General features: G+C 38.3%; 3 protein-coding genes across 12 annotated transcripts; 2 read left to right on the top strand and 1 right to left on the bottom strand.

Moving 5' to 3' along the window:
* Positions 1-1,635: 1,635 nt before the first annotated feature.
* On the top strand, positions 1,636-28,515 carry SUPT20H (SPT20 homolog, SAGA complex component). 9 transcript variants are annotated; one of them, XM_083855334.1, is made up of 24 exons: positions 1,636-1,803; positions 2,489-2,586; positions 4,546-4,581; positions 5,249-5,307; positions 5,390-5,456; positions 6,747-6,876; positions 7,116-7,219; positions 7,747-7,863; positions 7,996-8,049; positions 8,207-8,346; positions 9,588-9,744; positions 9,831-9,887; positions 11,528-11,599; positions 12,547-12,704; positions 13,836-13,868; positions 15,784-15,895; positions 16,820-16,928; positions 17,169-17,327; positions 19,091-19,403; positions 20,351-20,505; positions 22,810-22,865; positions 24,168-24,284; positions 26,389-26,494; positions 27,991-28,515. In XM_083855334.1, the coding sequence occupies exons 2-24, from the start codon at positions 2,569-2,571 to the stop codon at positions 28,089-28,091; spliced, it is 2,430 nt and encodes an 809-aa protein (XP_083711460.1). In that variant the 5' UTR covers positions 1,636-1,803; positions 2,489-2,568; the 3' UTR covers positions 28,092-28,515. The 9 variants fall into 9 exon arrangements, with proteins under 9 accessions (XP_083711460.1, XP_083711463.1, XP_083711461.1 ...); XM_083855337.1 differs by having other exon boundaries at positions 27,994-28,515; XM_083855335.1 differs by having other exon boundaries at positions 1,637-1,803; positions 16,823-16,928.
* On the bottom strand, positions 28,444-36,588 carry EXOSC8 (exosome component 8). The gene is made up of 11 exons (XM_083855348.1): positions 36,542-36,588; positions 35,300-35,336; positions 34,212-34,275; positions 33,605-33,678; positions 32,993-33,038; positions 31,882-31,987; positions 31,751-31,796; positions 31,389-31,485; positions 30,276-30,396; positions 29,061-29,167; positions 28,444-28,656 (listed from the first exon to the last, which is right to left on the bottom strand). Exons 1-11 carry the CDS (start codon positions 36,556-36,558, stop codon positions 28,541-28,543), a joined length of 831 nt encoding a protein of 276 aa, XP_083711474.1. The 5' UTR covers positions 36,559-36,588; the 3' UTR covers positions 28,444-28,540.
* Positions 36,142-56,505, top strand: ALG5 (ALG5 dolichyl-phosphate beta-glucosyltransferase). 2 transcript variants are annotated; one of them, XM_083855347.1, is made up of 10 exons: positions 36,142-36,289; positions 37,843-37,984; positions 38,816-38,862; positions 39,529-39,597; positions 40,826-40,918; positions 41,885-41,998; positions 43,294-43,353; positions 46,011-46,162; positions 53,934-54,019; positions 55,222-56,505. In XM_083855347.1, exons 2-10 carry the CDS (start codon positions 37,876-37,878, stop codon positions 55,332-55,334), a joined length of 843 nt encoding a protein of 280 aa, XP_083711473.1. In that variant the 5' UTR covers positions 36,142-36,289; positions 37,843-37,875; the 3' UTR covers positions 55,335-56,505. The 2 variants fall into 2 exon arrangements, with proteins under 2 accessions (XP_083711473.1, XP_083711472.1); XM_083855346.1 differs by lacking the exon at positions 36,142-36,289 and adding an exon at positions 36,765-36,872.
* The last annotated feature ends 15,073 nt before the right edge of the window (positions 56,506-71,578 follow it).

A 71,578-nucleotide genomic window follows, 5' to 3' on the forward strand; every position in this document is an offset into this window, starting at 1 on the left:
TGAAAACCTCTGAGAGACTCTCAGACACCACCTATAATTGATTCCCAACATTTTGGCTATGCTGTGAGACACAGAAGGGCTGCTAGGAACCCAGTGCTGAAACCAAAACAGTATCAGCACCAACACAGAGTATCTGGGTAGTCCTACAAGAAGCACTTCACTCTATCCAGAGCCACCTGGAGCTCCCAGTGTCTACATTTTCTGGAGTTTTCAAGTCACTCCTTGCTAGGACATGTCAGCACCACGAGGTTAACAATGCATTGAAGGGTGTTGTTAGGTGTGGCTTTTCCTATAGGACTGGGTGCTGGAACTGGGTTCCTATAGGACATGGTAGCACGTTTGCTCATTGCTGTGAATAAATAATGGGTCAGCCAGAAGTGCTTGAAAGGTCGGGGAAAAACATGCTACAAGTCATAAAAGTGCTGTGCCCAGGGATATATGTACAACGTGTGTACATATAATCAAAAGAGATTCAAATTTGCAGAGCTGAATGCAAACAAGACAATTTAGTGCCTTATATTTGTAGCAAAAATATCCATGCTAAATGGTGTAGCTGTGCCTGGCAGAGATTGAGTACGGATGCTCATAGGCTCCATAAGCCCATGGGCTCCCCAGGGAAGTGATGAAGCACCAAGCCTGACAGAGCCTAAGAAGTGTTTGGACACTGCTGTCTCACACGTGCTGTGACCCTGGGGGACGGTCTGTGCAGGCCCAGGAGACGGACACAGCAAACCCCTTCAAACACCCTCACGAAATGCCTGAATCACACACAAGCCTACGCTGATCTTCACAAGGGGCATTAAAGCTGCGGCTTGCAGCGCAGTCCAGGCTTCTCAGGTTTTACTCTGGTTGTCTCCTCACCCGAGATTCCAAGGCTGGCTGGTGGTTCGTGTGGGCACGAGTGGAGGAAGTGATTTTCCCTCTTGACCTCTGAAGGATTTAGGGTCTGCTGTGTCTCTGTGTTCTGTGCTGAGCTCGGCGCTCGGTGTTCGGCGCGAGAATGTTGAGGAGTCTCAAGGTCTTGGTTTTCTGGTTTCTCGCGTTGTTTATTAGTTCTTATCTTACAATTCTCTGTGTCCAGCCAAGATGTTCACAGCAGCCTGGACACGAGGTGACTCCCCCCCGTGATGGGAGGTCGCTACCTCTTATACAGATCACTACATACCCATTGTTTACAATTCTGTGCCAATGTCTATCACCTGTACTAACGGGGTCATTTCTACTCTGATCCAATCCACTGAAACTATTTTGTGCCCACGGCACTGCAGAAGATGGATGCCAAGGGAGAAGAAGAAGAACCCAGGGCACCACCCTAAAATCACCATCTTGTCCCCTTGCATCTACATTCTAAAAACCCAAAACTACAAAATCTTCTGCACAATGATAACTACACTACTCTCAGTAACACCTTTGTGACTTGCAATTCTTCTCTGTGTTAGATGTTTTTCTCATGGACTAAAATCAAAGCCTGTGTCTTCCTGGGCTCTGTGCCAGGCAAACCCCCCTGCACAGACCCCAGACCCTCTTTCTTGGGTCCCAGGCCTCTCTACCGAGGTCTGTGCCTTCCCAGGGCGCCCAGAGGGATGCTCTGCACTCCAACACAGCCGCCTTACTACCACTAAACCCCCCGAAATCCTCGGCCCTTATCCCTCAGGTACCACCCTCCCGTCTCCCCTGCCCCGCCCGGCCCGGCCCGGCCCCAGGGCCCTGCCCGCCCCTTCCGGCGGAAGCGGCGGGGCGGGGGCGGATGCGCGGGCGGGCGGCGGGGCCGCAGTGCCGGGGGCTCCGCGGGACAGGCCGCAGGTACCGGCGCTCGGTGGGCACGGGGGACCCGCACCGGCCGGGAAGGGGGCGGCGGGTGTTTGGACACCGGGCTGGGCCGGGCCGGGCCGGGCGGGAGGAGAGGCTCAGCCTGCGCCCTTGGCTCGGCTCGGCTCGGCCCGGCCCTTCCCGGCCCTTCCTCCGCCCCGGCGGGTCCGTGGAGGCGCTGGCAGCAAATTTTTTTTTTTTTTTTTTCATTTTTTGATTGACAGCTTGCTGTGAGTCAGTTTTAACCCAAACAGTGCTAGAAGACAGCACTAGTGGAGGTGTTGGCTGTGGAATAGCACCTTCTCAAAAGCAAAACAAAAGAGCTGATGCGGTATGCTAAGCCATACTCTGCTTTTTATTAAGTGTTTGAGCCTCCTGTGCATCTGAGGATGGGACATTTGGGATAGTCTAGGTAGATTCCTGCAATAGAGAAAAGCGTATGTACGTTTACATCCTTCTTGCTTTACTACTGAATAAAATTAGTGTGAAATGTTTGTGCAAAGTTGTAGTTACTCTGCAGTAGCAGCGAATGGAACACTTGTTCCTGCTCTTGGAGGAAAGGAAACTATGCAAATGAGATTTAAATAAAATTAACCACCAGAAATGTTGTATTTAAATAAAATACCCATTTAGTTTCTCAGTGGTATTTTTTTTTCTCCTTGATTTTTTTTGTTTTCAGTACCTCAAGTGCACCCATCGAATATGATTCTTTGCCTGCTACACGAAACTCCTTAAGTACTTCTTTTGCCATTTGGCCACATGGCTTCAACTACAATGGTAAGTTAGAATTTAGATCATATATGTTCATATCTTCTTGTTCTAGTCTGCTAGCTGTCTGGCTGATGAGGAGAATGCCATTAATATTTGACATTTTCTTTTAAAAATACTGTTTTGCTTGTCACTGCTGAATTCTGATATTTCCTTTTTTATGAGCATCTTCCTTCACAGCTTGTGAATACTTCTAAACACTTACTCACTGGCCAGTGCAGCATAGGAATTGCCATGTCAAGCTAGTGGTGTATTTTCAGTCAGTAGTGGTGGCATTAAGTTGGGTGCATATAAATCCTGCTTCTACATAGTAGTCTTGTATTCACAGATATTAATATTGCCATGGATTTTTACCTAGTGTTAACAGTCACTGAATTGATTATTTGGAGTCATACCTAGACATAGGCATTGTAGATGTATCTACTAGATACAGCCACTTACATAGAAAGCATTAGTATTTGACATTTTCATTAAAACACCTAGAGACTTGAAAATTAAAATGTTCTGTCGTGGCAGGTTCTACCACACAATAGCATGGTAAGTAGGTGGGAATTTTCATGAAGAGGTAAGAAATTTTGTTTTAGGTATCTTATATGACTGGTTTTGTTGTATATTTCTTTGTTGTTTCTTTTGTTGTTGTGTAGTATGGTTTTCTTCACTGGATTCTATTCTATTCTGTAACTGGTACTACCTTGGATTGGTCATGGCTTGTGTGTTTTCTGTTCCTTGAGACTCAAGTAGAGGTGTTTGATTTTAGGAGCAGCTGACAGGGATGGTAAACTGAGGGAATAGGACAAATGCATATTTGGGAAGAGGTTTATTATTACAAATGTTCCTAAGCTTATATATTAGAGCTGATATTAGAGCTTGTCATGAGTACATTCCTAAGGACTTTATCCATCTGCCACTGAAGTGGATGCATTGCCTGTCTGGACTTACCTGGAGATGAATCAAGCTCATGGCATTCTCCTACAACACTTCAGTTCTTATTAGTGTCCTCTTTTTCCTCCCTGCCCCAAATCAGTTTCATGGTCTGGTTCATTTAGCAGATGCACATTTTTCCTGCACAAAGGAGGTCAGAGCTGAAGGGAGTGCCAGAGAAGGGACATTAGGAGCCAAGGAAGACTTCCTTGGGTTTTTTTGACACTGGTGCTTGTTTATTCTGGTTTGAAATACTTGTGGAATTTTAGTCCAAGAACTCATAATTCTGATGTGTGAAGTTGTGGGCTCTTTTAGAAATAAGGTATATCAACTGCAGGTGTACTGAAGTAAAAGACATTCCAAAGGCGCTAAATTCATTAAAATAAATGGTATTGAGTATACCGTGCTGTGGGATATTGAGAAGCTTTTGCAATTTTGCTGTGTTTCATAGGGTTGGTAGACTTTTGGCTCCCCCCTCCTGCCTTGGAGGAAGTCTGTAGTAGAAGTTGGTTTTGTTTCCCAGCCACCTAACAGTATGTCATATGGAACACTTCTTTAATTGTATTATGTGCAGAAGTAATGTTCTGGGCACAAGATCTTTCTTTCCATTTTGCAAAAAATAACTGTACCAGTATTTGGGCACTGGTATCTAAAAGATAAATATTTTCTTCCTGGACATCTGTTCAGGGATATTTTGGCCTATCCTTTCTGTTGAGTTAGTAACCAGCTTAACAAAGGAGATCAGGTTCTCTAGTTGTCATCTCTGATTGATTTGGTTAGTCTGTATTGGTCTTACTAGGTGTGATTTCCATTCCTGCTTTTAATTCAAATTGCCTTTCATTGTTGTGAGGCTTCACAGTTTATCCAAGCCTTGATGCAGTTATGTGAAGTTTTAGCTAAGTTTAGTGTGTACCAAAGAATTTTTGAGCCCATCTTCTAATTATAAATTTGTATCAGTAGTGGTAGGGTTGTTGGGGTGTTTTTAATGTTCTGAGGATGATTAAAAAAGTAATGTAATTTCTAAAAAAACCTTTTTCATTGTTTCAGCAACAAGCTTTAGAACTGGCATTGGATCGTGCTGAGGTAAGAAGCAGCTAAATTACATTTTTGCACATAATTTATTGGTCTCAGAGTTACAAAAATACAGCACCTATTTTTTATTTCTTCTGAAAAGCAGTAGAAAACCACATTATGTAAATATATATGTGTGTAATCACCTATACATGTAACACTGAGTTTGCAGAATTCTATATATATATTCTATTTATAACGCACAGCTCTGTAGAGAAAAGTAATGTAAAATGCAAAAGGCAAAGGGAGAACTTCCTGAAATTATCATGTTGAAGAGTGCTTGATTTGTAAATGTTGTCAAGCCAGTATGCATTAACTTGGTTGTACCTTAGCATGTTAACTGCATTAACTTCAGTATGGTAATTAACTGCAGTAGTGTTGTAGTGTTAGTTACTACTGTAATTACAAGATGTGAGTGTAGAATCAAGACCTTGCATGGAACTGATGCCATAGCCATGAAATGCTGTCTGTGACAGCTAAATTGAGCTGTGTTCTTGCTGATGACTGCAATATAAAGCAGATTGTGTTTAGTGCAATTTTGGAACAGTCATGTAACATAACTGTTAACTACTTTCTGTATACATGGAACACTGTCTAGTAATGATCTCTAGTTGTGTGGTAACGAGAATTAAATTTCTTTGTAATATATGCTGGATTTTTGTTTACTTTTCTCTTTTAGTATATCATTGAAAGTGCCCGTCAGAGACCTCCCAAAAGAAAATATTTATCCAGTGGAAGGTACTGAGAGTTTCAGTATTTAGTTTTTTAATAGCATTTTTTGATATAGTTTTGGTTACATGTTGAGTCTTTTTAATTTCAGAAAATCTGTATTTCAAAAACTTTATGATTTATATATTGAAGAATGTGAAAAAGAGCCTGAGATAAAGGTAAGTGGAAATTGCTGAGAAGCTTTTCATTTTTATCTAAACAGGCGGGTTGAGAAAATACTTTGTTTTTAATTCCACCTAATTTCTTTGTTAAATGAAGTATAAATCCTTCTTACTGTAGTAGTTACTTAAAGATAAGACTACATAATGTGAATAATAAGGCTTAGACTGGCTTGAGTGAGCTGTTCATTCTGTCTTAATCCTGTGTCACCAAAGGGCACTTGTGTTCAAGTTCAGGGCAGTGTCAATGCCATGTACACTGCTGTCACTATCACTGTTTCAGTCAACTGTTTAGCATGGCTGCTCTGGGAAAAAATGTCAATCATTTTTCAGACCCTGCAGTTTTGTCGTAAATTCAAATTTATTTCTCCAGTTGCTGCTAAGTTTTGTGAAAAATTTTCATAATGTTAGCAAAGAGGCTCAGACAGGTTTATCAGGGCTAAATATAAGGTGTAAAAGGCACAAATTGCTTTGCTGAACTCTGAATGTTAAATTGAACAAGAAGAAAAAGCTGTGGAATCTGCTGTATTGCTGGTTTCAAGGAAGTAAAATGAATGAGAAGACAGATGAGCACTCAGGTTAACTCCCAATTAATGGTTATACCCAGAGCTGGTATTCAGAGACAAAATAGGGCCTCCAACCAAAGGCTGTAAAATTATCTGAGGTTTAGAATTCATTGTCTTAAGTTCTATGAGGATTTCAAATGTTTCAATTCGAAGGATGTTTATGTGGTCTCTGAAACACACCAAGTAATTATAAAAATCTGTTATACATTGAAAAGATAGTTTTATGGTTAAATAAGGGAATAATGTCTGCAGCTGCTGGATCAGATTTCAGCAAATAAAGACAAGAAAATGCAATTAAGTGCTCCAATTCATTATTTTAATCCTAGACTGAAATGCCTTCTTCTGTTAGGAATATCTGAAAGTACTAAATATTTCATTGTTCTTACACTGGATTGATGATGTTTGTAGAAATGATACAAATAATAGTGCCCTGAAGATTTACAACATTTTAGCATAAGGTTATTCTTATTAACGGTTGTCTGTGGACTTTCAATTCTAGGGTTTGTAATTTAAATGAGTGGGATTTTTGTACGAAGTTCTGTGTCTATAAGAATGTGTGATAATACATAATATGTTTACTCTGCTGAATACAGTATAATTAAATTTAACTGGACTTGTTTGGATGTATAATTTGTCATTAATCTAAGTCACATTCTAGCAATTGTTTTTATTTCTGCTCGTTATTTCATAGTATTATGTTCATGAGCAATATTTACTTTTAAAGCAGAAGCTGAGGCGAAATGTGAATTTACTTGAGAAGCTGGTTATGCAGGAGACATTGTCATGTCTGGTGGTAAACCTCTATCCAGGAAATGAGGGTTATTCACTGATGCTCAGGGGAAAAAATGGTTCAGGTAATATTTTTCTCTTGAATTTTTAAAAATACTCAGAATGCTATGTAAATTTTTAGGATGCATTGTTGTTTACATTTAACTTTCACTTCCAACATAATTCTGCTGGGGGGTGGGAGAACAACCAACTGTACTTGAACTAAAATTTACATAAACCCTTTTTTTTCCTGTGTCAAGTTTGTTTTAGGTTTCTTAATGTTTGAATTCGAAACACAAAGGTAATGTGTTTCTTTTAAATTCAGATTCTGAGACCATTCGTCTGCCTTATGAGGAAGGAGAGCTGCTTGAATATTTGGATGCAGAGGAACTACCACCTATTTTGGTTGATCTTTTGGAAAAATCTCAGGTTTGAAACTTTTGTTTTGAAAAATAACTTTATCCATTTTACCCAGACAGACCTTAATTTTTTTGAATGCTTCACATAAGTGATTGTATGCAGAAGATACCTGTGCATATGAAACTGTATTTAATGCCCCAAATAAATACTTTATTGATATATAGGAAAAAATGTACTTACTACTGAGAAGAAAAACATAAAAGAGTGATTGCTATGATTAAGGCTTTGAAACATCTTAAACTCTGCTCTAGCAGAAGTTCCTTTGTTCTTTGACTTTCTGGAATGTTTGGCGTGGGAATTTCTTACAACTGCATCACTGGCATATGAAAACACTGCATTTGAAATTTGTATTTTAGGTATGTCTAGGACAAACATGTCTATGTGCATAGGAAAAACCACTGCTCTGAAAAACTTAGTCATCAGTTTTATTCCTAGTTTCACTGAATTTTATATTGTATAACAAATTTCTTTCTAGAAGCAGGGGAAGATTAGTAAATATTTGTTTCTTCAAAAGCCGGTGTTTTTCTCTCAACCAGGTTAATATTTTCCATTGTGGATGTGTCATAGCAGAAATACGTGACTACAGGCAGTCTGGTAACATGAAATCTCCAACGTACCAAAGCAAGCACATTCTTTTGCGACCTACAATGCAGGTAAAGAGGAGCCTTAAGTAATTTCTCAGTGTTACAGTAGTTCCTAGCCTGGATATGCACTGTTACTGAACATATATTAAGAAATTCTTTTATTCAGTTGAAAGCTAATTTGCATTATGTCTTTTTCCTCAGACTTTAATTTGTGATGTGCATTCTATAACAAGTGACAACCACAAATGGACACAGGTAGGTTAGAGGTTATTTAAAAACTTTACAGTGATGTCATAAATACACAACAAAATAAAAAATTATTAACATTTTTATTTGTTTAATAATTTCTTTTTCAGTTTTTTCTAATGTAAAAGTTTGCGTATTTTTGTATTAATAGCTGTCTATATTACAGGAGGACAAACTCCTACTTGAGAGCCAACTTATTTTGGCTACAGCAGAGCCTTTGTGTCTTGATCCTTCAATAGCAGTGACCTGTACTACAAACAGACTCCTGTACAACAAGCAGAAGATGAACACTCGCCCCATGAAACGGTAGTTTTCACTGTGAAATATGTTTTCAAAGAAAAATACAAGTAATGTTTTATGTGAAAATTTAGCTCCTTTTATATAATACCTACTTAAATAGGAATGTGTGAGAAGGAGTCAAGAAATTATATCATAGTTTTAAGTCCTCAATATTGTATTATATTTCAGTTACTAGTAGATACTGTAGTATGCTTATTTTTGTATATCAAAGGAAAGTGTATTTATATTTTCTTAACGTAATCAGTTACATTGCAGTTTTGATTTGGGGTTTTTTTTGCATAGATTTTGTATAAGCAGAGTCAGATGGCAGCTCAGTAATGTAAAATATATAAACAGATATGTTCATCTCTAATTTGTTAAAAGCTATATATAAGTTTAATCATGAATTAGCAAATGAAAAAAATCATTTGCATGTTTGACATTCAGGCTAAATAGAAGTGTAAGTGTATAAGAATCTTGGAAAAATTAAAATAGTATGATAAGCACTCTGTACAAAATGTTGAAATTATTTCACTTTTGTTCATGGTTGGGGCCCTTTTTTATTTCCACAGAAGCTTGAAACATTTGTTCAACATGTTTGTACTACCATAAGAGTTATATTCACTCTGTAAAAGGGAAATATATTAATGGTCTGTCATAATTACTGAAATATTTTAAACTAAATTTGTATTGAAATACTGTGCTAGTGCCAAACCAGCAGTAATTTCTAAAAAAATATAAATAATGAATTGGTCAAGCTGTCCTTGAAATTAAAGCATGGTGGTCCACAAATATTCCACTAGAAAAATGGGAAAAGGGATTAAATGAATGTCCAGAACAGCATTACTGAACCCATGAGTTTGTCATGAAACAAAGACTAAAGGGTAGTTACTGTCTTTATAACTCCATAGTTATATAAGTAGGACAAATATCATTTGATGGAACTGAAATTAGGACAATAGACAAATATTTTAAGCTTGGCAACTTCTCAATTATTCATTTTGATGATGTTCTTAAATTAGGCATTTAAAAAATAACTGCATTCTTAGTGCTGAAACAGATGAATGGAATACTGGTATATTTTATAAATATGAAGTCATGATTTAGAGTTATACTCTATAATCCAGAAAAGCAATTTTAAATTAGTATTTAAAAACTTATTTGTCTCCATGTAAGTAGCAGTTCCCTGCATATTTTTGGTTTTGTACAAGGGCAGTGGAGAATTTGATGTTGATGGTTTTACAAGCTTAGGTGTCCTTTTGCCATAGGTGCTTCAAAAGGTACTCAAGGTCCTCTCTGAACAGACAGCAAGAAGTAGCTCACTACTCAACTCCACCTCAGCTCAGACTACTTGACTACTTACAGAAAAGGAAAGAAAGGAAAGCAGCCCAGCAGTATGACCTCAAAATTTCAAAAGCTGGAAATGTAAGTGTTCTGAAAAGTAATGCAATATACTTCTAACTATTTAATTGAAGGATTTAATATATTAATCCTGCTTTTTCATCTTCCAGTGCGTAGATATGTGGAAACAGAACCCTTGCTACTTGACTGCTCCTTCTGAAGTAGATGTAAGACCACCAATTGTTATGTATAATTAGCAATTATTAGAAATTGTATTATATGAAGAAGTGTTTAAGAAGTAACCAGTATCAAAGAATGACCTTCAAAAAATTGGAGTTACATTAACATTTACAATTACTTTTCTGTACCATAAGGTATAAACACAAGTTAATTCACACTGTAATATATTGCAGTTGTAACAGAATAGTTTGAAGTAATCAGTACAAACAAATTGTTAGTATTGTTCTTCTGTGGGCTCAATGAACACATGTCTATTTGAAGTTGTCTGATAGTATGAAAACCAGAAAAGCAAATGAGGTTTGTAGATTGTTTAAAAATTAGTCACTTTTCATCTTGGTAGAAATGCCTGTCTCTTGATATGTTATATACTGCACGACATTAGTATTTTGAAAAGTTCTAAATTTTATACAGAGAATTCTAGTTGAGAGTTCTTTTTTTCCCTCTGTGTGCATTTTTCTCTGGGGGGCATTCATATTCTTAGTTTCTGGCATTGCCAAAACACATACTGTTAGTGTACAGAAGGGACTCAGAATATCCTGAGTTGGAAAGGACCTACAAAGATCATCAGGTCCAACTCCTAGTCCTGCAGGACAGGACAACCCCCAAAGTCATACCATGTGTCTTACCTAAATGCTTCTTGCACTGAGTCAGGCTTGGTGCTGTAACCACTACCTGGGAAGCTGTTCCAGTGCCCTGCCACCCTCTGGGTGAAAAATCGTTTCCTGATATCCAACCTAAACCTCCCCTGACACAACTTCAGGCCATTCCCTCAAGTCCTATCACTGGTGACCGCAGAGGAGAGATCAGTGCCTGCCCCTCCTCTTCCCCTCATGAGGAAGTTGTAACTGCAGTGAGGTCTCCCCTCAGTCTCCTCCAGGCTGAACAGACCAAGTGACCTCAGCAGCTCCTGATACTGTTTCTCTTCAAGGCCCTTCACCATCCTTCTGGCTCTCCTTTGAACACTCTTCAGTATTCAAAGAGTGAACTTTGCTTCACTCTTTGTGCTTCTTCACTTTATATGCTGCTTATATTGTGGCACCAGAACTGCCCCCAGCACTGAGGTGAAGCTGCCCCAGTGCAGAGCAGAGCAGGGCAATCCCCTCCCTTGCCCGGCTGGCCAGGCTGTGCCTGATGCACCCCAGGACAGGGTTGGCCCTCCTGGCTGCCAGGGCACTGCTGCCTCATGTTCAACTTGCCATCGACCAGGACCCCCAGGTCCCTTTCCACAAGTTTTCTCTAGTATACTGAGTTTTTTTTAAAGACTGTAGACTAGACAAGACTGTAGCTTTGGACATCATAGAGCTGGCAAGAATCTGAATTACACATGAAATGACACTGTAAGTTTTTACAAAACAAACCTTCTCTCTTCACTTCAACTGTGTTGTACCTGACTTAATCCGAGGCTTTAGGAGTTACTGTTATTGTGAAATTATTTAACCATTCCACATTGCAGGCCATGATTTCAATCTGTAGTCTGAAACCATGTTTAACTCTTCAGTTAACATAGCAAATATGGTATAACACTATAAATGTAAAGTTCTGAAGGTTCTTCAATTAAGTTTCTTTGAAGAAACATAGGGGATAACATGGGGGGTTCTTTCTTTTCTGATCTCTCTATTTTCTTAAGGTGGAAAAATATGCCAAAGTGGAAAAGTCTATCAAGTCTGATGACTCACAACCAACTGTCTGGCCAGCACACGTGAGTAATTTAGACCTTTGGCCAAACTTCACTATCTCTAGTTAAAATGCCTCTTATTTCAACAAAATTAATGTAATGTGGAATAACCTTCCCTCCTGCAATTTAATTAATCTTCCATGTGTTACAGAGACATGGGAAGATTACCAGAGATACTTGTAATTTTATACAGTAAAGCAAGCGTGTGATCAGTCTGATTTCCTCAGATTTTCCAGAAATACAAGGATAAGCAGCTTGTACTGAGGAAAGGATCATAATTTACATGGAGAAGCACTCTGGACAACAAATTGCTTTCTTTACTCAGACACCCAAAGGCTGATGAAAGAGAGCTTTATTGAAACCAAAATGTTAAATTTTGAAAGAGATTAATATTAAAAATACCTCTTAGAAAAATCTTCTTTCGGTAATGTTTAAGTTGAACCTTAAGATTTTTGGCACAAACTATGTGATTTGATCAGAAGTAGTAATTTAATATAATCATTGATTAATTCACATTAATTATAATTAAATCATTGATTAGTTATGTGATTAAGTCGCATAATTGATTAATTTTTTTATAATTCAGAGGCAAGATACTATCTTTATTAACAGCATGTATCATGATATCTTTGTAGTAGCCTGTTGGAAAAAAAGTATTTTCCCATTGAACTTAATGTTCAGCTCCAACATTTTACTCTCAATGTTTTTTGTGTTGTCATAATTCATATAAAACTTTCTATATATGTTTACCCAGTCTACATTTTCATGTCTAACATGATTGTTTGGGGTTTGCAATATCTTTGTATTTTTAAGAGATGATAAATCCTTTCCCTCTCATCCTGTTAATGTAACTTCTGGAATCACTTTCATTTTAGATAATGCACCCTATAGAGTGTTACTTACTTGGTTGCTTTACTTGCTGTTTTGGCAAAGGCTTGTTCAAGACTTACTAGGTCATTCTGTCTTTTTAGGAAATGAAGGATGATTATGTGTTTGAATGTGAAGTTGGTAATCAGCTTCAAAAAACAAAACTGACCATTTTTCAGTCTCTTGGCAATCCCTTGTACTATGGTAAAATTCAGACACTCAAAGGCGATGAGGAAAATGACAACCCAATAACTCCATCACAGTAAGTTACTTGTTCTTTTTTAAACTATGCTGTGATCAGTAGGTGGAGGAAAACAAGCATTACTTACTATTTTCAGTCACAAAAATACTCTAGAGCTAGAAGTCTGATTTAAGTTTTTTAACCAAAAAAAACCAAAACAAAGTGTGTACAAGCAACCATCATATTTCAAATGTACTTTCATGTTAAATTAGTACATTCTTTTACATTAAAGATACACAGGGCGAAAATAAGACCATCAGCAAGTCCAATCATGAAAATTGTGGAGACACTATGAGGTGTTGTTGCACTCTTTTTTGGTGATACTCAGAATCTTGATTGTTCTCAAAAGTTTTCTGATGCTATGAAAGCGTAAGACGTGACTGTATTCTGTTTATTCTTAGATCCAGTTGAACTAATTAAATTAAGATAAACATGAGCTTCTTAGAAGCTTCATAATTTTGAATTGTTTGGAATATGCTGGTTTTGGCTACAGTTCTACAAAGATTCTCTGTTCTCAGCTCTTTTTGTTATATATACCAGATTACTCGTGTGGAGGAGCCCATGCAGCAGAGCAGAGCCTATAAATTTCAGTAAGGCAAGGAGCAGTCAGACTGAACAAACCTTTTAGTTCTGCTAATGAAAGTTATTTTTATCTTCTAGTATGTAATCATTCTCTTATTTTTTATGAAAATCTTAAAACATCCTGAGTATTAAGAATATTTTATCCCAGACTTGAGCTATTTACTGTTTATACACTGAGCATGGTGCCATATGGTATGGAATATGGAATATCCCTTCCTTTTGGTCACTTGGGGTCAGCTGTCCTTGCAGTGTCACTTCCCCACTTCTTACTCACTTCCATTTTTTTTTAAATACAAAATCCAGAGCTTCTATATTTTGCCTTTTGCTTTGTGGATAATTTACTGTTAAAGGAGACCATATTAGATCATGTGTGTATATTGTATATATAGTTAGGAAGTCAAGTGTGTATTTCAAATATTGAATGATACTCCATTGAATGGATACATTATCATTTGTATTTTGAGCAGGTATGAAAAAACCCACACGACTGCCATTTGTTTGAAGCCTTGTGACTATAAAAATATGTTCTTTTAGTCCAATTCGTGACTGAAAATGTACTTTACATTTTAGGTTCCTTATTGGTTCGAAGACTGATGCTGAAAGGTAAATTAATGTAGTTTATACAGCTATTTGTCTTGGTAATAAATAATAATTTTTGTTCCTTTTTGGCAGTTATGACTGCCAGTGTTATGGTTATGGAAATAGATGAAGAACAAATGAGGAAAAATAAGAGGAATTAGTCATCACATCAAGAACTAGAATAGTGTGTAGTTTCTGTATTTAACAAGCAAGGAAGAATAGAGGACATCAAATACACCTGAATTCTGACAGCACTTAGTAGTAATTTCATCCTGATATTTGGTATGGCCAATTAGCAATCACGGAAATCATGGAAATCTGAACTTGTCATTTGAAGTATAATCAAGGATTTAAGATTTATACACCTTAGTTTTGTGCATTGTGCGTGTCTTGATTCAGCTTTCCTGGAGAGGCAAGTAATAAAACACTTTTTCAGTATATTTTAGTTGTGGAATGAGTAGGAATGGCAATTCAAGGATAACTGAGGCAATAAAATAAGTGGCTTTAAGTGTTTGTCAGTGTACATCATGTTAGATTACCTGTACATATAAGCACAGAACCTTTAAAAAGCCACCTCTGTCAGAGCCACTTGTGGTTTTGTGCCTCCATAGGATACCTCTGGTTGATATATATGCCATAGCTCTTATCCCTGTGCACTTTTATGCCTGGCAGGGAAATGAGTCTTTGATTTGATCAAAAATTAGTAATAATGTTCTTTTTTTAAATAAGTAATTTTGATCAAGAAACTCTTTGCTTATATTCTCTCCTGCTTCCTTTGTGCTGGTACTTTCGCTGCTTGTTCTGTAAGCTGAGCTGGGGAGATTGGCTGGCTGAAAAGTAAAACAACAGTATTACAAGGGCCTAGTTTTAAGTGGGATTGATTTCCTGATCATGTTTATCACTGGGTTGCTCAAGTCCTTTCATCAGAATAAACAACGGTTTCAGGGACAAGGACAAGAAGAAACAGTAGAGGAGTGCATGACCACCTTTTTGAGTACATAGCATTTTACTACCCTGATTCCACTGATTTTCCAGTCAGTCTAAAATCTAATTGCTAAAAAAATGCACTGCCCCCTTTCCTGTGTCATGTATGTTAGGTCCCTTGCTTATGTCTGCATTAGTCAGGTACCAGCATATCACTGAGCTATAGGCTATATCAAAGGGCTATATCAAAATAAAGAGTTTTTCATCACATTTAGGTGTAAGGTAGTGGAAATATTCCAGCAGGTTTTCACTGAGGTCCAGTCTGCCAGAGCATAAGCGACCACAGCACATCAGCTTTATATTTCAAGGTCATTTTGTATATTTCACTCATGTTGTGAAACAGTATTCCCTCAACTTGGTTCTCTTAGATTAGTAGAGATGTAGTATTTGATTCAATTTGATAGAACAGTATTTTAAACTTGTTTGCCTGATGCTTTATCAAATGTCTGTCATAATGCTCACAGAGGAGTGAGTGTTCAGCCCTTGCATTTAGACTCCTCACCTGACATAGACCTCAAGCTGAAGGAGGGTTGACTGTTTCACAGGCAGCATAACCAGAAGAGACACTTCTTACAAAAGATTCTGGACCTCTGTTAAAGAAGGGGAATGGGATCCCTGTTGACTGATGTCCCAAAGATCTGCAGTTGCTTTTGGGAATGGAACCGTTGTATTGTTTTCCATTTTCCTCCCATAGAGTGTTTCTCACACCGTATTTTGCATTAGAAAAAAAAGAGATTAAAAGTTAAAATGGAATAAATCTAAGAGCCCAGGAATATAATGTAGAAAGATACAAAGAGGTATGTTTTATATATGTGCATCTCTATGTAATATAGAGGTATATTTACATAATATATAAAATATATGACTATAACATAAACAATTGTGTTTATCTATAAGTATCTACTTTGGAAGTTCAAAGATGTTGATCTTTTTATGTCCTCATTGTTTGTCTCAGGGTGGTGAACCAGTACCAGGAGTTAGTGCAAAATGAAGCTAAGTGTACTGTGAAAATGTTTCATAATTCAAGTGGATCAGTCAGTCATCTTTCTCCAGGGAAGGAAATGGAAGTGAGTTTATCAAGCTATACATTTCTTTTTTTTTTTTTTTTGCACTTAAGTATTGAACTATTGGAATAATTTTTGCTATCCACATTCAACAGTAAAATAACCTAAAAATGTCATCCTGAATGAATTTGTAAATGCATTATGGTCATGATTATTCAATGTGAGTATATTGGAAAAGTTATATTGGAAAGCATTTATGTTATCAATGTTCAAATGTTGTCTTTTAGCTGTTTTGAAGGGTGGGGGGTTGACTGTGTATCATGTAGTTAACTCCAAAGTTTTGTTTTAGCATTTTCCCCTGTTCAGGTGAACCTTTCCTAGAGCAGTATAGTAAAATCCAGCTGTGTGTCTTGTTTTGCAGGTCACACTTGTTTTGCAGGTAAACACAGAAGCAGATGGAGTAGCTGAACTTCTCTTACCTTTAAAAATTCAAAAATTCAAATCATACAATAAGTGGGGTGGAAGGGTACTTGATAAAGTCAACTTGTCTGTGTGTCCAAGCCCCCACCAAAAGCTGGACCAGAGTTACTCGGGTTACTGTATTTAATGATCTAGTCACCATTGGAGTGTGGCATTGGTCTTTATTTTCAAAATTATTTTCAAAATCAAGAAAGCAGATTTTAATAGAAGAACAGAAAGGTAGTCCTCAGAATTTTCCTCAAAAGATTCTTTTTCATAAACAAGCAATTAGAAACATGTAGAGGGACTGTCTCTTATTACTGAGAATCAGTGGAAGTTAAGCTCACCAAAAAGGGTTCATCGTAGGTTATTTTTTTTTAATAAATACATAAGCATCTGAAATGGCTGAAAGGAATTTAGTCATAGTTCTGAGAAGCCTTAATACAAATCAGTTGAATTGTCTTTTATGTCAACTATATGAAAGCTCTCATCATTGCTGTGGTAGTGTTAATTTCTCTTTCCTCCCAGCAGCCAGAAAGTGTATCAGGCTCTGTTCAGTCTTCAGTACTGGGGAAAGGTGTAAAACACCGACCTCCTCCTATCAAATTACCTTCAAGTTCAGGAAGTAGCTCTTCAGGTAAATATTTTTTGACTCAAACATCTCATTTTAACATGTTCTGCCTGTTGTAAAATGACGGGATATCCCTTTAGTAAAGATTTAATTTAAAAATACCAGCATCTTACCTTGTGAGAAGAGCATGGGGTTTTGTGTTTTTGATGTTTTCTTTATTTCTGATTATATCGTTTACAAAATTGTATCCTGATATCGAAGTTAACATTCACAGACTACTAATGTATTTCAATTATGCTTTTTCAGGTAACATTTTTAGTTCACAACAGTCAAGTGGCCATCTAAAATCCCCAACTCCACCTCCTCCTTCTAAGCCTCCTGGTCTTTCCCGGAAACAATCTATGGATCTTAATCAAGTTAGCATGCTCTCTCCAGCTGCCATGTCTCCTGCGAGCTCTTCACAAAGTGAGTCACGACCTAAATTCTCCATTAAATCTTAGGCTTTTGCATAAATGCTTCCTGAGATAAACTTCTTAACCTGTGGAATGATGAAACTTAAGTGTACAGTGTACCCTAAATTGTATAAGTCGTGCAGCTTTAGGCAGGTCTCTTGTTCACTGTATGTATTTTATGTTTATTGTAACTGTGTTTGTTTTCTGTATATATATGTATGCACCCTCTGTGTATACGTTTTAATACATTTTGTGCAATTAGCATGATCTCCTCATATACGAAAGGCTGGTAGATGATGTGATGAGATGAAATTCCAAAGTGTAGATTTTTTTTCCTCAGTGTAAAAAACAGTATGTTAGATCAATTTGCATAATTTAAGCATCTGGTTTTTTAAATGTTATAGGAGCTGGTGCAGTTGTGTATCTATGTATGTATATAATCTGATCAGTCCCGAGGTGATGATACAATAAACAATAAGATGATTTTTTAAAAACACTCCTACACTGTTTTACAAATCATTGCTGATTGCAAGTGTGGTGGTGATGCTGATGATGATAGCACCATATTCTCAGGTGTTAAAATGCAAATTTCAGTCAGAAATTACATCCTAGTTAAAGTATTTTTGTTAACACTGACAGGATCATTGTAATCATAGCTGTAGATCATAAATGTTTTCTAAAACCTGTATGCGTCTTGAGCCATTTCATGAACAGATCTGTACAAAGAGGAAACAATAGCTGCAGCTTCTCAGTTTTTTTTATCAATAATTGTATACTGCATATTCCAGTATCATGCATGGTATTATAATTATGCTTTTTGCATTAAATAATTTAAAATCTGGGTAGCTCAAAAGGTGTAACTTTTCTGCCTTCTTGTTTTGCACAAGATAAAAAAGAAAACTTATAAAAGTTTTCTTCCAAAATACTGAGTCTGGTTTTATGTTAGTATTATGAATTGTGTAAATCTGCTGCACACAGTTTTTACTTTAAGGCTCTCGTCACCATTCATATTTATTTCCTTTCTTTCTGCAGGACATGAAAGCTAAAAAAAAAAAAAAAAAAAAAAAGAAAGAAAACCAAAAAAACCCAGCTCAAGATTTTTGGGGGTTTTGTTTTGTTTTCTTTTTCTATTGATAGACTTTGCCTACTTCATCCACGACAAATACAGCTGTATGTGCTACATTTAAGCAGAGGGAATTACACAGTAGATTTTAAAGATGCAGTATTATCCTCTGGTTCTTAAATATTAGATGGTTGCTTTTTATTTGGTCGATGCTTGGAAAATGGCGATTTGACTATCTGATGAAATTTAGATCAGCCCCATGATTATTGAAATTCTACATGATCTTGCTGACTCCCTTGTTTTCCATATGTTTTTAACACAACCTATTGTGTAGGCAGCAGTACATGGATACTATTTGTTTAAGAGTTTAGGACAAACATTAATTAGGTTAAAATGGTCACTAAGAAATTATTTTAAGTATTCCTGAAATGGAATTACAACTTAATGTATGATAGATTATGGAAGCCTTAAAGGAAAATAGAAATTTGTGTATGCCACGAGGAGTGAAGCATGGAGAATGGATTTTCTTTGTGATTATACTGCATCCTTAACAATGAGTGTGTGCTGCAACACTTGCTATGTAGAAATTAACACTTGCAGTCTAAAAAACGGAAGAAATTGTCAGTGCTAAGTAAGATTCCATTAACCTTATTATACAAAAAGGACTGGCCATTTATAACAAACTAGCACTTTTTATTTTTCTCAATGAGCAGGGTCTGGAACTCCTAAACCATCTACTCCTACTCCAACCAACACCCCTTCATCGACCCCACACCCTCCTGATGCTCAGAGCTCAACTCCTATAACCCCTTCTGCCACCCCTACTCCCCAAGATTCAGGCTTCACCCCTCAGCCCACTTTGTTAACCCCGTTTGCTCAGCAGCAAATGTCTCTGAGCCAGGCACTGCCTGTAATGACCATTCCTCTTTCCACCATGGTAACGTCCATTACTACAGGAACAACCTCCACCCAGGTCATGGCAAACCCTGCAGGACTTAACTTCATCAATGTAGTGGGCTCTGTGTGGTAAGTCTTTTGTTACAATGGTTTCTTAATTTGCCATGGGGGTTGATTGGTTGGTGGGAGGGGATGTGGTCCAGGACTGTCCACCATTCATTAGGGTAAATATTTTTCAAGATCTGCAATACAAAGAAGATCACTCACTTTGTAATTACAAAGTGAAGAGCCACTAGAAACTATTTGTGTTTCTCAAATCGAAGTCACCTACTATTAGATTATTGAAAACATCTATTAAGAAAGGCCTTTATTGCTTTAATCTTTTTGGAGTCATACAGGTTCATTTCTTAAGGCATTATCTCAATTTAAGTGAGGTTTTGCTCTGTAAGTTTGAAAACTTTTTTTTATTAATCACAGAGAAGGTAGAATATTATATGCAGACCAATCTAAATGAAAAATGGGAACAGATTTGTTTCTATCAATTTAAAAAAAGCATTGAGGTGAAACATTCTTTGATCCTTAAAACTCATTTTGTGGTTTGAAGAAAATAATAAATGTTGTCAAGCATAGGTTGTATGGTATAGCATGAACTGCTTTTTAGACTAAGGAAAATTCTGCCGTTACAGTGGTCAATGTAAGACACAGTGTGCTTCAACGCAGGTATCAGACATTCAGATTATCCAGCTAAGGTGTTCAACAGCTGATCACTGTTGATAAATTGGACTATTTTTAATACGGCAAAAAGAAAACGCAAACCTGTTCCTTTTACCATAGTGCAACCGTTTTGAAGGCTGTTGACCTTTTAGTATTTCTGGAATGAAAAGACCACTTGTGGTTTATTTTAATCAGTTGATATTAAAGAAGAAAAAAACTTCATATGAATTTTTTAAACTCCATAGTCCCATAATTTACAGCAAGCAACTGATTTATTTGTCATGAGACAGAGGGCAACAGTTTAGTTATTCAGATTTACTTGTGCCACCTGGGTTTGATGTGTTGTCTTTCCTCTTCTACAGTGGAGCACAGTCACTGATGAGTGGTTCAAACCCTATGTTGGGGTGCAACACTGGTGCCATAGCCCCTGCAGGTATAAATCTGAGTGGCATTTTACCCCCAGGAGGTCTGGTACCAAGTGCGCTGCCCGCTGCAATGCAATCTGCCTCTCAAGCAGGTCAGTGTGACTGGGTGGAAAAGCCACCCTTCAGATAGGGACAGTGTGAAAACATTTTGTGAGAAAAATGGACTGAAGTGGCCATTGTGTGAAGAGGTTGTGTATTTGATGGCTGGAGCTCAGGAACAACATACATACATGTTTTTGAATTCAGGATGTGGGCTGTATTGGAGATTGTTTGAAGCTGTTCTTTGGTGAGCTAGGCTGGGGATACACAGTCAAAACCTGGATTGTTTGGTGTGCTCAGTAAGAGGTTTGAGAGAAACGCCAAATTCAAATGCAGTTTTGATAATGACTGCCAGAAAAAAGGCGTGATTGAACTTAGAAAGAGGCCTCACTTTTTAAATGTGTGGAGCATTCTATTCTGGCCCTGCCTGGTACTACTTTGTTCTTGTACAACAATTGAGTAGTTCTTTATTGCTTTCAAATGCAACTATATAAATCTTAAAAGCACAATTTAAATATCAGTTGATATTTTCTGAACATAAAATAAAAAAAGTCTAATGTATATAGACTTGGTATTCTAGGTTATAGAATGAGAACAGTAGAAGACTTCAGGATATCCATCCCGTATGCTAAGAGTTAAATCTGTCTAAACCATACTGAACCAACGTTTATCTAAACTGTCTTTAAATACCTTCACTAAAGAAGATTCTAGTCTTCTTCAGTAGTTGTTTGGAGTGGTTCATTATCCATGCAAAATGTTTCCTTCTAATTACAGTGCATCTCCTGAATTGCATTTTTTTTTCTTCTATATCTTTCAGATGTGAAAAATAGTTGTTCACTCTCTCTCTTTACCTTCTAAGTATCAAACATTCTGTCATGTCCCACATTTGTCTTCTCTTTCTGATAGGTCGTATTTTTCAAACCTTTCATAATCCTGTCACTCTTTTCTAGACTGTCCAATTTGCTTACATCCTTCTTAAAATGTGATAACCAAAACGGGACACAAGCCTGAGCTTGGCTGATTTACCACTGTGGAGCACAGCAGAATAAATGCATCTCATCTCTTTCACAACATTCCTGTTAACATTTCCCCAAATGAGGTCTGCCTATTTTTTATCTGTATTTTTTGCAACAGCATTACCTTAACATAAAAATGGCTTTACTGGTTTAGGCCAAAAATCCATCCAAGTCTATATTCTGTCTCTTGACAGTTGCCATTAGAGGATACTGAGGAGAGTGTTTGAGATGAGGTGAAAATGTGAAGGAAACATCCCTTGTCTACCTCTTGTGTACCTCTTCTGGCAATCTACAGCTTTGAGACTTTCTCAGCTGAAGAATATCCATATGGATCTTTGTGCTTAATATTCTGTGCTAGATTTCTAGTTTGTGGATTTATCTAATTGGTTTTTGAACCCATGTATATTTTTGGAATCTCTACAGCATCTTGTGACAGTGAATTTTATAAATGTAAACTGTGTGAAGAGGTTCTTTTCTTTCATGTGCTCTGTAGTTTGTGATATGGATGATTTGAATATGTTTGTGAACTACTGTAACTTCTCGTGTCCTTTCTTGCTGTATAGACACAAAGATAGTTACAATTTTGTACTTGGTCATTTGTCTTTTTTAATTCAGTGTTACTGAGTTTTGGACCATTTCTTCAATTCACAAGGATCGCTTTTAGTCTGCCTATGTCCTTTCAAGCACTATCAACCTCTACCAGTCTGGTGTCACAGATTTGTATACGTTGTGCTGTCACCCACACAACAGATGCGAGTTAGCTGAGCTAGGTCTGTGCAGGACCTCCAGGGCTTTTGTTTGATAGCTGCTGTCTTACTGGAGCCTTGCTCAGATTAGGGGTGGGATTGTTTTCTGTTAAAGGTTGATAAGAGTGTCGTACTTCACTGAGCCCTTGGACTTTTTAGATTTACTGTACAAACAGTAAAACTTTTTAAAGTCAGAAGAAGGATCACTGAAAAATAATTGCTGTGGTGTTCTCCACAATCACCTTTGTGTAAATGCGTGAACAGGTTACAGATCACAGGGTATAGTGTTATGTAGTGGTACAGATTTCTTTCCATTTAGTCAGCTCTTGTGCACTTTGAGTCTGAATAACTATGAACTGCATTATGGAAAATGCATCACTGTATTAAGTTAACACTTAATTTACACTGGCCAGTATTACACTTGTATTATACATGTATCATTATACACTTAGTATTAAGTGTACACTCAGTTTACACTTGCCAGTTTTCCAACTTCCAGATGTTTAGAAATAGTGCCAGTGGAAAGGTGTACTGCAAAACACAAATACAATCGAGTAAAGACTCACTACTAATAAAAAGATGTTTTCTTTAACAGGCAGCCCATTTGGTTTGAAAAACACATCAAATCTTCGGCCCTTAAATCTTCTACAGGTAATTTATATACTTGGACACAATAATAATGATAATTTCATACCTTTCTGTAGAGACCTGCTTAGTGCTGCTTACTGCACTGCCCCACACACATCTTTGGAGCCAGTTGGTCAGATCATTTACTGCAAATCTTATTTCCTTACTTAAAAGGCTTAGAATAAAAGAAAAGACTACTTCCATAGAGGTACCAGGTGGAAGTTATATTTTTAGCTCAGAAAAAAGCAGATAGTTCTCAGTAACAATATAAAGATGCTGACATTTAAATTCAAAAGATTAACCCTAAAATACAGTCTTTCAGGATTTGCCTAAGGTTTCATTGCAGATCATTCTTTATACTAAAGTTATAATTATACAGTACAAAACAGTGTAGTAGAATCACTCTGAGGTTACACATAGGATGCCTAAAAGTCAAACTCAGCATGCACAGGTAGGTGCAGTAGTGGGTTTGAAGAGTTTTTGGTAATGGAAGTTAATAAGATAGGGAGTTTAGAAGGTCTGAAAATGCCTTCTTTGCACTAAGCTTACATACAAATACGAACATGAGCAGATCTTTATTATGTTAGAGATGCATTTAAAAGTGGAACTGGGATTGTTTGTGGAACTGGGTGGAGTTCCCAGACCTTCAAGTCAGCTGCCAGATGCAGGTGCAGAAGTGCAGTCTCAGTGTTCCATGTAGGTTGCACCACATTTCAAAAAATTACTACCAGCTTTGCTACTTCCTTTTCCCAGTCCTGTACACCCCAGAAACATGGAAAAGGACAGGCACAGGAGGTAGTTATGCTAGAGTAGAGCTCTTCTATAGAAGTAAATGCTTACATTTTGAGTGATTCCAGGTTGAAGGACATCCTTTTAAGTAAGCTCTGCCACTCATATAAACCAAGAACAATTCAGTGAAATTCAATTAAATAAGTGCAATTAAAGCTGGGGTAAGGGAGAGGAATCAAGGCCATTTCACTATCTATTAAAATTCAGTGGAATATTCTGAAAGTGGAAATTATATACAGTGCTGTTGAAGACTGGCATTTATCTTTCCAGTATCAGTATGGTATCTGCCATTTTAATTAAAATATTTAAAATGTATTTTCCTATGGAAATATTTTTCTATAAGTTCACGCAAGCTTGTTTTCAGAACATGAGTCTTTTTCACAAACAGCAACAATTGTAAACTAATTGATTTTAAAGGCATTACAAAACAATAATCAAGCCTCTAGGAAGTACACTGCTATCAATACTATGTTCATCCTAGAACAGTAGGAAACTCATCAGTTTGATTGAATTATGCCTTTTGTTTTTAATCTTCAGCAGCTTCCAGGTGGTTCATTTATTTTTAACCCACTCCAGCAGCAGCTGTTACAGTTTTCTCCACAGCAACAATCTCAGCAGCCTACAACCTGTAGTCCTCAGCAACAGGGAGAACAGGTGTGTGCTAACAGCCCTCAGTCTGGGGTGCAGAGATGAAACAGTTTCTCCGCTTCTCCCCATCTCCACAAGTAAATGAGCCATTACCCAATAGATATGAAGCAGAGGGGGAGGAAAGTCTTCCTCCTAAACTTTCTCAAGCAGCAAAGACTGCAGTGGCTCTGTTATGGCTGGAGCTGGGTTATACTTCTTTAGTTATATCCTGTATAGAAAAGCTGTAACGAAACAACTGGCTGAGCACTGTCTAACTGTCATGAAGAGAGCCAGCCCCACTGTATGGGTGGTGTAAAATCAGCTTAGTGCTATGCTCATCATAACTAACAGATGCATCAGATCATCAGAGAAAAAAATGCAGTCAGAATTATTACAGAATAGCCAAAACTTGTTACTGACACTGCTGTGAGTTGGCTTACAACCCTCACTGCTGTAGTTCATCAGAATTTTCTTTGCACCAAAAGAAAAATCGGTTGTCTTTAAAGTTGTAATCTTAAGACACTTGCTCTACTGCTGCCTGTAATTAGTGTTAAAGGCATTAATCACTGAGGAAGTCTAACATCTTGACAGAGACTGATCCATCCTCAAACTGACAAATTTTCAGTGGTCAGTTGCACCTTAAAAATCCTAAGGTGCAGGTACCAGGTTAGTACTTAAAAACCCTAACTGACATTGATGCAGCAGTTTGAGAAAACTAGGTGTTCTGCTTTTGTGTTCATCTTCCCAGACATACAAGTTTTCTGCTTACCAAATACTCAATACTCAAGTTTGTCATAATTACACTTGTGATACTGTAGACTGTTCATAAATAAGATACCTCTTCTAAATTTTTCATGGTATATAGCTGTGTGTGCCACAGGCCTTGTTCTGGATTGTGGGACAGTTTAATGGGAAACTTTCCAATTTGTTCACAGTATCCAAATTTCTGAATGTCAGTTAGTAATTGAATTATTTTTTTCAAAAAAATCACGTGAGCTTATACTGTTGGGTTTTATTTTCTAGATATTGAACATCAAGGGCATTTACAAAAAGGCTGATGTAAGCATAGTCCTTCTTGTGGCAGAAAGTTCTTCTGGAGAAAATAAATGTCTGCACTGGTTAAATTGCCCTGAGGAACTTCTCTCATACCTTGTATTATAGAGGAGGGGGTCGTTGGCTAAAATGAGCTATTATGAACACTAGATTCCTTAGCTTCCATAAGGACAGGAGTGTATGTGCTCACAGTGCTTAGTGAAAAAACTTAGGCCCAAAACCAACAATTTCCTGTGCTACCAACATAAATACGCATTCTCTCTCGTACTTAGGGATTTTCCCCACATGGTGGTTTTATGATGATGTCTCAATGTACAATCTTTTGGTCTGGTTTTCCTAGCTCTTAGTGGCATTATAATGTAATGCTGAAGAAGCATTGCAACCCCTGGACTGCACCAGCTTTTTTCTGACCGATAAGCCATGCATGCAGTTTTCTTGAATTGTGCATATAATGCTTTATTTCCCTGTGTCATAAATCAATGTTTAGTTTAAGTTCTAGAATATGTCATAATTCAGCACCTTTTGACTTCAGGAGACACTAGGTCAGACTCCACTAATTCTTTTAAAGTGATTACTGTGAAAACTACTCTGTTCTGAAAATGTAGTTTTAAAAGTGGGGTCTGTATTTTTATGAAATTAAGGAGTGTGTGGCACAATTTGAACAGGAAATCTTAAGTGTCAGGCTGTGCACACTTTGCTTGAATAGGACCTTTGCACATGGATATGTCAGGGTCCCCTGAAGACTTTGGGGCTGGGAGTGGGACAGGAAATCACCATAAAATTACAACATAAAGTGTAGTCTCTGCTACACTGCAGAGGAATTGACAACTGTATGGGACTTCTCCTGGATAACAGCAGCAATACCATTTCTGCCAAAACAAAGCTGTTCTGGGGTATTCAATATCTGTTTGTTCTACTGTTAATGACTATGGTATTGCCTGTATCTACACACACTGGATGACGTAGCATTAAATGTTTTTAAATGGTACTTCAGAAATCTGCCTTCACACTGGCTTTATTTGCTGATTCGTTGATACGAAAGTTTGGTAATAAGGATCAAGCTTTTCATTTTTGCTAGGGGTCTGACCAAGGTCCATCCAATCAAGATCAGGCATTATCTGCCCAACAAGCTGCTGTAATTAACCTGACTGGAGTAGGGAATTTTATGCAACCTCAAGCCACAGGTATGTGCTTGCTGAGCCTCCTTCTGTAGCTAAGTGCTTATGTTGATAAATTCACACTGCAATGAAGTTTGGTCTTAAGGAAGTCTTACATTAGACCAGAATGATTTGCTGTTTATTATCAGGACATGAATTCTGTGAAAATACTCGACCTCTGAAGCATGCACTTCTCTGCTTTGTTTGGCAGTTAAGTGCCATCAATTGCTAGTATCACATGAAAACAAGTTACATTTAAGACAAAATGAAAATGCAGGGAACTTCATGCCAGACTTCATTAAGGAATGTTTCTTTAACTGTGTGCTTAACATCTGGTGTGAGAAACCTTTGTGTCTCCACAAGCACTTCATAATCTAATTATGTTCTAACTAACAGAGTATGTATATCATGTATACTTTATTCTGCACTGTTCCCAATTTGACTCTGAAACTAATTCTATTGATCCCCCTTTCCTGTTACACTGTATTCCTATGTCATCCTCCCCTGACCAACTCAACCTGACCTTTGACCTGCCTGCTTTCCCCTTCTCCTTTCTCAGTGTTGTCTCAGCTTGGCTCTGCTGTGAACAGACCTGGGCAAAGCCTTCCTCAGCAGAGACTCCAGCTCTCTTCTGCCTTGCAACAGCAACAACAGCAAGCCTTGCAGCAGCAGCAGCAACAGATACAAGTAATCCAGCAACTTCACTCTGACTGTGTTTTAAAAAAAAATTAAATTAAAAATACAATTCTTGGCTCCAAAATCAAAAATATTGCCCTTTTGGGCTCTCTTTTTAACTAATGCAGTTATGGTCTTGCAAATTGAAGAAAAAAAAAAAACCTAAAAAACAAAAACCAACATGTTTTGGGCAAACTATCATGCAAGACCTGAAATCTGTGGTTCTCTCAGCTTGGAGCACTGAATTTATTTTTATTCGTTTAAGCCCTCCACCTTCCTGATTTGCAAACATTCAAGGGGTGCTTGTGGCACATATCTAAATACTGTACCAGGTGCCAATAGATTTCAGAATGGCATGGATGTAAGCACCTGGAAGTTCAAATGTAGCACTGCTACAGTCAGTATGTGGAAGCAAGAGCTCTGCAAAGCATTTCTTTACCATTCAGCTGCTTCATGAAAATACTTTAGCACTTTTTTAGCACACAGTCTTCTCTTTGTCATACAGAAAATTCATACAATGCATACACCGAGAAGGTATCACATTAAAAAGGTACTGTGTAACCCAAACACTCAGTGAAGTTGCTGAGTTACTGCAGTTCTGCAATGAAGAGAAAGGGCAAAGAAACAAAGCTGTGCAAATTCACATGTAAAATGTTAACTTGTGCCCTCAGCAGGCTTCTGTGCCACTGGTGCTGCTTGACTGTACCTATTGCCCCAGTACATGGTGTGTTCCTTTTGTCAACCTGGTGCTTCCTCATTTTTTCTTTCTCTCCCCCCTTCATTCTTCCTGATGTGAAAGCTTTATAGTCAACACTGACAAGCTTTTTCTCCCTTCTCCTCCATGGCAGCAGTTACGATTCTTGCAGCATCAAATGGCTATGGCAGCGGCAGCAGCACAAGCAGCTCACCTGCATCATCAACAGCATTCAGGCAGCCACTCAAAAAGTAAAAGGAAAAGAGGCACACCAGCCCCTCCAAAATCATGAGACTTGCCTCCCTCCCAAAAAAATTGAAGGGGAACTTTTTTTTCAGATTATTAAGGAAAAGGCTTAAAATTAAATTAGTGTTTTATATTACTGGTGGGAAAATGAACTTTTGACATTACACTAAAAGAAATGAACTGATTTTGGAAGCCAACCTTACAGAACTTAGAAACGGCATCTATAATGCGACTAGGATCTGGTTTCCCAAGTCACTTAATTTTTTAACAGAATGTTTTATCTTGTATTTTTTACCACTCAACAACATTGTACATAGAATAAGGGTGAAAAGCATTTTAGAAAAAATGAACTTTGTAAATGTAGTATTGGTATTTGTTTATTTAGTATAAAAGGTTTGTGAACACTGTAACAAATACAATTTTTACAAATCCATTTTTGAAAAGAGCTCTCTTTTTGTTCACTTGGGGGTTATACTTTTTATTACTTTGTCTATCAGCTTCTTTACTTCTTTGTGTCTTGTAATTGCTCTGGTGATACAGTCTTGAAGCTTGGCTCCTGTAAGAGGACTTCCACCTAAACATTGAAGGGAACAATTTGATTTTCCGCTTGTACTCCAGTTATGTGTATCTAACTGTGATTTCCAAGTGCAAGTATTAATACTGCAATTGTCATTACCAGCACCTTTCACCTGGGAACCATACAGCCTTCCCAGCCCTAGCTTCAGGCAAAGATAATGGAAACAAATGAGCTGTAACAGCAGACGGGTGCAGAATTTGTCCTCTGCTGTGACTGCTTTTTGAACTTTAGTCATGGCACCATCTTAAAACTCCTTTCAAGAGCAGGTAATTTAATGACTAATCAAGAAGACACTGTTATCATAAAGCACCCGCATCTCACAAAGAAAAGCAGGTACATAATCTTTTCTTGAGCTAACATCATCATCTCCATAGGTTTCTTTGTAGTAAATTTACAAGTACCTGGTTTATGGACGGAGCAGAGTCTGCCTTCTTCATCAGTTACGATGGTTACTGTTCCAGTTGCTAAATCTTCTTCTTCAGCAGTTGGATCAACAATGAGTAACGTGCTTGTGAAAGAAAAGTATACAGATTTATTGGTATACATTGCATCATTAATGTTATTGCAAAATACAATTTTTACTGTAGTCTTTCAAAATACATGTGGATGGATTTAGTGCTCAAGCTTACCTGTTTTCCTACCAAAATGCACCAATTAAAAAAAAAGAAAAAAGCCAAAGAATGTGGGAGATTCCACATAATCATGCATTTATGACTGGAAAATAGGCATATAAATTTCATAAATCTGTGACAGCGATGTGTTGCAGGAAAGTGCCACTAAATTGCCATTTGCAGTATGTAATATGAAATATTGCAGTAATTATTTTGTAGTTTCACCTAATACACATTAATGTGCCATAACCCCCCAACATCTCCAAATAGACCCAACCAGCACAGTGAGCACGATCCTGTCACTTTCTACTTTGCAAATGGATGCCACCAGAAATTACTTCGATTTCATATACATTGCAGCAGAACAAATTCTTAACATTCTTGAGCTAATGAAGAGCCAGTAAAGAATTTCAGATGAGGAGTCATCAGATGTGATTACTTTGAATTCTCATAATCAGATTCTTTTCCTAGATGAACAATGGCTTTAAGCATGCTGGTTACACTTCATCTTGAGTAATTATGTTTTCAGTAATCCAGGGTTTCCATTGTTCTAACCAGACTGTTACTTCTTACTTCCTTTGTTGACTACATCCTTGGAATGCACTGTTCAAAAACTACCATCTTTTCTATCAGTTACTTACACAGGCTTCTAAAACATTAATTGCACTGGTAATGTTTTCATCTTAAAGATACCAAAAGCCCTAAAACAGTACCCATCTCTGTATTTTGAAGCTTTATCTTTTAGGTTGGGAACCACTTCTGCTTTAAGCCACAGGAAGAAGCCGTGGGGTGCAGACTGCACTTTGTTCTTTGCACTCATTACATCACAGAACTAGAGGCCCCTTCAATGAGAGAGGCTGTGGATTTAAGATGGGTGGAGAAGCAGTGCCTGAGGCTTCACACTGGTCACTGGCAGAAGTGCAGAAACATCACTGGTGGCATCCTCTTTCATTTGTTTTACAGACACTGTTGTTTCCATAAAGTACAAAACAGTTTGGAACTTACTCATCAAATATCGCAAATGATGTGGCAACTGGATGCTTTCTGATAGTCAAAGGATTCTTCTGTTTTAAGTTGACTTCTGATGAACCCGTTTCTTCATTTATCGTAACCAATGGCAATTGCACTGAAGAGATGAAAAAATGACAATAGTCTAATATTAAACATTGCTGGTTTTAGCAGGCCTAGAGATGTTGACAACTACTGAAATATTTAAGGCTCTTCTTTTAACCCATTGAAAATCAATCAGAGTTTTGCCTACATCAATGATACTCTCTACAAAAAAAATTCTTGAATTCAAGGAAAGTATTTGATTTTTGTACTCAAGGTAACAGAAGCTTTTCTCCTTACACAGAAATACTTTCTACTCCAAAACGCCACACAGTTAAAATACTTGAGTCATATTATTAAACCAAAAGTATTTTTCCCCAAGTCTACTGGACACATAAAAAGTAGGAATACAGTCTCATGTCATCAATTTTATATATCTGTAGAAACACTGCAACCTGACCTTCAGCTAACTCTTGCTGTGACAACCCATACATTGCTGGTGACAAGAAGAACAAGAGCCAAGTAGCTAGGGGAATTCCAAGGCTGAAAATTCACAGTTAGAAAGGGAGGCCTTGCCATAAGCTTCCCTTTAAACTGCTGCCTTCATGCGTTTATAAGCCACACACCTGCAAACAGTAAATCCACACATTTTTTTACAAACTGATGCATTAAGCTAGGAAAGCTTTCTGTTGTGACAAAGTACTCGTGTAAGTAAAGCCTCTGGCAGCTCATCCTGCCTGCACAAAGTACATTATCAAATAATACCCTGATGCAGATGTTAAACTCGTTCATGGCCACTGCTGAAAAACTCAGGTATCTGACACCAAAGAACATGTGGCAGAACAGCCATTAGTCTTTTATGAAAGCAATAACAAGCACACAAAAGATCCTGTCTTTGTACTGTGTTACACACCTATGGCATCCCACCATCATTTCCACCTTGTATTTGCATTCAAGTGACAGGAGAAAAACAGTCCCATGAACCAGTAACCTATTATCAGGGTTCAAAACTAATGCATTTCTCCAAGCAACACTACTCAGAATGTCTCTTGTTCTAAGGAGACTTACCATTTTTTAATGCTGCCAACAAAGCAAAGACACTGGCATCCAGAAGGTTTCCATCATAGTCCAGACATATGATATCACAGTATAACACCCAAGCAAGCTATCAAAAAAGGTTTGCATATGTGAAATAGTACATCAGCTAAGCAAACAGTGCAATATATAAGAAAATTCTGCCCACACTAAATACAGATAGTTATTTATATAATTTGATTTTTGCACTTAGGATGTAAACTAAGCTATGAAGACTGAAAAGCAAAAACAACATTAAAACCCCTTTTAACCTCAAATACCTTCTGTATTTGTACTTGTGTACAGGTACTGTGACTTTGTTACTATCTCCCTCTTCATTCTGAGATACAACTTACCTTGCCATTGGCAATACACAGATCTTCTTTCACTATCATCTGTGAACTAAAATAAAATGAGAGTAAGCAAGGAAATAGAAAACTCTCTTGCAGAGCTGCTTGCATTTTAACAGCACTAAGATGGTTCTTACTTCTCAATCACATCTGCAATGAACTGGCTTGCTGCTTGAGCCTCTTCACCAGGTGGTCCAGAGCGAAACCTCTCTGCACAGAGCGATGGCAGCTCTACATTTGGAACTAGGTAGCAAGAATCATTAGTCATAAACCAAAGAAAGCAGGCAATGGGTAATCAAAAATAAAAAAATAAATAACAGATGCTCTTAATACTAATTTATGTACTTCAAATGAAAGGCAAGACCAAGAATTTTTCCATCGAGCCTTCCTGATTCTCCCCTCAAAAATAAAGTTATGCATGAGTTTGTATTAACGAACCTGTAGTACTCTCTGTACTCAGAAACTATATATTCCATGGAAAAGCACATACTCTTAGCTACCACTCTCTATTTATAATCCTTCTCTACCATGACCCACACAAATTCTTCTTTTAAGTGTTAAGCACCTTTCAGCAGATCAAGAAACAGCAGCATTTCCATCTCACTGCCTGACTTTACTGGTATGCTGTCTGCTTTTCATCAACCATTAAAACATGAGGCTTTAGACTTGAAGCAAAAACATGCATAAACACTCATGAAAAAAAACCTAAGCATAGTCAAGCTCACTGAGAACAACATACTTGGGAGATGCCTTAGAAAAAGGGGATTTTGTCTAAGCTCTCAGTTCTACAGAATTACTTTGTTTCCAAAGAAACTCCAAACAGGAGTGAGGAGGTACCACCAGGACTTACAGTTCTCTGAGAAATAAACAGTCTTTATTTCACTGTTTTTAAGAGTTACATTTTTTGCCTACTGAAACTTTGAAACAGAAGTTAACATGCCTTTGCACAGCCTTGCATGCCACTATCTTTTATAGATGACTTTCTCCCTCTTAATATACACACTGCTGCAGGTTTCCTTCCATGCCCAGCCTGGAATCAGCAATAAAAAGGTATCTGTATATGAAAAACTCAGAAGCAGAGCAAAGGGAATTCTATATGCCTAGATGTCAATTTTGAAATTAATTTGAAGGGACGTAATAAAATTTGATCCAAATTAATTCTTTTAAGAAATCTTCACACCACAATTTTCACAACCATTTATCTGAAGCAATACAAAACCTGAGTGAGATCCATACTGAAACACTTACCAATATATCCCTTATTAGCAGAATCCACTGCAGGTGCAGCAAGTTCCTGGAGAAATAGAAAAGAGAAAAATGAAGACCAGAATTTTATACAAAATGTTTTCCAGCTGTTCTATATACAAATGGTTGTTTTCTTCCCAGTTATCATTACAACGAGATTTACAAAAGCCATTTTTAATAAGTCCTTGTCTGTAAATTTCCTATGGGAGAACTCAGTGCAGGGATGAGCAGTCATTTGTAGGTCATGACAGGGCAGCAGGAGAGCTGAGGCTACAAGGCATTCAATAGTCCAGCCAACTCATTCCCAGTGCACTTACTGATCTATGTTCAGGAACTTTTCAATTATAGAGCTTTTATCTAGAAATAACAGGGACTTTAGTTTTGTACACATCTTTCCTCATACACGATGGGCATCACAAAAATACATATTCTCAGACTACTCAGGTAGGATTATACAATTACATAATATATTGACTTTCAGGTCTGGAAGCAACTCAGGTGAAAGACTGCAATTACATCTGACTGGCTCATTATTTTAACTCCAAGGGCGATTAATTCTAAACACAAATGCACAAACTCAGCTAACAGATAAATAAAGATAAAAACCAACCATACCGCTTTTACTCCACAAATCACTGTGGTATTTCCTAACTTCACCAGGGCAGAACCATCTGCAGTTGTAATTGAACCTGAAGAGAAAAGGTACTGTTCAATAAAATCTATTTTCCCTTCAAAGGGCATTAAATAACATCCAACCTTCACTAAGTGTTTACTTTCCATCATTTTATGCTAAACACAGGCTAAGCAAAGTCTCAAATTCAGAGTGAGACAGAATCTCTGTATTGAACAGTCAATCACACGGAATGGTTGAGGTTCTCCAGCCTGCTGAGGCCCCTCTGGATTGCAGCACAACCCTCTGGCATATCAACCACTCCCAGTTCAGTGTCATCTGCAAACTCGTGAGGGCTGAACTTACAGGAGCAGAACTGACCAATTACACTGTGCACATTAGCCCAGGAACACAACTGAAAACAATGCTCAAGGATATTATTGTACCACATGTTCTCTTTCATGCTTTTGAAACTGTGAAGAAAAATTCCTCCTCTTCCCGGTTTCCAAATGCAAGAACCAAGAAAAACAATTATCAAGTCATTAAGGTCACCACCATAACCTGATATTCATAAAACCTCCCTCATTATTATTATTCCACATAATCACTTGCCTATGTTGACAGTAGTTGTCCGAAATTCACCTAGCTCTCTTCCATCAGGCCGACAGTTCTCTTTCTAAAGAAAAAATTACAGACTTCAAATTAGAAAACATATTTTATCAAATAAAACAATATTTTTGCTACAGAAATTCATAAAAAAATACTCTCTTCTCAAAAATGCTAGGGAAAACTCAGTCACGCTCTAGCTGGCTTTTCATCAACTGATGCATAGCTTGTAAGCCTGCAAAAGAAAACCCCTGCTTTTTAAAATTCATTTGTATTTATTTAGACAATATAACAATAGACTGATTGTCTCAAGGGTAGGTACTAAAGGAGGCTAGATTCAGAATGTCATCCAAAAATGAACACGTACTGGTAACTTAAAATGAGAGTTTCTACCTATCTGCACTGTTTAGTGGAGCTCTTAGAATTAGAGTGAACTACAGAAGACAAAATAAAAACCCTGCACCCAAAGAAAACTCAGCATTCAAATACCATCAGTCAGAAGCTGTACAACACATAACCCTTATGTTAGAAACTGAAACAATATTCCATCATTTAAATCTGAATGGTTACTCACCACAGTTTCAAGCTTTTCCAAAGCAAACACTTTTGGTTCAATTATGAGAACCAAAACTGCAATAATACTGGACCCATTTCTAAGTCAATACAACTTAAGTAATAGATGAACTAATTTAAGGTAACAAAAATCAGTGTTTTTCCTCCACAGTTACAGTGTGCATGGTTAGCAGCAATAGTCTCTATTACTAATTTTGTAGCATCTAAAGCCTGATTTGACATAATTTTGTTCTAGACAAAAACCTGCATCATCATCTTGGTCAAATTTAACCTGAACTCCTTTCAAGACCAACAGAAGCATTTACCCATCAAGATAAACAGCATCAACTACACAGATGGAAAGAAAAACATGTTCTGAAAAGCACATTTTTTTTTGCCTGCTCAGACTGTTTTTTGGGGCTTTTTTTTCAGTTTCCATTTCCATAGTTTCAGATTTCCATGCAGACAAGCTAGAAGAGCAGAAGCAAGAAAGAAAAAATTCACTACAAGGAATTGATACAGGCATCTCATGTTTCACTCACCAAAAACCTCCTGTAATATTCCAATGGTTCCACAGTTCTAGAAAGAAAAAAAAAGAGAAAGGTCAAATGCAAGTTCCTGACTAGGCAAGACACAAGAAAAGAAAAGCACAAACCCACAATAAATAATCTGAGAATCAAGATGCTGGACAAAGCTCCTTAGCAATACAATTACAGAGCAATGAGGAAAATCCAAACTAATTTTAAAAAAAAGATGTTTGATGTTTTCCTAAATTCAGTTCCAAAATGCTTCTTCCATACAAGGAACCTGCCTGCACATACACTCAACAAAAACTGCTAGCTTTCACTTCAATAATCCTATTAGCTTTAAATCAAAAGAAGTGTAGAACTGCATCCATATGTAGAAAATCATATAAAATTTTTAAATTATTCAGTTTTTCTTAGAGTCTTTGAGAAAATATAATTTAAAAATATGCTTCATGCAGTGCTTCAGATGAGAAATAATTAATGCTTATTATTAATCATACATTAGGAACAGTATTTGTGTATTAGTACTTTAAGCAGGTATCATTAAGATTAAAAAAAAAGCTTTTATAAAAAGTGTTGCCAACATTTAAACAAAGCATTCAGTTTTGTTAAAATAGTGCTTTTGGGGCAAGGGTAGAAAAGAGATAAATGGAATAAGCAAGTTTTCCAAATGCAAACTAACATACAGAGGCATCACCAACATCATGACCAGCCACTGAATTCCCTACAGCTTTAACTTCCTTATCCTTCTCTCAGCTGTGTAAGGGGAGGTTTAGATTGGAGAGCAGGGAAAGGTTTGTCGCCTAAGGGGGGGTGACTGGGCACTGGAACTGGAACCTCCCCAGGGCAGAGGTCACAGCACGAAAACTTCTGGAGTGCAACAAGAGCTTGGACAGCGCTCTCAGCCACATGGTGCGACTCCTGGGGTGTCCTGCACAGGGCCAGGAGCTGAGCTCGGTGATCCCTAAGCATCCAGCCCGGAATACCCTGCGGATCTGACACCAGGTAGCTCCGGGCCTCACTGCGCTCCGCTTTCTGCCGAGCCTTTTCCCGGCTGGCCAAACCCCGCTCGCTCAGCCTTTCCCGCACACGTCGGGGCTCCGCAGCCCCCGCAGCACCGACCCCATCCCGCCCGGACGCGCAGAGCCCGCTCCCCGCGGCGGTGACCGGATAAAGCCCTCAAGGGACCCGCAGCGCGGCTCCGGCGGGAGCGCGGACAGGGCCGGCGGGACTGCGGCCGCCGGGCCCGGCACTTACTTGAACGCCGCCGCCATGGCGGTGCCGTGTCCGCCCCGGATGTGGCGCCCCCTGGCGGCCCGCCCTCCCGGCAGCCTCCGCGGGCGGACAGGCGGCAGCGGCGGCAATGGGGGCGGCTGCGCTGCCGGGCCCTGACCGCCGGGGGGCGCCCGCGGCTCCCAGCGGCACCCGGCGGGCGGCGCGGCCGCTTCCGCGTGGCTGTGGCGGCGCTGCGGCCCCGCGGCTGCCGCGGGCGATGGCGCTGCCGCCGCTCCCGTCCCTGCCCCTGCCCCTGTCCCTGCCCGCGGCCGCGCTGGCGCTGGCGGCCCTCGCCGCCTTCCTCCTCGTCCTGGTGAGAGCCGCGCACGGCGGGCGCGGGGGGCTCCGCGGCGGGGGCGGTGCGGGCGGCCTCTCTGTTCCCGCCCCCCGGCGCGGGGCAGGGGCGCTGCCCGGGGTCCCGGCCCTGCCCGGGGGTCCCGCGGTGTCCCCGCAGGCGGCGGGGCCGGCCCGGGCTGGGCCGCGCTTGTGCGGGAGGGTGTGCGGGGAAGGGGTTTGGGCGAGGCGTGGGGTGCCGTGCCTGCCTCAGGGGACCCAGAGGGAGCATTTCAGCCTTACAGCACCTGTTGGGAAATGCCCTGGTGATGCCTTCGCGTTAACCATTCGGGAAGTTGCTGTGTTTCTGCGTATCCGAAATTACCCTGCAAGATTAAGAAGTTTGACCCCCTGGAAAGCAAAATTCTGCTGCCTGGCCACAGTGCCACGTATGCATCCTGTCCCTGCAGGTGTTTGAGGAAAGGCTGGACGTGGCACTCAGTGCAGGGGCCCAGCTGGAGCAGGGGTGTTGGGGCATCTCTGGTCTCAGAGGTCTCCTTCAACCTCAGCGATTCTGTGTGTGCTGTCACCAAGTAAAAGTGCTCCAGACCCAAGTTCTGTCGGTTTTTTTAGCCGTGCATAAAGCAATCAGAGCCTCAGTGTTGCAAGCGCAGACGGCTGGCTCATCATGAGCCTTGTTGTTGGTTTCAGTGGCTTGGTGAGGGATCAGAGGTGGCACCTGCTTGTGTGCTCAGGGTCACTTGGGGAAGGGGCTTGGACCACAGCTTTGGAGGCACCTCCTTTGCAGTTAAACACAGCAACCAGCCAATGATGCCCACAATGTTCAGAGTGGAAATAGCCAAATGGCCTGAGAGGGTTTTGTGACATTCCACAACAGTGACCCACCTCATTACTGGAATATACCTGGTTGCCCCTGGTGGCACATTTAACAGCTAGGTAAACTTCTAATGGAATGCTTGACAACTTTTTTCGTTTCTTTTTCATCGCAGGTTTGTGCAATCGCTCATATAACTGCCAAAACAATGCCACACGAAGATGCTGAGTGCAAGAAAGGATCTGAGCCAAATATCCATGATCCTCCTACAAGAGAGCTCTCTGTCGTTGTGCCTTCATACAATGAGGAAAACCGGTGTAAGATTTTTCTTGTTTTGAGGAAAAGAAGAAAATCTATCTGTTATTACTGTAATAAGGCAGAGGTCAGTTGGGTTAGCAGTAGGTTCTGGCGGGCCAAATTATGTATCAGATTTTGGACACAGTTTCTAGAAAACAGTCCAAGTACATTGAATTTCAAAATTAAGGCATTGTGTAACTTGATTTCTACTGCTAAAAAAAGCATGGGGCACTTGTAAGAGTCCTCTTAATTTTAATGAACCCTAGAAGAATGGCTGCTCATTACCCCTGCACATGCTGCAAGGCAAGAAGTAGTAAAATACTTTTTAAATTGATCCGAGAGCTTCCCACTCTTTAAACAACAACAGCAGCTTCAGACAAGCAGGAAGAGGGATGATCTCATGGGTTGGTGTTTGATTTGGCCATGTATAGGAGTACCTGATACTGAGTGAAGGCTTTTAGATGTGCTAGAAATAATCAAGCTCTAAAGCTGATGTGGCAGTACACAAGCTGACAGCTTGCTTAAATAGGTGAAGTCAATGCTGGTTTACAGGATCAGTCATAAAGAATGATTTTTTTTTTCCTTTAATGTTGTGTAGAGAATTACATTCTTCAAAATGAAAAGTTGGTTTGTCAGAAAAAATGGTTTTGTCCTGTCTTTTTGTGTGTGGTTTTCTTCTGCATTCAAAAAGAATAGCACTTAGACTTGCAGCTGCTAAGCTTATTTACTGAAGGTAGTGTGCTATGAGAGTTGATTTGCTCAGCCTTACTTTGTGGCTGTTTTCAGCTTGCTTGTGCAGGTTCTTTTTGTGTTATAATCTACTGACCTGATCTCCTCCACCTTTTCTCTAGTACCACTTATGATGGATGAAGCTTTGGATTATCTAGAAAAAAGACAGGTATTTTCTTTTTGCATTCAAAATTCATTATTTTTCTGTGTATTATGTATAGCAAGTCAGTGATCTGTCACTTTGTTATGTGGGTGTACATTAAAACAGTAATACTTCTCCACTTAGAAATAATGCTTTGGTCTCTTATCAGTTATTTTTAGATTGAGTGCCAAAAAGGATTTTTAAATAAGTAAAAATTTAATATGCTACTATAGAATGAAAAAATCTTCACATGCATGAAATCTGTCCAAGACACAACTAAGGATTAACCACGCATTTAACTTTCTAAACTAAGTTCTGGTTTGTTGCAACAAGTTTCATAAGCATCTGTTCTTCATTAGGATTTGTTCTCTGGCTAAAAAGCTCATTGTGAAAGTTTGTGGATTTTGTTTTGTTTGGGTTTTCTTAAAAGTGGTGTTTTTCTAAGCTCCCATCTTCTACAACTAAATTGGTTTTTCAGTTCTAGATGGTAGCGTGACAAGCAGTGTAACAATACCTGCATCAAATATGGCAAAATTCTTTAATTATGCCATCTTAACAAATCCACTGTATCATATTAGTGTCTGTTGGTAACTCTGAATGACTGCTAGGGAGAAAAAAATAATAATGTTTGAAAGACCTACTGCCTACTTAAGAAATTGGATGAAATGCGTTATTTCTGCTTTTATTTTCTAGAAAAAAGATCCTTCATTCACTTATGAAGTGATAGTGGTTAATGATGGTAGTAAAGATCAAACTGCAAAGGTAAGAAAAAGAAATGTTTTCCCAAACAATCAGAGGCATGGAATTTTGTTTGGATTTTTGTATATTTGTGGAATAAAACAGCGGTTTATATTTATATTTTGGTACTTGAAGCAGTTGACAGTTGAAGTTGACATTTCTGAATTATTTCTGTCATTGTCCTGTATGCATCATGGATGGCATGTATGCACATGAATACACATGTAATTCTTTTGCAAATTCTAGGTTTTTTTGATTGGCAACTGTGACAGTCATTTTCCTGCAGCTGAGATTCTAAGAATTGTAATCCTAACTTCAAGAAATTTCGCATGAAATGCTCTACATGTGCATAGTGATGATGTGAATATGAATTTGAGGAAGCTAAAAAGTCTTTTAAAATATCTCATTCATACTGCGATTGACAGAACAGCTGACACAGTTCTTTCCCACACCCTTTGTGGGATTATTAATTTAAAAATCTGCATGCCAATAGTAGTATTTTCAAAATAGCTCTGTATTCTTCTGCTTCCACTTTGATGTATGTCACTGGCAACAAAGGCCAGCCACCCTGTGGGTTTTTATTTTTTCATACTGCTTGGAAGATGCTTGAGGTAGACACTAAAATGCATATTGCTTTAAGGATTGCTGGTATATATTTTTGACTGCTGTGCATTCTTTCCACCGTCTCTTTCAAGTGAGCATACAATAGCTACAGGCATCTGGACTTAAGAGGACTCAAGACAACCTTTAGAAAAACTTAGGAGAAAACTCAAGCTTTCTCTTCCCCACAAAATATTCAGATCTTTGCAGTGTGAATGGGGTTTTCGATCAATATCAATTTTTCTTCCAAACCACAAATAGCAGCAAGACAAGTGAGAAATAGCTGGCTGTCATAGAAAATTGTATTTATTTTATTAACTATTGGTGTTAATAGAAAAGGTCTGTAATAGTATGATAAAAATTAAATTAGGATTGAGTTTTTTGCAGGTGGGAGGATGGGAGTTGAAATTGCTTAGGGAAATATCCTGTTCTTATTGAACATGACTTACTTTCTTCAGTCTTCTTGTTTTGACTGTGAACTGTTTTTTATTTTCCCAAACAGACTCCAGCGAACACTGGCAATGTATTTGTGCCGTCTGAAGTGGTTATAGCTCTGTGCTATTAATTTATTTTCTTTTGAAGGGTGAGCAAATGTACACTTCTCCCTTGGTTCCTGGTTTTGTTTTATGCTGGTTTTTTGTGTATCTGTCAGGTTGCAAAGGAGTACTGCAAGAAATATGGAAGTGACAAAGTGCGAGTGATATCTTTGGAAAAAAATCGAGGGAAAGGGGGAGCAGTCAGGACGGTAATTAATACTTTCATCTCCTTCTCTGTTTGAACTACCTGTGCCCAAATATGCAGTAAATAGAGCATTTTGAATTCAATGCATTAATAAAATGATTATGGGAAAACTGAGTAGAGATTCTATAAATTAAAGCAAAAGTCTTTAAGATTTTAAAAAAAGTTTATTTTAGATCTTGGTGGCAGTGTTGTTTTTCCAGAAAGATAAATAACAGAGACCTTTTTTTTTAATATGAGAATTCAAAGTGGAAAAAAAGGCTTGAATTTCATATTCATGTTAGTTCTACTTAGAAATGGACTTGGATTTATAAAAGCCAAGCAAAAAACAAAACAAAAAATTCAAAAACTGCTACAGATTAAAGTTAAGCTTTTGTAGACAAAATAGAGCCAAATTGGCAAACTTTGCTCTCCAGGTCATGGCTGTGGTTTTTAACATGGCTGATAAACAAGAACTCATCCAGCAAAGTTTATGTTTACTGAAGCCCACTGCTATCACCCACACTGGATAGTCAAAGCAGCATAATTCATGCTTTCACATAAATATTATCATAAAATGAACATGTCCTAAAAATAAATAGCTGTTCCTTTCCATAGTTCACATGACAAAGAAGAGCCATCCAGTGCAGTAGCAACTGCTAATCACTGCTTCTTCTGCTCCCCTCTAGAGCTGACTGTAGCAATTTGTTGACTTTTAGATTTAGGTTTTCCTGAGAAGGATTGTTAGTCTTTCATGTTCACGCATTGTCTGTCACTGTGGACATTCAGTGTGTGAAGTTTCTAGATGCTATTACTGTATAAATAGGTAAATTATTGCTAGTAACAGAATATTGAGACTTACCCATTGTGTGGAATTTGTGAGATATCACTGTCTTGTTACTACATTAGGGTTTTGGAGTGTCTTGCACCTAGCTTATGACAAATAATTGATTTCAAAGGTATTGAATTTTTTAATTGACTATTTTGATTGCAGGGTGTCTTTAGTTCTCGGGGAAAAAAGATTCTTATGGCTGATGCAGATGGAGCTACAAAATTTGCAGATATTGAAAAAGTAGAAGAAGGTCTAAAGAATCTCCGGCCATGGCCTGTGAGTATAAATTTCATACTTTTAGTTCAATACACATGCATACTTTAATACACAAGATAGGCCTCTAACTTGTAGTTGTCTTCAAATTTTTCGAGATCCAGTTGAAGATGTTAGGTGTAAGCCTGAAGACCTAAGTGTGAGGTTAAAAGCCTCAAGAATGAGCTGTCAGAAGGAGCTTTGACTGTGTTCTTACCTCCTTTGCATCCAACGTGCCTACTTCAAGGCAGTACAGAACGTTCTATTTGCTGTTTATCCTTCCTTCAAATTGTTTGAAGTTGTTCTGTATAAATACCATGTGATGCCTACTTAGTTTTCTTTGTTAACTCTTTTGTCTTTTCATTTTATCTGATGTCATCCTATATACCTTTAAGGGTGCATCTTAATTCCACCCTCTTTTATACAGGTTTTCTTTTCTCAGAATCCTTAGTTTAATGACAGTATTTAGAAGAACTTTTATTGTAAACAAAAATTCAAGAACCTGTGGAACAAGAACGCCTCCCTGCACAGTCATTCACTTTTGGGAGCTTGACTTGAAAGAACTGAGGCTTATTTTCGCTTAAATGCAGATGAGTGAGGTACTTGTAGCTGTTTTCCCAGAGTGCCAGAAGGGATGTGATTCCAGGCAGAGCTGTGGGGACGTACCTGTAGAAGGGATCACAGTCTGTGAGTACAGGAGCCACAGGCGCAGGACCCAGCGGGCAGCGTGTCACCCTGACAATCTTCCCTACCAGGGTGGCAGCTGCTGCTGGTTCTGCAATGCATAAGTATGCAGCATTGGCCTGGAATAGAGTAGATTTGAGAGATTTTATGTGAGAAGTAGTATGTGAGAATGGTGTTAAACCTTTTGTTTTGATCATGTTAATTTGAGATTATATTTTTGGCTGATACTATGGCATTTTATTCATTTGAAGACAGAGCAGTGCAACAAGTGCTTTATTCTGTTATTGCTTCCATTGTGCAATATTTAAGGAAATTGTACATTATAACTTTTAGTTCCTAGGAATGCTGCATATTTATCTGTGCTGCTAAACACATTTGCCATATGCATAAAGTAAACAATGTAAAGCTAAATCAGACCTGAATAAATTGAGGCAATTTGCATGCACCTTATGCAAATTGTAATAAAGTTTAGATTGCCTCTTAATTGCAGAAGACTGATTTAGGCTCAAAACCTAGCAGTAGAAGAAGTGCAGCTACAGGAAGCAGAAGAGTGTACTGCTTTGAAGGTTTTTTTTTATTTTATGGTTCTCAGCACAAGATTCCACTATAACACTTTAATTTATATTCCTGTACAGAAGGGCATGGCTATCTCCTGTGGTTCTAGAGCTCATCTGGAGAAGGACTCAATAGCAAAGGTTTGTTTCTATTTCCTGCTATGTACTAATAACCAAATATTTCCATTATTTGTATCTGCTCGACAGGTTTTGCAATTATATAATCGATATTTGTAAAAGAAGGGAAGCTTAAAATAAGGAAAAGCTTGTCATACATGCAGGATGTCCTCCATCATATACAAAGGATGTGTTCTAGATTTCAGGCACTTGAATTCATTTCAGTTAGTGTTCCAATTTATGGATTTAATTTTTATAGTTGAGAATATCTCACAAGCAGAGCTTCTAAACCCTGACAGAATTGGTAGCTAGTAGCTAGTACTGGGGCTGCAGTGGAAGGTTCATTATTGATTTCCTTCCAGTGCAAGAACTTGGCCTGCAGATCTTGAAACCTGTTTCAAATGAGTTAGGGATAATTAGCAGCCAGTTGTTTGAAGAGTACCTCTATTCATGGGAAAGTGGTTTAAGTCTTGTGTATTACTCATAGTAAAATTTTTGAGTTTTGAACACACAGTCAGTACTGTTCTCCGTGTGACTCTTGTGTAATAAACAGTGATGCACAGGCACATGGCCTTATCTTGCATCTGATTTTCTGATGGCTTGGCAGACAGTAATTGACAAAGCACAGGCATGGAACTTGTATTGCAACAGACACATTGCTGGGCTCATTTTTTAGTGTCATTGGATGTGCTCATCATAGTGAATGTTCTCAAGAGTAAGCTTTATTTATACTGATGTTTAGTACTTTAAATTATTCTAAAATATATACACTACTAAAATAGTTACAAAAGTTCAAAAGAAGTTACACTAGTAATGTTCAGCCTCTGGTAGGTCTGTATTTTTTTCTTCTGGTTTATGAGATAATATCGGAGTGGTTCACTCTTGTAAATACTGCTGTGTGTATGTTAGCATCCTCACAAAAAAGAAAAAATAAAACAGCAAGGAGAAAACCTTCATCATTATCAGCAACTAGGAGCTACTACAGAGAGATTATGTAGCTGATAAAGTGGAGCCCAGAAAAAGTGTTTCATTGCATGGTCGAGTACTGAATGTGGACAGACTTTTTTCAATGCATTCATAATTCTTGAAGGTCTTGCTACATTAGGGGGAGGAATTGGAACAGGACTTCCATCTTTTAATACAAAAGTACAGTTTTTAGGACATATCCATCCTTTGCTTCCTGCTTTTCCCCATATTTCTGAACTTTTAGTAGAGGAATCACAAACTGGTTAGGTAGTACTGATTTGCTTGAAATGTGTAGCCCATTTCATTTCATCACCAAGTTGTCCCTAGACTGGAATAGAAAGACTACCTTTACTATAGTGGGACAAGACTGTTGTACAGTGCAACAGGTATAAAAAAGTTGCAGAGTGATCTTCTAGATCTTGGGATTTCTCTCTGGACTTATTGGCATCTAAAACAGTAGAATGAAGCCAAGATAAGCAGCTGTATTGAATTTAAGACCAGAATTTCACCCTTGTGTTCAATACATCAAGAATTCTGGTCTGCCACCAGAATTGTTAATGTCCTTTAATGAATCTATACTATGACTTGCATAAATAGTCTTAGGAGTGAGAAGTATAACCCAGGAACTCCTCTTTGTGAAGTAAGTGCACAGTTTCACTGTCTGACAGTCATGCAGCCTCCTAGCACTTCCCTTCTGGCCCTGGTGGGAGCCTAGTGTTCTTGGTCACAGAGCCAAAAGAGCCAAAGAAGCCACACCAGATCCACCATTAACCTGGGGCAGGAGCACTTTGCAAAAGGCACAATCTGTGAATTTGGTTTTCCTTAAGCCAAAGGCTGTTACATAATAAGCCAAGCATCTTCTCTATTTTTCAAATGGGATTCTAAATTGTTGGCTTTAAAGGCTTGTCTTATCACCCACAGATACTTAACAGTTGAGTCGTTGGCTCCTAAAGATTTTAGATGATACATGGCTTGCAGTCATAGATAAAATCACTTAAATTTAGCCTGAGAACAGCAGTGAGTTCAGAAGCAATTTTTGGATCACAGTTCTAGTTGTTTAGGAACTGTCTTGAATAAAAGACTGAGGCACCTCTGCAAATCCAGACTCCAGCCTCTGGAGTCCATGGACAAACTTACCTGTATGATTATTGTGTCAAGAACACAAGTGTATCCAAAGAGTAGGCTAGGTACATTTATCAGGAATATAAAATATATCTGTAAAAGAACAAAAGAGATAACTGTAACGTGGCTGGAAATACAAAATGAAATATCTTGCACAGCAGCCTTTACTTTAGACCTAGTTTTCACTTGGTCCACTGTATTCTTCCAAGAAATCTGCAGAAGATACTATGGCTGTTCCACTAATTATTTGAATTCCATGTGCAGGTTCCTTCTTTACCTAATAAGGCATAATCCAGAGTGAAAAACTGCTCTGAACTGGGGAGAGGAGAAAAGGAACATAGATTTCTCCTGTCCTAGACTATGCACATGACTGGCAAGTCTTTCCCTAGATCAAAACCTTTGCTGTTCAGCCAAAATTTTCTTTGACTGTAACAATTGCTAAGTTCTGTTTTCATTCCAGTGCAAAATACAACCAGTTTACAAACTTTGAAAGCTATCACAAAACAGACTTACTGTCCTGTAAGACAGCTCTCTTCAAGCAGTTCACTCATCACTCAAATGAAACCACCTAACTTCTTGCCTTTTCTCCACAGCGCTCTTACTTCCGAACTCTCCTCATGTATGGGTTCCACTTCCTGGTGTGGTTTCTCTGTGTCAAAGAGATCCGGGACACACAGTGTGGATTTAAACTTCTAACCAGAGAAGCTGCCTTGCAGACTTTCTCAAACCTTCACATAGAACGCTGGTAAATTGTTCCTTTTTATTTTTTGATGGTGGTATTTTTTTATAATTGAGCATGGGCTTGAAATAGTTATTTTAGTATTTTAGCTACAATAAAGCATGTGATGTCTGTGTATAAATCCCAGCTGCTCAGTTTAGCCAATTATAGTTTTGCCTGCATGGCAGCTTCAATTTCTTGCTATGTTAAAGTATCATGGTAATTGCTAGAAATTCTATGCTCTTATTAAGATACATTTTAGGAAAATAGTTGGGTATTTAATTTTATTCTTTATTTAATTTTATTCTCTTTTCTCAAAAGATGTATGTAATCCTAGGTAGGATATTTTGGTTTTGCCTTGTCAGAGGAAATAGTAATTGATTAGGAAAGAGGAAAAAAAGAGGAAAAAGGCCTCAAACAACTGAAAATCCCAATAGTTCTTTTTTCACCTCCGGAAGAAATTTCAAACAATTTTTTCATGGTGCTGTAATTCACTCCAAATTTCTGAGAGTGAAGTTTTCCTCTCCTTCTACAGATATGAATCATGCAAGAGTAAAAAATAGAGAGAAGCTGTTGTTATGATAAGGAAAGTTAAGAGTTACTAATAATATTCAAAACTCTTATCAATTTTATTTTTTATACATTACAATTCAGTACTGCTTAACCAAAGTACTTTATGTGAAATCAATATTTGATAAGATGTTTGTAATTGCTGAGGACTCTAAAGTGAAAGCAAATGCTTATTCTTTACTTATTTTCTTGCTAAAGTATTTTATGTGAGTGAAGCCCAGAAGTGCACATCTCAAAATTGCCTTATTTAACTTCACATTATAAATTAAGCACTTCAAGAAGAAAACTGAAAGAAATAAATAAGGATAATAAGTTTATAATAATTAATAATAAGTAAAAATGGAATTTAAAATTTTTTAACTGAAGGGATTTTTTTTGTAATTAGATTTATTGGTTATATAAAGTGTTTTCTAGATAAAAACAAGCTTTCTTCTGCCACTTCAGTTATCTAGCACCAAAGGAATGAACAAAAATAATCGTGCTGTACCTCATTATCCAGTGTTGGGAAAGATGAGGCAGGAGAAGCTTACAAATATGATTGCCTGGCAAGAAGTACTGAAAATATAAAACCTGTGAGTGAAATAGAAAAGAAAGCCAGCTTTGAGATGTAGGCATGGCAGGCAGGAAGACAGTGATTAGCTGAAGATGGGTAGAGCGATAACAAACAAAGGGACACTCAGGGACCCAAGGGTGTAGCCCAACTAAGGTATCCGGGAAAAGGTATATGAGAAAAGTAGTCTTTAGGGTTTAGAATACAGAGTGATCTGGTAATATAGCAGTTCTCATAGGCTGTATGCCAAGTCTGTAGGTTTTGTATCTCCCTCCAGTTGGTCACTGTAAATTAGAATATTCAACACCAAAGGAGATATAATGTATTGTAACAAGGTCTTCTCTCTTACCTTACCTCTCTTACCTGGTCCAGCTCTCTTACCTCGCTCACCTCCCTTACCCTTGCACCTCTCTTACCTCTCTCACCTCTTACTCTCTTGCTCTCTCCCTTTCTCTTTGGGACTTCCCTTCAGCCAAGGCTGGTGGCTGAAGGCAGGCCCTTTTTACCCATGACCCTTGCAATAAAGCCGCATGTTCTCTCAAGAGTGTCTCAGGTCTGCAGAGTTCCCTCTCCCTGCCGTCAACAGATGCTCCTACATCCAGCAGTAGAGGCAATGAAAAAGGGATATTGCTAACATTTTATAGTAATTATATTGTTGGTGTGGAACGTTCCAGATCTTCATGTCTTAGTTCATTGTGTCTTGTATGTGCCAGTAGAAGATGAGTCTTCCATTTTTTGCTCTTTTATCTACAGTAATCCATAAATTAATCCCCTGTGTGTTTTCTTATTTATTTGAAATATTCTAGTTAGTGATGAAGAATGCTTGTTTTGTGTTAAGAAAAGAACAACTCAAATTCTTCCAAGAAAGAAGCTCTTCAGATAATCCCAAGTCACCTAAAGCACCTAAAATTTGCCTAAAGCAGCTGTAGGTTTTTTGGGGTTTTAAAATTTGGTTTATTTCTGTTCGAACTGGCAATGTATTGTCTGGGTTTATGCTCATCTGTCAATCAACAGTCTCTGTGTTTACCCACCTTCTTTTTTATATTTATTGGTTAATTTGAACCAAATCGGACAGAACAGTAGAGATTTTAAGATCAAAAGCTTTGGCAAGTTTTGTGGAAAATTAAACCCTCTTAGAGGAGAGAAACTCAGATTATTGCCACTGATAGAGAAAAAACCCATAGTAAGGTCTCAAAAGTTACTTTTCTGCTCCACAGGTAGTCATTTAGCATGTGTAACTGGAAGATAGCATGTCAGTGCACAAATCAAGTATTGTCCCTTTCCCAGTTAATATTCATAAGGTCTGGAAATAAATTGGGGACATAGGGAGGTATAACTATGTAGGGAGAGTGCATATATTCGGGGAAAGGATAGTCCTAAGTGAAATGTCAGTGTTGTACAAACAGTTGGGATAATTGCAATTGAAAATTATATAGGGACATCAAACCTTCAGCCCATAGCATTAGATTTCTTTGTTACACTTCTTGTGTAAGAATCTGAAACAGCTCAATGCTGGAAACTTCTTATTTTAAGCAAATCTGGCCCCTGATATCTTTCCATTGCATAATGTGTAAAAAGGAAAATACAAACTGGTTAGAGATTGTGCCATAAAGGTTCTGTAAATATCATGACTGTGGAGACAGAAGAGTAAGAAATAGTAGTTGGTATTGTACTTCTGCTGACCTGGAACAATGTGGAGTCCTCAGCTGGGTCACAAAGCAACTTGTTCATGCTGAGACCATCAGCAAGGGGTAGCAGAGAAACCACTATCTTGGTACTGGAGAAGAGGCTCTGGAATCTGGATTTATTTCCGCTTCTGGATCACTGCCCTGGGGCTACTTGACATCCAAGGAAATGACTTGATTCTCTCTGAATGTTAAAATCCCATGAGCGTGGTGCAGGTCTGTTAGGTACTTGAAGAAGTGTTCAGTTCCATGTGGCCAGTGCTCAGCTGTTCTGGGAATAACAGGAGGGTGCTGGTTTTAATAGGATAAAAGCCATCTGAGTTAAGCACCCTGGTCTTTGAGCCTGCCAAGGGCTCCCCAGCTGCTGCACTGGAACACGTCGTGGTGAGCTGCTGAAGGGAGTGAGCACTAGGGTTCTGCACAAACCAAATCATCTGTCCTATCTACTCAAGCTTAGTCAGGCTTGGATTTGTGGGGGTACTGCAGTGCCAAGCAAATGCTTATAAAAATTACTTAGACTAAAATTGATGCATAACATGTTTATTCATGAAGTTAATATAAAATTACTATGAAATCAGCTATCTAATAATTCCCACCTGCTTAGACCCTTGCTTCTTTATGCTTTCACCATGCTTTTTCTATTTCAGTGGACATAGTTGTGAATATCACGTCCTAAATATTAAAAATACTAGAAAACAGACCAGATTTTTTTATTGCTGTGCTGAATTTGATTTATAGATGCTTGTATTTAGGAAGTCTTGAAACTGAAGCATACCAGGAAAAATACAGTTTTGTCATTATGGCGATAAGGATCACATAACACTTTTTTAAGAGAGACCAAGATATTTCCTAGAATATTTTTTTAATCTAACCCTAAATTTTAGAAAGTATTTGAAAATTAATAGATTCTACAAACTGTTTATATATTCAATACTAAACTGTCTTTTTTTTGGTGAGTGTTCTCACTGTCTTTTTTTGTTTAACAGTCCTTTGGCTGTGTATATATGAATATAAACGAAACATTCTTGAAATTTACTTTCTAAATAGCAAAGTTTTGACATTATTTTGAAATGAAAACAACCTTTTGAATGGAAAGCATATGCTTTGTGTTTTAGATTCTGAATTTGATTACATAGCTAATCTGTTTTTCAGAAATGGATGGAGCAGATTTTTTAATTTAAAACTTAAAAGAAAATTAAAAGAGATATTGTAAAAACATAACAGAGACAGTTGGAATTACTCACTTCAGGCTACAAAAGAAGGTCTAGTTCTTCATCTGCGGTCTTGACCTGAAAAAATGTAAGTGTTCGTGTTAAATTTTGATGCTCAGGAGAAATAGTGGAAAATTAAATGGTCTCTCTGGCTGAGTTTTCCTATCCTAAATTTGATAATTAATTTCTTCTGACAACAACAAAAAACTCCATAAATTTTCTTTCAGCCAGAAAAGTTCTGTCCTTAGGAGAACTAGACATTGCGATTACAGTCCGTCCTTATGATAAAAGGAGGAGAAATTCAAAATGTAGTTCTAGTCTTGGTCTGATTGACATATTTTTGTGAAGTGGCAATTTATGATGCCATTGTACAAGCTACCAGATCAATGAAGAGATCAAATTGTTGCTATTTGTTTTATCTGTAATGATTGCCTTGTGCACTGAACAAGGTGTGCTCTTTCACATTTAAAACTGGGAAAGATCAATATAAAAAAATAATGTTTGTTTCTCCAGTTTGTCACTAATCTCTAAATATGAGTTGCTGTATAAAAATTACAGAAAAATAAGCATTCATATTGCTGCAGGGATTTTTTCCCCACTTTTGTGCCAGTGTAGACCAACATAAGCAGTGGAATGAATTGTTTTTTTCTGGGTTTGTGCAAGGCAAGTAGAATTGTTTATGAGTGTCTAGTCAATGCAAAAATATTTTTGCTGTTGTAACTGTGTCTGTTTTGTCTTGTAAAAAGTCCTGCTTTTGGCTGATGTGGACTTTCAAAAGTCCAAATTTAGCTAGGGCAGTTCTGGCAGTCTAGCCCACTTGGTATCGTGTTTCATTGTTAGACCTCTTTGACCATTGGCCATTTTCTTTGCCTTTAAGAGTTTGCTGGAAAACATATTTTGGACATACGAAACTCATACATTCCAGTTAAAACATTATAACTGAAGGCCTGATTTTGTTTTTTGAAACACATAAGATTGGACCAGAAAAAGAAAGAGTCCTAGGGCAATTTTAAAATACAGAATAATTTTTAAGGATAGACATTTTATCAGCTCAAGCATTTTAAGAATTCACTTTTAAAAGACTGAATTCAATTAAACACCTACCAAATTGGTTTTCAAATGAATTTTAGCCAGCATTGTCTTAAATTGTAACTTAATCAACACACAACCACATGGAGAATTTTTTCTTTACTTTACATTACATTTTTGTGGTAAATAGCACATCATGGAACCACTATTAGAAATAGATGGGGAAATTGTTCATACCATAGATTTTTGGCTATCTAACTCTGGGTATTCAGATTAGAACCTGAATCGTTTCAGGCTGGAGCAAAATCTCGGTATTCTGAGCTGTGTACCCCCTCTCCCAAGAGGCAGCAGAATGAAGTGCATGGTGTGAATAATACCTTGCTGTTTCTAGGAGTGGTTCTGTCACAAGTTAACTGCTCACCAATGGCTTTGTGGCAAATCACATGAATTGCACTTACAGCTCATCCACTGGTGTAGCTTTGATCTCGTCTAGAGTTGGCTCCATCTAACACACCCAAGCTTAATCCTGGCTGTGGAAGCTTCTGTATGGTTCTCCTGTACCATCTGGATCCGGTGGTCTGCAGTATGGCTGTACTGCTGTCAGTGTATTGAGCACACTGCAGTCTGTATTCCCTGACTGACCATTCTGGTATACTGAAAGCTGGTGGGGAAAAGGGATGAAAAACAATACCCAGTGGTATTCTACTGAAGTCATTTTCCTTTCAGCTTTAAATAGTTTTTTTTGTTGGTTTTTTTTTTTTTTTTTTTTAAATTTCAGGATATGTTCACTGTTACCCAAATGGCAACCACATGTAACAATATTACTGTTAAACCTGATTAATTCCTGTGCTTTTAATCTCTTACTTTGAGCCCAGTAGTTCACAGAACTATTTAATGTTGTTGTTCTGTGATGTATGTGCTGACATTCCAGTAATCAGTTGTCCACAGGAATTACTGCAAATAACTATTAGTTCACTGGGCTAATAGTTTATGTAATACTCTTAGAGCGGCTCATACAGTCTAATTCATCAGACAATTATTCTGTGTCTCTTAAGATTTTTAGTCATTTAAGTAGTAAGTATTACAAAATTAGATTTAGTCTTAATACGCATGATTCATAAACATTCAAAGGTGAATACATTGGTTTTTTGGCTTACAAATGTAAAATGTCAGCAGAAAGGTAAATAGTACCTCTTCAGTAGAAGAGACCGTGGAGTGATTAATAAAATAATATTCAACCCTCATATAAAGAAAGCAGTGAAATGACAAGGCTGCTTGGAGCAGATTTAGTTCACTGAGGTAAAAAAAAAAAAATTCTTGTAACTTTTTTTATGATGATGAGAAGGCTTGTGACCTAATCAAAATCAGATTTACAAAGTAGCTCTAAATTCCCTATACACAATAGCTGCAGTCTCTGTAGATAACATCTGTCTGTGCTGCCTTTGCTTGTTTGAATGCTCTCCTGTGCGGGATCAGTGGCTCTTCTGTCATGTCCATGGAGAGCGCGAGTTCAGGTTCTGTGCGTGTGTGCCTGTGATTGCACCAGCAAGCCAGCCTGCTGTGGTCCGTACTTCAGTGGGAGACTACCTCTGTGTGTCAGACCTATGTGCACATTTCAAAGTGGACTGCTGTTGTTGTTGCACTTAGTAATAGTTTTAGACAGTGGCTTGAAATTGAAGGAAATAACATCTGAACTTGGCAAGCAACCTGCTAAAGTGTCTTCTGCCTGCTCTTGATTACCGTGTCTATTCCTTTCCCTCTTTTTTCTAGAGTTAAATGGAATTACCAAAGACATGAATTCAAGCAACCCTTTAAGCATGAATGATTTTTTTTTTTTAATTATTGCGTACATTTCCTCCAGTGGCAGAAGATTTTCTTCCATTTCAAAAGAAAACTGTCTTCAACTTAGCAATGAGAATTTAAGACAAGTCACCAGAATCTTCATAATTGTTATTCGTGTTCAACCCTTGTCAGTAGTAGCATTAAAAGCTGCCAAACTGCCTGTTGAATATCAAAAATCTGGTGTTTCAGAGCCAGAAGGCCCATTTGAGAATGCATTTACAGGAATGAAACACATAGACAGTTCTCTGTGCAGAGAACTGAGGGGATTAAGGTGTATTCTGGACAAAGTGAGCAGGAAGGAGCACCTGACAGAGCAGGATCACTGGCCCAGTTCATTTTGCTGTACAACCTACAAAAAACTGAGCCAGCGAAAAAGTCTCTCAAGAGGGTTTTTGTGTTGTGCATTAAGTGGCCACTAAAATATTGTTTGGATTCTGTTGTGCATGGGTACATAAATAATTTCTCACTTCTATGCTGCTGCCTTGAGTTCCTTGACTGACAGAGTAAAAGGAGCACCCATCAGATCAGCATGAAGCCACAGCAGGTAGATGTCCTCTTCAATGAAACTACTACAGATGTGGAGTGACACTGTACATTTGACTGCTTGGTCTTCATGGTCTTCAAAAATGTTTAAATTGTGATTGTGACAGAATGAAAAGTAAGCAGTGGGCTGAACACAGAGTCATCTATACCTTCGAAAACAGGACACAATGACATATTGTTATTGTTGTCTGTATTTTGGCTGTGTTCTGAGATGTTTAGTCAGGAAAATTAATTTCCCATCCAGGTGTATCTGACCCATAGAGCATTGGTATCAACTGCATAACTGAACAGTCATTTAATTAACTTTTCCACTGTTTTTCTTTTGGGAGTATGTGTGATTATATTTGGTATTTCCTCTTCTTCTTCAGGGCGTTCGACGTGGAACTTCTTTATATAGCCCAGCGCTTGAAAATACCTATAGCAGAAGTTGCTGTCAACTGGACTGAAATAGAAGGTAGGGAGATAGTTCATGTTTTTATAGGATTCCTGACATGTCAATCCAGAAGAACAGATCCAAGGTTATTGCCATATTTACCTGATTTTGATAGCACACAGCCTTCTTTCCATCCAAATGTTTAATTTCATGTCCTTGCCAGCCTACTGCCATGGCTTGGTACAGAAAGAGTAGGTGAAGGGGTAGCATGGCAGAGAAACTCTGCAGTCCCACAGAAGATAAAAGTAAGGAATTATACTGCTAGGACAAGACACTACTTTGGCATGTCCTCTTGCTGTAATATGTTAATAAATTAGTGCAGTTGTAAAACACTGTGCAGGGAGTCTGACCATCATCACTTACTGATTCAGTTCCATTTCACTGTATCTTGCCTTCCAAAATTCTCAGCTATTAAGGCATCCTCTAGAGCACCATCTCCTCTTAAGATGGGATATTGTTTCAGATCTGTAAGGGAGGTCTCTGCCACTGAGTTCCTGGGAAAAATACCTCCATGCACATTTCTTCAGTGCAGAGCCAGCTTAAGAGGTACTGCTTGCTTTGGCTCACTTCCCCTCCCATAAAATGCAGTTCCTCTATTTTTTTGCCCTTGTCATGTTTTTTTTGTTTTTTTTTTTTTTTTTAATCTTTTTTTAATCTCCTCAACACAACAGAAATTATAATAACTGTAGTAATGATGTGAGGTGCAAGTAGAGAATGTCCCAAGCCAGCATTACTAGAAATGTTTCCTTTCGGTGGGGTTCCATGTGTACATTGCACCTAACACAAATAATAGCAGAGATGGTAGAAGGCTTGGTTTTGTAGTGTGGGTTCCTTGCCTTTCCTGAAGATTAGCACCTTCATATTACTGCTGTAAGACAAGCTGGTGGTCCTCTTCTCCAAAGCTGCTAGATAAATCATTTGCTTAATGACTGGTGTTCAGGTTCCTATTTACTTGAACAAAGCCTTGTCACAGAGAGCACTGCACATCTTGTCACATACATGGAATTACTGTGCTACTTGCAAACTAGTCTGTCCCACCTATGGCATAATGTAATTACTATAAAGCAATCTCTTTCAAAATATAAATTTTTATTAATATAAAGATCTAGGTTGTGGGGCTGAGTGTGCTGAGAATGCAGAGGTTCGTGCTTGAATGTGTGTCTTACTGGTGTTCATTTTTTTTCTAACAATGTCGTTCTGATTTTCTTCTTCATTAATCACAGGTTCTAAGTTAGTTCCCTTTTGGAGCTGGTTGCAGATGGGCAGGGACCTTCTTTTTATACGACTGCGATATATGACTGGTGCCTGGAAGCTTGAAGCAAAAAAATGTAATTAGGTTATTTACATTTTCCAAATATATTATTATGCTTAATGGAACACAAGAACAGTTTCAATCAAGTGAAGTGGTGGTGAAAGCTGAGGTAATTCTTCATTGCTCTTCTTGTATGTTTCATTTTTGCAGCTTGTATGTGTTTTATAAGATTGTCAGCAGAGAATTTCTGCATTTTGAAAAAAAGAAAGCATTTCCAAAAAAGATTTTCATACGTGGTAAATCAGGATTTTATTTTATTAAATAATAGCTTTAACATGTCTTAAAAACTCATTCAAATAAATATATCTGCTTTTGTCTCATCATACATCTGGAATCTCCATATACATATTAAAAAGAGGCACTCTGTTCTACACTGTGCAATGTTCTGTTGTGAATGACCACAACCATTTGTTTCTGTTATATCTGGAAATTTTAGGCTATATTGCAACTTGGAATTATCATTCATGGCTCACGCTGATGCATGTTTAGATTCAGTGTTGTGAGAAACATTAATGGATTTTACTGAGTTATAACAGTAATGTTCACAAAGTTGTTCTCAGGACTTCCATTAATCCCTTGACATTCCAAATGTTTTTGTCTGAAGCTGAAATAGTTTTCCTGAGATCAAACTACAGATCTTTTCCGGACTGTAAAAGGCCCAAGAGAAAGCACATTTAATTTTAAAATGTCTTTTTAAATGTGTTTTGCTCATACATCCTTACTACTGTATGCTCAAGTCTAGGAGTCCTTGACATCTACAGATCTGTAGTGAAAAGGGTATGGAAAGCTCAGAGCATGCAGAAGTGAGAGCCAGTGTACACTGGGGACCTGTGCATTAGTAATGCCAGCCTGATGTTGTCATGCTTCAAATGAGATCAGAGACAGAGGGAGGGGTCTTGACTCTTTCATACTAATGTCACACTGCATTACAGTACAGTAACAGTTTCATTTGTGCTTTCAAAGTAGCTGTGAATTGCCAACAAACTAAGCCAATCTGTCTTTCTGAAACTTGTACCAATTTGAAGAACTTTAAAGAATGAACAGTGTATGGTTGTACTTTCACATGTGAATTCACTGGTGATTTTTCTTATTCTTTCTGTAATACTGACTTCAGTTTTGTTTCTGTTAGAGTTACCTCAGTTTTCTATAAAGTTCTGGAATAAATTCTCAAAAAAATAGTCAGTTTGACTTTACAGGCTTTATTCTCTTACCTTGTCCAGATATATGTCTGTCACTTCTGCAGAATCGATCAGGACTCCTCATTGCCATTACTAGAATAAAACACCAGCTCCTCAGGACACCTGCTACAGTGTGGATTCACAGAATCAGAGAATATTCTGAATTGGAAGGGACCTACAGTAGTTGCTTTTATAGGTGTAGCCTGATGCATTCCCTTGCATTGGGGATAAAAGCTGAACTGGAATAAAAGAAGGAGCCAGCTGGGATGGAAGGAGAATGGGGAGAAATAGATCAGGCTGAGTGTGAAAGCCAGAGTGAAATGGAAGACTTAGTTTAGCTGAGAAAGATGTTGGCTTTGCCTTCTGTCACTCATGTAGTAGTCAGAAGTCTTCTGGATAGCATACTCAGCTCCTAGGCAGTTGTTTGCAGATCATGAAATACAAGACACAGAGGCAGTAACAGGAGACTAGGACTCACCACACACATGCGCTAAAAAAGCATGATTTAAACTCACACTTGGGTTTAGATTTTTGCTCTACTCTCCTGTGTGTTCCTTCAGGCCCAGCACGCCTCAGTTGTTGCACAGTGATCCCAGAATCAGGGAAAGATTCTCCTGGGTTCTATTTCAGAAGCTGATGTGTTTAACTACACAGAGCCATAAAGAGGAGTATTCCTGCTCCCTCTCTACACCTGTTCTGGGGCTGCTTAGAGTATCCCTCAAGCTGGTTCAGCTCATTAGAATGGCAGGATACCATCTTCTACACCTGCTATTTTTTTTTTTCCATTTCTTGAGAGATAGTTTTCTGCCATTTCAGTGATCTAAAATGACTCCCTGCATGGTCCAGCAGGCAGAGGGTGCAGCAGCAAAAGGAGGGCTTCCCCTTTTGGTAGCTGTGAACCTACCACAAGTTTGTAGACTGACTTGTCACCTGGAGGCTAGTACACTTTCCAAGGGCAAGAAAAGTAAATTAAAATTCCTCCTTTTTTAAGTCTATACAAAACCTGAGGTCTTGTTGCCCTCTCAAAATGAGACCTTGAATTACTGAGCTCCATCAAGAAAGATCTGACTCTGGCTCTTGACATGTTCCAGAGACCCCACTTGATTTTACTAAGTGATTCAACATGAAATGGGAGGTTTTAGTAGAATGTTTCAGTCATTCCTAGTAGGAAAGAAAGCTGATTGATTCACATTTAATGCAGGCCTGCTTAATTGCAGAGATTGTGTAGAGAACTGAGTGCCTATGATATAAACAAAGATGCTCCCTGATCACCAAAGCTGTCATTCAAACCAGTGCTCTGCCTAACTAGTCCTCATCAGAGTCTTAACTTTTACTATTTCTTCCTAGCGTTGCATTTGCAGGGATGACCTGCAGGAGGTGAAAGTCTCCTATATTACTCACTGTCCTGACCCAGCTCTCCAAAGACTTTAAAGTATTCTCAAAGACTGTGAAAAGAAAATAAAAATAAATAGAGAAAAGCTACATGGTAATTCTGCAGCAGTCTTCCCAACATCAGTGTCTGCATAGGCAGTGTTTTTATAAATACAGATTTCAAATTTAAATAAAAAACATTTTTATATCTCTGCATAAAAACCTTACTTTTCTGCACCACTTTACTAATACTTCACAAGAGATTTTTTCAAAAGCCGACAGTATTAAAGAGTCCTCTTTGAAAAACACATGCAAAAAATGATCGAGTCACTAGAAAATGTTCAGTAGTTTACACAAGTTTTCTTTACTGTTACTATTTTTTATCACTGCCCAAAGCAATAGCCATGCAATATCCCTTGATACACACTTAGCTTTTATCCTTACAAGCTATTTTTTTAACTCGCATTTTAAATATCAATTGGAAAAATTGTTAAAAGCTTTATTTTTACTCTCAGGCATGTCTGTGGATGTGCAGTATGTTTTCTGTGACAGCTCTAGCAGCTAATACCTCTAACAGGTTTCAGCAATGCTCTGCAGCATTATCACAAGGCAGAGTAACTTTTAAATGAGTAATCACACAGGTTTAATTCATTTTAGGCCATGTAAAGTACTCAGAGTTCACTGCTGTGAAGTATAAGCAGACAAACATAGAAGATGGCACCAGTTTGTTCTGCAGAATTGTGTTCAGTAATACATCAATTTGCAATTCTTAAAGCTTCTGTACAGACCCTTCCACTGCCAGCAATGTCCAGGTTAGGTTTTCACCATGGGAAATAAAATTAAAGCAATGTGTATAAGCACAGCTCGTATTTACAAGCCATGAAATAATACCAGCCAGTATTTAACTTGAATTCTCTGCTAATGTTTAAGGCTCTGGAGACCTATCCATAATTATTTATACCTATTGTCCAAGTGTTCTTTATGTTCATAGTCATAATGTTGACTGCAAACTAAAAATAGTCAAAATGAAGAGACAGACAAAGACAGAAGGCTGCAATGAAATTTCTGTATCTTAGTGTTTATTACTTAAAATAACATCTAACCTTATTTATGATCCATGTGTGTTTCTTAGGGATGCAGTGGCATGTCTGTAATAGCTCAAGGGGCATGAATTAAAGTAGTGTTCCAGCACTGCTGGAGGCTGCACCCTGCCAGCTGGCCCGTAAGTTATCTACCTCTTTGGGACAGAGATTCAGAGGTTAAGAATGGGATGCTACCAAGTCGTGCCTATTGCGTTACCCAACAGCACATAAGGGAGTCTTGAGCACACAAGCCCAAGGGGTCATCGAGGCTCAGGGGAGAAGCTACAGACAAACCTTTGTTTCTTACTGGGAAAGAAATTATATTTTCATATGACCAAGCATTAGTAATAGTTGTGAGATCATAGCTGAGAGGGGTGTGCTAGAATATGATTTCATTTCAGAGATCCATCAGAAAAGAAAGGGCTAACTAGCCTCCATTTCCCTCGATGTTTTCTAATCTACTTAACTTTTCGTTCATGGATCTGTTCAACTGCCCTGGCTTCATAATTAGATATTTCCCTAGTGTAAAAAAGGAACAAACAAAACTTTTCCAGTCCTGCTTGCTGTGCTTAGCTTTCCAAGTACCAGAACATTCTTCAGTATTCAAGAAATAGCTGCAAAGCAAACAAACCTCCTTACAAAGTGCTTAGCCACCAGTGATCCTTCTTACCTACGTGACCTTAACTCCCCCTCAGGTACATCCCTTTGCATCAGTCAGGCTCTGCCTTCCTTGGTTCTTTGTGCTCTGCGGTCAAGATGACTTTACTCCATCGAATTTTCATCAATTTGTTGTTTTAGAACAAACTTCAATATATAGACTGAATCCAAGACTTTGTTGCTGGCACATTCTATGCAATATTCTTGAAGAATGAAGTGACATGAACTCTGGCATTCCCATCTGGGTTTTGCCATGTTTTGGTATTTCATCTGGGATTATTCTGGAGCTGTATAAAGATCCCATTACAAAACAAAGGGAAATACTGAGTGTCAGCTTTTGGACTGGAGATCAGAAGAGGTACTTGAACCACGGAATGATGAAGAATCATGGAGTTCTGCAAACAGTTCTGGCAAATTCACTTTGTCTAGTCTCCGGAAAGCAGCCTTCCACATCTGGGACTAATCCCTATCTTTGTACAGAAAGGTTTACAATTATGTCAAGGACAGGCTTCACCCTGTAGCCACACTACAGCCTAAGTTGCACAGGCTTTCATAAACTACCCACTGCATACTCTCAATCATCTGCTGTCAAACTAGGAAAAAGGTCAAAACCACAAGGAATTTCTAACTCTTTCTGGCTGACTAGGTGCCATTTAAGGTCTCAACAACAGAACTGCTGATAACTTCCCTATCTTGCTGCCAAAAAACCAAAACCATATCCATGGCCATCTTCCAGTTTTTAAGCCAAGTCATACGTTTTGGAAGTGGTAATCAACTGTGTCAGCTCTCCCTTTGGTTGTTTTACAAGTCTGGCTAGATTCTGCCCTAGTAGAAGGTTTTGTGATAATGAAAGATGAAACACAGATGAGGTTAGAACAACCTTTACTGGTTTTCAATCAAATAGTAAAATTCTGGTCTCACAAAAATGTTTTCTGATGTTATGTCTAATTTTACCATTCTTGACAATTTATTTTCTCAATAAAATGCTTCATAACAACAGGAACAGAATGAAAAATAGCCCATTTTCTGCAGGAGTACTGGAAGGGGCTACAAAAAGGACAAATACAAAAATTAGTCTCATAAAGGAGACAGCAAGCGATTTCATTCCACTATTTGCTAGAAAGCTAGCAAAATGAATGGTTGACTGCACAAGAACATATTAGATTTAAGAAACTTCTGCCTGCACTACCCATGTTTTTATGTATTGCCTCAATTTTCATGACACCTCTGAAATTCTTGCACCCACGCTCATATCTGCATATAAGTAGTCCGATGGCAGAAGAAATCTGGACCTTTTCAGCTCACTTAACAAATGAATTAATTACTGAAAAAGTCTGTTTACCAAAATGAATAAATAGAGCAAGACAACTTAATAGAGCCATTCATCTTTAAGTATTAAACAAAGAATAAGAAATGCTGTGATTTGTCAGATCCTACAGAAATACTGCAGAGTGGAGATGTTACTCACCATTTGGTCTACGTGTGTAATGTTTGTCTTTCACAAACTTGCCAGTGCCTTCCTAAGCCTCATGAGACCCAGGGAAGAGCTAACTTCATATCCTGGACATGTGCTTTTCCAGAAAGTAGAAGAGGACCATGATAAAGTCCCAAATGCAGGATCACTGCTCAGGTACCCCTGAACAATCATTCAGAGGCAAGAGAATCGGGTTTTATCTTATACTGAGAAGACTGAAGGAAGGAAAATTCAGTGTAAGGCCCACTCCATTCCCTGAAACCATGGATGCTCTCCCTCCAATACAAGGTTTTGGAGAAAGTACTGAGGGATGAGTGATATTGCTGTGTGCACCCTTGCCCGTCACAAAAGAATTTTAGGAGTGCCTTGAACAGGCCTGCATGGTTTCAGGAATCTAATTTCACATGTAATGATTTCTGTGGGTTGTAAAATAATGAAGCATTCTTTCTATTCCTGGCTACTCCTTATTTACTCAAGATTATACAGTAAATCAGTCTAGCCCTAATCTGGAAGATGGGCATGATAATTTAATTACCCTCAAAAAACCTCTACTGAATTTTCCAGTGATAGGACAAAAGATTTTAATATGCTGGAATAGAAGCTCCTTGCTGTGAACACCAAACATTCACAGGGAATATGAAGCAATTTTGTCAGTTGCCTGGGACCCTAATTACCTTGCCTGCAGGCTGCACTAAAAATCCAGGGGTTTTAGCTCCTCTCCTCCTGAGATGTTCTCTATCAATGCAAGCATTAGGCTTACAGTTCTGTAGGTGTGCAGTCAACAGCAGGCAATTACACTCCCCACTTTAAAGAAGCTTTATTATGCACTGTGATTACTTTGGGGAGAATATTATCTTTGCTACTAAGTGCAAATCTAATGGATAATATCACTGTACAAGTTTGAGCAATGTGCAAGAGCTTTTATTTTTCCATCAAGCAAGATGTTTGATGTTTTGGGAAAAAATTTGCAGAATGGTCATTCATAAAGCCACTGCTGCACTCAGTCAGATATTTAAGAGTTAGAAAAACTCAACAGGAGTGCCGACTGATGTTCTCAGCTGTGCCTAGGTAATAATTTACAAGGACCTTAAAAGTTTTTTAGGAAATTCCAACTCTACAAAATATTTGTTCTTTCCATGTTGCTGCTGAAGACTTGTCAACATTTTTCCCCCAATTTAATCTGTGTTTATATTCACTCAGGGTTGAAACACATACTAAATGAGACTGGGTCCTGTAGAGATTAATTCTCCATTCTCAAAGAAGAGGACAGATGAAAGCATGCAGTGCTCCTAAGATGGCTGTTGTCTTTGTAGTCAGTATCAGCACAAAGAACTTCAAAATGAATTGACTCAGGGTTTAACAGGTCTTTGCTTAACACAGCAAAAAACTTAGAGGAAACTTTCACTGGATGTAAAGTCAGTGGCAAACATTATCTTTCATATCTGAGAGATAATGTAATTAAACAAAAAAAAGAAGATGTAGTTGTCATTTTGCTAGGTGCATACCTGACATCAAAATGTGTAGCCAACACACCATTTGGTGTTTGAAAAGCACCAGCAGTCTGAGGGAGCAGACCTTCAAGAACAAGAAGGATTTGCAGCATGGAGGTAGCTTCACACAAGAAACTCACCAAATTATTGGTGTGGAGCCACAACATGGCAGTGCTACCAGTATTTTGCTTTCCATTGTGAGGCATTGTACATGCACACAATATTTCAAATATAGCTGTCATTTAGTAGATTGATTACATTAGTGCAAGGCTTCTCAAGTTTTATGATGCCATGGCTTTCTCAACAGCAGGGAACAGTCACTCTTACAGATCTACTACATTTTTGCCAGAAAATAAAAGGCTAATGACTTGAAATATGAATGCCACAGTAAGGCATATGATTAATAGCCACTGAGTAATAAAATCATTGCTGACAAAATATGTCGAATGACAACTTTAAATCTTTTCCAATGAAAAGTTTAAATATCCCCTTGGGAAAGGAGTCCTCTGTCTTGTTTCCAATGCTGCAGAGGCATTTTATTCAATTGCTTTTCAGGCAAGCATTGTGGAGCAGTTTCCAGCACATGGACAAGAACCAAGACTTCTCATTCTCACATTTTTCTGTTAAAAGAGAAAGTGTATATCTCTCCACTTTGTCTGTGTCCTCAGGAGTCCTGCACTCCTTGCTGAACAGTGACCTCATAGATTTCAGTGGCCTCATGCTAGACCTTTCCAGAGCTCAATGACTGTTTCAGAAAGAAGGTACCACAGATGAAATTCCTTTAAGCTAAGCAGGATCCAAAACCTGTCTGCTCCATTTTGTTGTAGCCATTATGTTGCTGTGGTGACATAGCCCCTACTTCCTACCTTCATCAGATGATAGTCTGGTGCTCACTCTCCTACAAGTACCAAGCACCACCTCTTATGCTCAACAGCTTTCAACTGAGGGGCTAAGGCAGGCAAGGAGAACTGCTCTAAATCATCAAAGCTGTAAAAAAATGGGATTACACACCCATGTTGTGGAATTGACATCTATTTTCCAACAGAGGGAAAATTAACTGGGAAACTGATGTTTTGTAGCATAAGACTAAATGCCACAGAATGATTGGTTACTGCTGCTAGAGAAAACTAGATTGGGAGTATCATGGGAAAGTACTGAACAAGAAATTTTTTCTAAAATATGCTCATTTCTTCATCCCCTGAACTGTATGATAGTTGTTTATAGTGGTCAGTCCAGTTATCTTCACAAGATACACAGTACAATACTCCAGTAAATAGCACCAACCCACTGGAAATACCAAATTACATTAAAGAAACTTGAAGGGAGATGTCGCTTCAACCAAGAAGAATGTGGGCCAGGTAAGGTTACAGGCTCCAGCTTTTGGAGTGGCTGCCCCTATCAGTAGAGTCCTGACACTGTCCATCACACAGTCAGCCAGAACATAGCCCCCTAAGCCAAGGAAAAGATCTAACCTGACGTCCAGAGACCGCCACACCCTGACCCCTATCCTCACTCTCTTCACATTATCATTCCTGATCTAAAACCATCCCAGCTGCAGGCCCAGCTGGGCTATAAAAGGAAAATAGCATCTGTCTTTTCTTCCAAAACTTTTGGTCATCCGACTTACATCACTTGTGTTCAGGGCATGATACAAGAGGGTACAACAAGCACTAAGTGCCTGCTCCTCATCTTCCCTGTCAATGTCTCTTCCCAGCAAAACCCCACAAGGCTGCACCCACAGTCCAGTCAGTCCCAGTGCAAGCAGCCCACACAAGCATTACTGCTGGTTCCTCCTTGTTTTCAGGGCGCCTCTGCAATGACTGTCACTTTTATTACTGGCCCAAAGCCCACAGCTGCTGCTCTTTCCATACGGGGATTGCTGAGTCCTTATTTCCCTAAACTGCTGCCTCTCCACCTGTATTTTCCATCACCTGGAGGCTGCCTGGCTGGAGAGCAAATACCTCACATATGCTGATGAAGCTTTCACCAATGTTATTTAAAGCCACAGAGGAAAAGGGCCAGATGCCAGCAGTTGCACGTGTGATGTCCATCCACATCACAAATGACATTCTTCTAGGCAGGCCTGTTTCCCAGGACTTCTCCACACAGCCTTCAAAAAGCAAGTAAACAAAAAAAAACTTTTAAAATATGCCAGCTAGGATATAAATTCCTGCTGACTCCTTAAGACCTGCAACCTAGTTTTCCAGCACTGCTGGGCTGCTGGTGGGCCCACATGCAGGCTCATGTCCATACAGGCTGATGTACCAATTGAATTAGACACACGACCCTTAATACAGCAAAGGGTAACAGAGCAGTGGTGGTGCTGCAGTATGTATTGTATATCATGCATCTTTGCCTAGGACCTGGTATTTTACACAGTATTAGGATTTGTTATGCACACCAAGGCAGAGATGCCCAGACCACATCATATTTTCTCTCTCATAAGAGCTTAAGAACTCTGGCTTCCCTAAATGTAAATGGAGAGTTTGAGGAAACACAAGCCTTTGATGTGTGTGGGGAGATGTAATGCATTTAGGCAGAATATTTTAATTATGTGAATTACAACAGGACAGCCTGCTCTTTTTCTTTTTAGCATGCTGAGTCATTTCCACTTGGACTCTGCAAACATGGACCCTTGCACTGAGTGTTTAGGTATTTGGAATAAACAATTAATATCCTGCTCCAGCTTTCTCCAGCCTTATGCAGAATAAAGAAATAACTCCTTTTCTTCTTTCTTTCTTTGTGCTAATTAGTGCCTCCTTTGGAAGAGACTGGAGCTAGTTGGGAACCTCAGTTTGAGATACACAGTGCCAAGGGCCAGTGTGCTAAAACTATCTCACCCAGTTCCCAGAGATTGACTTCTGAGCCTTCTGTGAGGCTTTCAGTTGCCATCCAGTCTCATTTGTGTACAAAATACGGAGAGATGAGTCAGAGTAATTTCTCGCCCTTTATGAAGAAAACCTGATACCTTGTGCATAGTTGTGGTATTTCTACACACAGTTTACATACTAGCCACCAACCTAGTTTTATTTTACTTTTGAATCTTTTGATTTTTTTTTTATACAGTAATTGTTCTGCTGAACTCTGTGGCTAAATGAGGTGTTTATTCAGCATCTGTGCCCTCTAAATATTTACTAATAAAGATCTTTTAAAAAAATTTTTCCCTCAGCCTGTTCACTAGGCAGCATAACTTTTTCCATTTCTTTGATCCTGAATCCCCCTTTATTTTAATTATCCTCCCTTTGGCAGCCAAAGGAAAATTTGGCAATATATACAGAGCCCTTCCTCACCCCTCCAGTTAACAGAGATACTGGTTGTAGATCAAAGAATCCATCAGAACAAACTGCTTCCTATGCAATAAGCCCTCAGTCTCTGGAATAAGCAAGTTTATCTTCATTGTGCATTCCGATAAGATGTTATTATAGCAGTGGCTTTAATTACATTTCTCATTATTACATTAGTGTGCAGTAACATAGAGTTTCACTGAATCTAAATGTGTTAGATTGTAAAATATGGTGCCTTTAAGTCTTGTGATGGAAGCCACAAAACAGCAAAAAAAAAAAAAAGGGTTCATTTTACAGTTGGACAGATGTTTCTGTGAAAAGAATGATGAAATTTTTCTGGAATATGATCTGGAACATGGAAAAAGATGAAAAGACATCATGAAATGGCAACAGTATATGCATCATGAACTGTATATCATCTCTGTTATTCAAATGTGTAGGACTCCAGAAAATAAGCAGCTGCTTTATGACTTAAGGAATAAATGATTTTCTGTCTGAAGTTCATACAATGATATACCTACAGGTATGTGTTACTGGCAAAGCCTTAAATGTTGATCTGCTTTCCTCCTTAAGAAATAGCTTCTTCTCCCCTTATTTCTGTTTTGTTGGTTTTTTTGGTGTGTTGTTGTTGTTATGGGGTTTTTTTTAATGGCAAGACTAGAAAATGTAAAACTAATGAACTATCTCAAAGTATTTCATCACAGGCATTGAGTAGGTTAAAAATGTTTGTAGGAATAAAAGCATTATTTAGGATTTGTACATTTCAGATGTCTAATAGTCACTGAACAGATGCTGAGTAAAACAGATCTTTATGTATCTCAGCTTCTCTGATAACTTGATTAAATGTGAGGCCTGGTATTTGGTGCCAGGTGTTTCCCAGGGGAGTGGATTTATCACATGCTTAGTCTTGCAATCCTTATTTAATGACTACTTGATCTATAACTAAATGAAAATGGTGGTGGTGTTCCTATGAACTGCAATCAACTCTGAATCAGGGCATAAATTACCAAGTGCATCTCCCTTCGAAAGGCATAGACCTCCAAGCAGACCCTTCCTACTTGTCCTATGGAGTGGCAATAACTTCATGATCTCCAAGATGACAACGTATTTGCAAGGAGTGGATTGGAGTGCAGTAGTGTCCTTCTTGGAACTCCTGAGCAAAATATTCAGTCACTACCCAACTTAATTTAAAGCAAACACAAGGTAAAATGATGCACTGCTTGACCCCTATTGCTTGAAGCAACTATAAGCTTGTGAGGTTCTTTTTCCTTCCGCCAGATAACAAAAAAACCCAGATAAGTCTGATCCATGTAAATCAAGTTTTTAATTAAAATACTTTCACTTTTCTAATATAGATGGCATTTTCCCTTCTACTCACTGCATCCAACTTTAATTCCGACACTGAATAAATAAGATATGTTTATCAGTACCATGTTCTTGTCTGTCGTATCACTGAGGGTTTTTTTCTCTTTGTATATTTTGAGTTTTAAATAGTCTAGTTTATAAAGATGTCTTTTTTTCTCCCCTGGCAGGCACATATACTGTCTTTCTTTAAACTGCGGGAGTGTTTTAAAATAAAATATTATTAAGGAGACGTTTTCCATCAACATTAATTTTTAACATGTCTACATGTTTTCATCTGGAGAGGGAAGACCGAGGACACCATTCAGTGTTAAGAGTTTCAAATGACCTTCCAAGATGAGCTTTCTCCAAAAGTGGAACACATCTTTGCAGTCTCTGTTTTGAGAAATTTGTTAATGAGTTTTAAGTCCATTAAAAAAAAAAAAAAAAAGGGTGGAGGAGGGGAGAATTACTGGCCTGTTGTTGTTGTGACCATTCTTTTCCCTTCCTAGAGCAAGAATATCAAGAAACCATATAAGCATGTGAAAATCCAAGTAACCATACCTTCTAAGCAAATAGGGCACAAAAGGGCATTTTAGGGATAACTGCTGCACTATGACAGAGAAAGATAAAACAAAGTTTCCAACAAGATTGGAAAAGACCTCCAAGACCAGCAAATTCAACCTCCAACTGAATAGCATCATGCCCAGTAGATCATATCACAATGTGCCACGTTTTCTCGGGATTTGGACATTTCCAGGAATGGTGGAAGTGCTTAACCACTCTGTCACTAGTTTTGCCTGGGAGAAGAGACCAACTCCTACCTTGCTACCACCTCCTTTCAGGTACTTGCAGAGAGCGATGGAACCGTTCAAGCTAAGTTTCAAACAAAAGGAGGCACATCAGAACTGAAATTAACACATTAAAATGACCTCACTCAGTATTTCCAAAGTCTTCGTCATACCTCTTCCTCATTAACAATGTGGCCAAGAGAAAAAAATCTCTATGGACTCACTTTAAATCTGCTTCCAGAAAAGGTCAGGAATGATATCCTGTGAGGTCAATAGTTTTCTTCTGAAAAGTTCTGTTCACTAAGGATGGCTTCCCTGGCCTCAAAAATTTAGCATGAAACATGAAAGGAATATGTGTTGGACTAAGTCTTGAATGGTAGAGAAGCCTGTCACTAAAATACAGAGATTGCTTAATTGCAAGGTATCATGACTTAATTGCATTTGTGGTGCATGATCAGAAGATAGTTCAGGCAGCTATACATGTTCTTGGAAATAAAAAAAAAAAACCAAACCAAACCAAACCTTCCACATTAAAAAAAAATTTTAAAAAAATTCAGTCTTACAAAGCTGAAAGCAATTTGAAGCTAAATCAGCTGAAAAGAAAGAAAATAAACAGAAAGGGAATAATAATTAGGAACTACTTAAAACATTCTAGGAGATGCTTTCAAAACCACAATCCAACTGAGAATGGAGGCTATTCTGGTTAACAGAGAACAGACAGATCCTAAATGAGTATGAATGCAAATATGTTCTATAAAACACACAAGACAAAAAAGGAATAGAGATTTTAGGGGGAAAAAACATAATGAAAAAAAAAGTACTTATACTGCAAGGTAATAATATATTTTCTATTTTTACAACAACTGAAGATGATGTTAGAAAGCAAACCCTGATTTAAGACATTTTGAAATCATCGGGTCAATAGCTTCTTGTGAGAAGTTCTGCCTACTGGATTCCCTGGTCTTAAAATTTCAGCATCTAACACCTTGTTCTCAAGGATTTCAAATGTGAGCACTAATGAGCTCTGTGACCAACACATGCTACTTCAACACATTTTGAAAGTTTAGGAAAATTAACATAGAAGACAGTTAATATTATGTTAGCATTTTGAGATATATGGAATATGTGGGGTGATTAGAGGTCTTTCAGAGTTAAAAACAGTTCCAGGTAAAACAATGATCAAGTTAAAACAGGTCATGGTCACTAAAGGATTAAAGGAAGACAACAGGAGGAGAGCGTTTGTACCACCACTCAATAAATATATCAGATGAAATTAAAACTGAATTAAAAGATTAGCTGGTAAAGGAAATGAGTTTGATATTACAGACTTTTCAAAGGTATTCAGCTTCACGCTACCTGACATTTTAATGACAAAATTAATGTAAGCTGTATTGAATTTGTATTATTTAAAATTGATTAAAAACTAACTAGTTCCTAGGTCTGAAAAGTCACCATAAATGGGGAAAATTTTATCAGTTTGATGGATTTTTAATGAGGGCTCAAAGAGATAATTTCTTGACCTAACAGTATTTAACTGTTTTTAATAATGACGCAGAACAATCTATGAAGTTGTTACCGAGAACTTTGCCGATGGCACAAATTATGGCATTGTCGTAAAAGGAAGAGAAAAAAACTGAAGAGAATATGTAATTAGACTGTCAGTAGGACAGGTGAAGACCTCAAAGTCATTCCAGCCCTCCATATTTCCAAGAAAGAACCAGTTTTCTGACAGATTTTTGCCCAATCTGTTCTTCAGAGGTAGAGTTTCTCCCTCAGCAATGGGGAAGTTATTCCAATACTTGCTTGTAAGCTTGTCTCAAGAAAACAGCATGTTTCTGCACAGTCTGTTCCTGTCTGTAAGGTGACATGCTGGAGTGAAGAACGTTTGCAGGTCAAAGTATGAGAGGATGGGGAGTCTAACCTAGAATCTGAATAAATCTTGGGCTTCATGTCAGCAAGAGCCAAAATCATTAAATACAGCTGTGATCTCTACAGGTTGAAATAGAGACATACAAAGTTAGCAGTTCTCTGTGTATGTCCCCTGATGGAGTGGAGCTGGAGATGTCCCCCTTTCAAAAAATGTTGAAAATTTGGAAAGGACTCAAGGGGAAGCCCAGCAACCCTTAAGATGATTTAATCACCTGATACTTAGGGTACATTGCCAAGTGTATGAAGGAAAAGGTAGCATAAGCATGGAATGTAAAGGAACAGACATGCAGAAATAATGAACTTTTAGTCCCATGTGTAAAGACAAGATCAAACTGCTAGTAGCTGAAGCTAGAAAAATTCAGAGCAGAGAAAGCCATTTTTATTTATAGACAAGGATAACCCTGACTACAGAACAACTTAGAAAGGCTTGTAATGGATTTTAAATCACTAATGATTTCAAAATCTTTTTCCAGAAGATTTGCTCTAGCTCAACCATAGCTGTTGGCTCTGATGCCAAAGTTCAGGGAAATCCTGGGACCTCTGTATGTATTTGAAGTCAAAGGACAGTGGTTCATTCTTACTGCCAATGAATCTTTGCATATTGTTTCTATTCCATACTTTTTCTTTTCATGCAAGCAAGTCCTCAGCAGCAGAAAACTGCTCAGGTTAGTAAGATAAAGAATGGACTTAGATAAAACAGCTGAGAGTCCTTCTGATTCTCCTCAGCATTAAGTGTGAAGTTCAGAAGGTGAAGTGAAGGCAGGGGATTACAGCAGTTCTTGAATCAACATCAGCTGAGCCAGAGGCACATAAATATTTCATCCAGGTCAAGCAAACGTCAAGGAGGTAGTTTATCACAGGTTTCAGCCAGTGATGGCTAAAAAGGGTGGAAACTGAATCCTTCCAGAGTTTGCCTTCTAAGGTTAACTAAGTCATCAATGTTGCTATGCTAAAGGAATAAGAACTGCAAGTAGGTTGTCTCTGTCCTCTTCCTCCACATGGTCTCATAGTTTTGAAGAGAAACTAACAGACTCTGTCAACTGGAAGATCTTGTTCTTCCAACTAATCTTGGCTGGTCTGGGGTCGATCCACATCTCTCGGAATAAAAAGACATCCCAACAATCATATTGTTCTGAGCATCTCAAGTCTTATTCTCTGCAGCAGAGAACCAACTCAGCATGAATAACGAGACAGGTAGCTGGATCTCAGTGCACTAATAGCTTTGGAGAATTAAAGCCAAGTCCATGTATGTGGATCAAAGAAAAGGAAAAACTCAAGGGACCCTGTAGAGCTTTGGTATAATAAGATGAAGGCAAATTTCCCTGGAACTCCTTAGAATTTATGGGGTTTTAGCTCAGAATAGAAATTGCCCCCAAAATCTTTAATCACAAATATGATTTCATTCTTGTGCAGTTACTTTAGCCAGTACTTACATACACACACTAACAAAAATCTTGTTACGGTACTGGATAGGAAATTATCCTTTCCACTTAAGAAAACTGTAATAACCTGGCCAGTCCGAATATTTTGCAGAGTCTTTTTCATCTGGTAATTTAAAGGTACTGAGAATAAGTTCACTTGTCCATACCACAGTATGCTCATTCATTTCTTGACACTTCTTTCAACCCTGGATGAAAAGCACCATGAAGCTAAATGACAAATTTCAGATCT

This window comes from Zosterops lateralis (genome assembly GCF_965231275.1).
Source record: "Zosterops lateralis genome assembly, chromosome: 2".
In the NCBI taxonomy this organism is placed as follows: Eukaryota; Metazoa; Chordata; class Aves; order Passeriformes; family Zosteropidae; genus Zosterops; species Zosterops lateralis.

Coding starts and splice junctions, on each gene's coding strand:
- ALG5 (XM_083855346.1), top strand. CDS start 36,777: ATGGCGCTGCCGCCGCTCCCGTCCCTGCCCCTGCCCCTGTCCCTGCCC. Junction 46,163..53,933: donor AACCTTCACATAGAACGCTG/GTAAATTGTTCC, acceptor CTTCTTCTTCAG/GGCGTTCGACGTGGAACTTC. Junction 54,020..55,221: donor CAACTGGACTGAAATAGAAG/GTAGGGAGATAG, acceptor CATTAATCACAG/GTTCTAAGTTAGTTCCCTTT.
- SUPT20H (XM_083855334.1), top strand. Junction 8,050..8,206: donor ACAACCACAAATGGACACAG/GTAGGTTAGAGG, acceptor TCTATATTACAG/GAGGACAAACTCCTACTTGA. Junction 16,929..17,168: donor TTCAGGAAGTAGCTCTTCAG/GTAAATATTTTT, acceptor ATGCTTTTTCAG/GTAACATTTTTAGTTCACAA.
- EXOSC8 (XM_083855348.1), bottom strand. Junction 31,486..31,750: donor TGTGTATTGCCAATGGCAAG/GTAAGTTGTATC, acceptor CTTTTTTGATAG/CTTGCTTGGGTGTTATACTG. Junction 29,168..30,275: donor TCATTTGCGATATTTGATGA/GTAAGTTCCAAA, acceptor TTCTTTCACAAG/CACGTTACTCATTGTTGATC.